The 72,089-nt window shown below is 37.9% G+C and overlaps 1 pseudogene; it reads right to left on the reverse strand.

Moving 5' to 3' along the window:
- Positions 1-674: 674 nt before the first annotated feature.
- On the reverse strand, positions 675-1,535 carry LOC102278406 (tropomyosin alpha-4 chain pseudogene; annotated as a pseudogene).
- Positions 1,536-72,089: the final 70,554 nt, after the last annotated feature.

Consider the following 72,089-nt stretch of genomic DNA (forward strand, 5'->3'; position numbering starts at 1 on the left):
TAGGATGGACTGGTTGGATCTCCTTGCAGTCCAAGGGACTCTCAAGAGTCTTCTCCAACACCACAGCTCAAAAGCATCAATTTTTCGGTGCTCAGCTGTCTTTATAGTCCAACTCCCACATCCATACATGACTACTGGAAAAACCATAGCCTTGACTAGATGGACATTTGTTGACAAAGTAATGTCTCTGCTTTATAATATGCTGTCTAGGTTGGTCATAACTTTCCTTCCAAGGAGTAAGTGTCTTTTAATTTCATGGCTGCAGTCACTATCTGCAGTGATTTTGGAGCCCCCCAAAATTAAGTCAGCCACTGTTTCCACTGTTTCCCCATCTATTTGCCATGAAGTGATGGGACTGGATGCCATGATCTTAGTTTTCTGAATCTAAAGCTTTTAGTCAACATTTTCACTCACCTCTTTCACTTTCGTCTAGAGGCTCTTTAGTTCTTCACTTTCTGCCATAAGGGTGGTGTCATCTGCATATCTGGGGTTATTGATATTTCTCCCAGCAATCTTGATTTCAGCTTGTGCTTCTTCCAGCCCAGTGTTTCTCATGATGTACTCTGCATATAAGTTAAATAAGCAGGGTGACAATATACAGCCTTGACGTACTCCTTTTCCTATTTGGAACCAGTCTGTTGTTCCATGTACTGTTCTTTTTTTTTTCTTTCTGATACAAAATATTTGGTCATGTATTCATAATTTGCTTGACATTCCAGCAAAGTGAAGAGGCAATAACAAAAGAAACTTCTTACAAGAGAAGAGAAAGACACGGCGCTCTGGAGTTTCTGTTGGAACAAGACTCTTCTGTTTTGGTTATATACAGTTTAGTTCGTTTAGTGTCTGATCCAGTGTCTGATGTAAGCCCACGTTCTCTTCTTTGGTCTGGGCCAGTTTTTCTTCCAGGTCATCAATTGTCTTTTCCAGTTTTGCAACTGTTCTCTCTGCAAATTCGGCACGGGTCTCAGCCTCTTTCAGTTTGCCGGAGAGAAGTTTAATTTCTTCATATTTGTCCTCCTTTTCAGAATACTTTTCAGATGCAGCCTCTAGTGACTTCAGGTTGTTAGTGACATTCTTGAGTTCTTCTTCCAGGTCACCACATTTTAGTTCGGACCAACTTTCGAGCTACCTCTTCGTATTTGCGGTCAGCCTCCTCGGCGATGTGTTTGGCCTCTTTAAGCTGCATCTCCTGAATCTCCATCTTCTCCTCATCTTTCATGGCGCGGTTTCCTATCACCTTCATCCCTCTCTCACTCTCATCTGCAGCCTTTTCTGCCTCCTTCAGCTTCTGCAGGGCTGTGGCCGGTCGTTCCTGGGCCCTGTCCAACTCCTCCTCAACGAGCTGGATGCACCGATTGAGAGCTGCCACATCACCTTCGGCTTTCTCGCGCCGCTCGCGCTGCCATCCAGCTCTCGCTGCAGGCCCTGCGCGCGGTCCTCCGCCTCATCTGCTTGCTGCTGCAGGGCCTGGATCTTGCGTTTCACCACCTCCAGGGAGTTGAGGCCAGCCATGGGGCGGAGGCGCACGCAGCGGGCAGCGGACAGCGGCGGGCGCTCGGTTGGGCTCAGCTCCGGCAAGAGCTGCCCAGGTCCAGTTCTAACTATTGCTTCTTGACTGCATACAGGTTTCTCAAGAGGCAAGTCAGGTGGTCTGGTATTCCCATCTCCTTCAGAATTTTCCACAGTTTATTGTGATCCACACAGCCAAAGGCTTTGGCATAGTCAATAAAGCAGAAATAGATGTTTTTCTGGAACTCTCTTGCTTTTTCCATGATCCAGCAGATGTTGGCAATTTGATCTCTGGTTCCTCTGCCCTTTCTAAAACCAGCTTGAACATCAGGAAGTTCACGGTTCACGCATTGCTGAAGCCTGGCTTGGAGAATTTTGAGCATTACTTTAATAGCGTGTGAGATGAGTGCAATTGTGCAGTAGTTTGAGCATTCTTTGGCATTGCCTTTCTTTGGGATTGGAATGAAAACTGCCTTTTCCAGTCCTGTGGCTGCTGCTGAGTTTTCCAAATTTGCTGGCATACTGAATGCAGCACTTATACAGCATCGTCTTTTAGGATCTGAAATAGCTCAACTAGAATTCCATACCTCCACTAGCTTTGTTCATAGTGATGATTCCTAAGGCCCACTTGACTTCACATTCCAGGATGTCTGGCTCTAGGTGAGTGTGAGTAATCACACCATTATGGTTATCTGGGTTGTGAAGATCTTTTTTGTATATTTCTGTGTATTCTTGCCATCTCTTCTTACCATCTTCTGATTCTGTTAGGTCCATACCATTTCTGTCCTTTATTGTGCCCATCATTGCATGAAATGTTCCCTTGATATCTCTAATTTTCTTGAGATCTCTAGTCTTTCCCATTCTATTGTTTTCCTCTATTTCTTTGCATTGATCGCTGAGGAAGGCTTTCTTATCTCTCCTTGCTATTCTTTGGAACTCTGCATTCAAATAGTTATATCTTTCCTTTTCTCCTTTGCCTTTCACTTCTCTTGTTTTCACAGCTATTTGTAAGGCCTCCTCAGACAGCCATTTTGCTTTTTTGCATTTCTTTTTCTTGGGGATTGTCTTGATCCCTGTCTCCTTTACAATGTCATGAACCTCTGTCCATAGTTCATCAGGCACTCTGTCTATCAGATCTAGTCCCTTAAATCTATTTCTCACATCTACTGTATAATCATAAGGGATTTGATTTAGGTCATACCTAAATGGTCTAGTGGTTTTCCCCACTTTCTTCAATTTAAGTCTGAGTTTGGCAATAAGGAGTTCATGATCTGAGCCACAGTCAGCTCCTGGTCTTGTTTTTGTTGACTGTATAGAGCTTCTCCATCTTTGGCTGCAAAGAATATAATCAATCTGATTTCGGTGTTAACCATCTGGTGAGGTGTATGTGTAGAGTCTTCTCTTATGTTGTTGGAAGAGGGTGTTTGTTATGACCAGTGCATTCTCTTGGCAGAACTCTATTAGCCTTTACCCTGCTTCATTCTGTACTCCAAGGCCAAATTTCCTGTTACTCCAGGTGTTTCTTGACTTTCTACTTTTACATTCCAGTCCCCTATAATGAAAAGGACATCTTTTTTGAGTGTTAGTTCTTTTTTTTTTTTTTATTTTATTTTTAAACTTTACATAATTGTATTAGTTTTGCCAAATATCAAAATGAATCCACCACAGGTATACATGTGTTCCCCATCCTGAACCCTCCTCCCTTCTCCTTCCCCATACCATCCCTCTGGGTCGTCCCAGTGCACTAGCCCCAAGCATCCAGTATCGTGTATCGAACCTGGACTGGCAACTTGTTTCTTACATGATATTTTACATGTTTCAATGTCATTCTCCCAAATCTTTGATACATATACACAATGGAGTATTACTCAGCCATTAAAAAGAATACATTTGAATCAGTTCTAATGAGGTGGATGAAACTGGAGCCCATTATACAGAGTGAAGTAAGCCAGAAGGAAAAACATAAATACAGTATACTAACGCATATATATGGAATTTAGAAAGATGGTAACAATAACCCGGTGTACGAGACAGCAAAAGAGACACTGAGTGTTAGTTCTAAAAGGTCTTGTAGGTCTTCATAGAACCGTTCAACTTCAGCTTCTTCAGCATTACTGGTTGGGGCATAAACTTGGATTACCATGATATTGAATGGTTTGCCTTGGAAATGAACAGAGATCATTTTGTCATTTTTGAGATTGCATCCAAATACTGCATTTCTGACTCTTTTGTTGACCATGATGGCTACTCTATTTCTTCTAAGGGATTCCTGCCAATAAGATCATTTAAAGTTTGAAACAGAGACACTAAGGCAACGAAGCAGATCTTTCATACAGGGATCCTCGGGAAAGTGAAGGTGGACTGTGAGTGCGCTGTCACCATGGATAGACCTCTACAAAAATGGGAAACACACAGCTGTTACATTTTATAAAAAATACTTGAATTGAGCACAGAAATACCTAGAGTGCATTATACTAGATGACTGCTCTCTGTGTTATGAATTTCAAGTTGATATCTTAGCAAATAACCAGATCTGTGAGTACTGAGTACTCTCTTTGGACTTAATAACTGAAATTTCAAGCAGCTGGTAATTGGTGCTGACACAAAGATTCAACCAAATATCCTTGAAACAGAAAAGCCAGGAAAGCATTACCAAAGAAATCAGGACCTACTCTAAACCATGATGTTTAGAAGTTTTCCTGAATGATATCATCATGATAAAGCCATTATTTACATGCCTTAGTTCAAGGGATGAAAATCCAGCCATGAATCGGCACTACTTGGAGATTGGGGTCTAACTTATCCAAATGAGAAATCTCTACAACTGTCCTTCCTACTACACAAACTGAACTGTTTAGGCCAAATCATGACTGGATATGCCCTCTATGCTAGATAATTATATGGAAGTATTCCTGAGACTGCCATTCTGGTACACTGTTAGAAGATGGATTAATCTTACTTAGGATTGTCTTTTTTGTTGTTGTTAAAAACTAGACACACTGAGCAATGATGTCCTGACGTATAATTAAACATTTGCGTGCCCTGGAAGATCTGAAGTCTGAACTAAAACTGGCAAAATGAATATACTGTAAAAGAGTAAATAACAGTTAAGTCTTGATTACAGGGGAAGAATGGCTTTGGGAAGAGTTTTTTCAATTGGCCCTTTATGTTTTAATATAGTAAGAATGGGCTTATGACCAAAATATAAGAACTTGAGAACGAAAAAGATACTTTATGCATCATCTGTTTCAGAGCAGTTATATGCTATTTGCTTTTAAAAATTAGAGCTTTTAAATTGGGAACAACTTGACAAGTACTTGTCCTGGAATTTGCAGACCATTAAGGCAAAATACAATGAAAAACAAGGAAAGAGCACTGCTCTTCAGTACACGTAATTAGAGGAAAGAGTCAACTCTTAAAGATCATCATCTTAGTACAAAATGGTTCTCTTATTTAGGATTGAGGGAGTCTGAGTGAACTCCGGGAGTTGGTGATGGACAGGGAGGTCTGGTGTGCTGCGATTCATGGGTTCACAAAGAGTCGGACACGACTAAGCGACTGATCTGATCTGATCTATTGGAGCAATCAATAATGTTTAGAAAATTGTTGAGAACAAAACTCCTTTGTAGATAAAGTGACTGAGATCTTCGTGAAAGAATACTTGCTTTAAACATCTGAATATTGAGATTAACAAAGGTAAAGCAGATTAAATAAAAAACACAGTTTTGATTTTTTTTTTTTTTTGGCTCTAGAATATAACCTGTGAAGAATTATATACAGAATGTTCAGAGGTATTTCATAAACAACTTCCCATTTAAATTATTAAAGTTTTTTAAAAAATCAAAAGATGCATCATATTATTTAAACTTTGAAATCTAAGACAAAATGTGGATTTCCTGACTCCACTGACACTTTCCTATCAATTGGTCTATGTACCACCCTTAAATTATGTCTATCTCTGAATAATCAAATATCAATATTTAACTTTATAGATAACTGCTAAGCATTTGTCACATTCTTGATTTGCCTGACACCTCAAATATTTAAAGAAATGAAGGAACATAAGAATGAATATTATATTACCTAAGATTGCTTCTTTTTGTACATAATTTTTCAAATTTTCCCCAATGAACATATATTACTTTTATAACCTGATAAAAAATATAGCATTTTTAAAACTGCCGTGTATGTTGCTTGGAATATGATAGGTATTCAACAATAGGTTGCCTCTGTGAGCAGTAAGTTAGATCATCTGCTAATACTGTAATATGAGAATGAAAGCAATCCATGTAACTATCTCTAACATACCCCTTCAGCTGTACACCTGAGACAGGTTATTATTTAGAATATTTTATATTTACTCATTATCCAGTCTCATCATTCAAGTTAGAGACTGTAAGACAATTTGCTCCTGAGATTTTGTATATCCTAGGAAAGTATTCCTCAGTCTGTGCATCACAGGATACCAATCTTGTAGCATTATCTAAAGGAAAAAAAAGGAAAAACTGCAGTGGAATAAAATTTAAAATTTGTTGGAATTTATTTCTAATGTTTCAAAGAATTTTACCTTTATTCTGAGGAATTTCAGCTCAATTTGTCCATAAATGACTCTGTGGAAATTTTAAACTTTCTTGAACCATGTATCTCCCCAAAATGTATTTAAATATAAGAACTTTAATCCATGAAAAACAACTAAAAATATACAATGAATTGGTAGTCTGAGATACACACCTTTCAAATACTAACTTTAGAGAATGGTTAGGAAAGGGATATGAACTTTCTGCGAAAAGCAGTAAAAATCTTTTGTCTTGTGTTCTATCTATTCAAACTACTAAAAATATCTATTTAATCAATGTGTTAATTCTTTGAGCTACATTTAATATTCTATCAAATTTAATGTAAAGTAAGCAACTGATTGTGCCACTCTAAGATGTTCTCAATCATATTAATACATGAAAACCAATCAGCACTGGGGTTCTAAGAAGTTGGTGACATGACAGTGACATGACAGCATAAAGCGAAAAAGTAGGTGTGCTTCTGAGTTACTAAATAGAGTTCACCATTGAACAAAATTATAGTTAAAAGGCAGAAATGATTGAATAGTATAGGCTGGGGATTTCATACCTAATCACTATAACTAAGAGTTTACAATCATTACCGGTAATCTTTGCATTAAGAGAACAAATTGGTTTTTGAAGTAAACGTTTTCATTTTGTTCTTCTAAATACTCCTGTGTTAGGATTGGTATGTGTCAGACTTAGCAAAGGATTTGCCTTGATCAATAACACTGGAGCACGAGGAAGACTGGTCCAGTGATTAATTTCATGTTGTACACATGAGAACAGAACAGCTGAGTATATTTGTCTCTATAATCCCTTTTCCCAGATGTAATTACAAATGGAATTGATCAACTCATGTGTTTCTACTGAGGTAGAAGTGGGCCTATTAGAATTGCTAGGCTGTGTAATAACTTAGTACAGATCATCGGTCCTTGGGGCTGCAGGGGATTAGATATTACAATCTTATTTTAAAAGAAAACACTTTTTCTTCTTCAAGTTCCTTCCTTCTTGTCAAGATTAAATAAGTTTTTCCTCTGGCATCTTTGTAGAGCCTTATGAAGGAAATCTAAGAACTGGATGTTTATCAGCAGCATGGTAGAGTTTGGGAGACAGACAGACTTCCTTGAAGATATTTATCGGCTATACACTCCCCTTCTTGGATCCTCATATGCATCATCTTTCTAATGTGGATAGTGATATAGAGCTTGCAGGCCTGTTACAAAGATTGCACAAGATCATCTGTATAAAGCAATCAGACATTTCCAGAGAAGTGGTAAGCAATTAATAAAAGCCACTATTCAAATTTTTTATTTTATTTTTGCTGTGTAATTTCTATTATCTCATCATGAAACAAACTGTATTTCATATATATGCCTTACAGAGAAGTAATTAAATCTAACAACTTCTAAAAATACCTGTCACAAATATCAATTTGTGAAACTGGGCTAGTACACCAAACTAATAAGGAGAAAATGTCAGTGAACTGAACTAAAATTTACCCTTGATATCTACAACCTCCTTAAAAGTGCATTCATTCTAGCATGATTATACATACTGAAATCACAAAATCAATCTTGACTCAGAACATGATCAAATGTATGTCCAATACAGAGAGCTAAGAATGAAGTATTTCAACTATCTAATTACTTTTTTGACATTTTAGAAAATGAAAGTGATCCAAATATCTTGATTGGTTAATCTATATTTCTGAAAACTTAAAAACAGGTTGTTTGCTTTTCAAATGAATATATACTGCATTTAATGATACCTTGCCTAGCTTTGGTTCACTACAGTGCCACTGTCTCTGGAAAGTTTCCTAAAACATTTGTGTGCGTGTGTGTGTGTGTGTGTGTGCATGAGTGTGTGTATCTATTATATATTTTTCCCAGGTTTTGGGGAGTAGCGAATCCTCTCATCCAATGAGAGCCAGAGCTAGTATGGCAGGATTCTGTTGCAAATTTTCTGCTAAGGAGCTTTAATGCACCACTCTGCAAACATCTTCAGTGAAAGAGCAGTTCATCACAGGACTCTGATGTGAGCCTATTCTGCAATGTGTGTTTTTATGTCACAAAAGTCTTCCTTTCTGACACTTATTTGGACAGGCCAACAGTTTTGATTTCAAATAGCTGATAAAAGCTGTACAGATGAGAATTTGGACTTGCCACAAAGAACCGTTATTCCAGGTGTTATAATTCAAGTTGTACAAAAGCTCATGATGTCTGCAAGAAGATGATTAATGAAGTAGAGTGAAAAATTAGTAGGCAATCAGGTAGCAAGTAGAAACACTCTGACATTGTACTGCTGCTGCTGCTAAGTCGCTTCAATGTGTCTGATTCTGTGCAACCCCACAGACAGCAGCCCACCAGGCTCCCCCGTCCCTGGGATTCTCCAGGCAAGAACACCGGAGTGGGTTGCCATTTCCTTCTCCAATGCATGAATGTGAAAAGTGAAAGTGAAGTCGTTCAGTCGTGTTCGACTCTTAGCGACCCCACGGACTGCAGCCTACCAGGCTCCTCCATCCATGGGATTTTCCAGGCAAGAGTACTGGAGTGGGGTGCCATTGCCTTCTCCACTGACATTGTACAGGACATTATAAACCTCATTGAATCCTGATATAGAATGAAAAAATATGAAAAGAAATTATGGGTGTTTCCTGTCATGCTTTCAGGGGATATGAGAATAATGGCAGAGTGATTGCCAATGAAGGAAAAACATATCTTTAATGGGTACTGTTACAAAAAACATCCAAAGTTGTAATTCAGTAAACATCCATTTTCAGTAAGCATTCAGTAAACTTCCATTTCATTTTCATTCATCCATAAACATCTCTCTCTCCTTTTCTCTTTCCCCCACCCCTTCATCAATAAACATACCCATTTCATTCAGGTTTCTAAGAAATATGTATAATTATTACATAACTATACTCATTACTAGAGTAGGAAATGGCAACCCCACTCCAGTATTCTTGCCTGGAGAATTCCATGGACAGAGGAGCCTGGTGGGCTGCAGTCCATGGGGTCACAAAAAGTCGGATATGATTCAGTGACAGTACACGTACTCATTAATTTTACTTTGATATCAAGTAAAATCTGAGTAAAAAGATGAATGCTGTTTTTATTTACCTCTCATTTTCAAGTTTTCTTTACAAACAAAATTATATGAAACCATGAATACATCTTTCTATTCTGAATTGCCGTGGTAATTACCCAGCCACTTCTACTTCTTTTGGCTATGATTAATTACTAATACTTTTCATTCTTGGATGTCCTCCTCTTGGAGGGGCTGTGTTACAAACGAAGATGAATCTGAAAAACAGGAGAATGAGTACCTCCCCTAAGGGATCAGTACACTCTGATCTCAGACACTGAATAACAGCTGTTTGAGTTAACAAAATAATCTGGAAGTCTTACTCCGTGAAGTTTCAGATTAGATGCTAATAGCTTCAGCATGGACAAGGACTCTGCCTCTTTCTTAATAGATGATGCTGTCCTAAAAGATTTATTGAATCTAAGATGCCATTGATTATAAAGCAGACCATTATTTCATATACCACTAGGACAAGGGAAAAAGCAGCCAATTAAACTATGACACAACATTGATTGTAAGATGTTTGTATATATGAGAGATGTTATAAAGGAAGAAAAATGTGCTTCTCAGAATTGATGCCATATGAGATTGAATATAATTTGCATTGGGTTGCATAATGTAGTTGTTTAGGGCATACATTTTGGAGTCAGACATATCCGAGCTTGAAACCCAATGCTTCGTAAGTTGTTTCACTATGTCAGGTCACTTATCTTCATTTTTCTCATGTGAAAAATAGTACATCAACATGTTAATGAAATAGCATTGTGAAGATTTAAAGTATATAATTCATGAGAAGCCTCTCACAACTGTAATAGTAAATATATAATCAGAAACATTTGGAACCACAACTTTGGAGTGCTAACTCTTGTATGCATAGCACTTTTTAAAAATAGGAAAGCATTATAAGACATTGTCTATAAAATGGTCACTCATTAATCACTGTTCATACTGTTTCTTCTTCATAGAATTACCTTTTCCTCCATAGTTGCCTTTTCAAACAAAAAACTTTTTCTTCCATGCTCTCTTCAGATTTCATTTCTTCTTCCTCCTCTTCCCTAAACCTTATTATAGTGATCATTAGGTCTATTTACAAATATTTCACTGCTCCTCTTCCTGGTTCATGAATGGATTGACCTCAGCTGCCTCTTTGATACTATTGTTGTTATTTAGTGGCTAAATCATGTAAAACTCTTCGCAGCCCCATGGACTGTAGCCTGTCAGGCTCCTTTGTCCTTGGGAGTTTGCATAGAAATACTGGAGTGGGCGGCCATTACTTCTCCATGAGATTTTCCTATCCCTGGGGTCAAACCCACATCTCCTGCACTGGCAGGTAGATTCCTTACCACCGAGCCACCAGGGAAGCCCTTTTTTAACATTAGGTTTAGATTAAGGAAATGTGAGCAGAAAGTCAATTCTTGGCTGATTTCTAAGAGCCAGCAAGTAATTGTCCAATTTTCTTGCCTCAGTTTTGTAGAAACATGTAGAGGCATCACTGATGCCTTAGTGATACTGTAAGCCAAGAGTTTTTACACTAAACATGGAGAAGGGAGAAATATAATTTTGCAGTGTTTATTTTTTTTAATTTTTTCTCTAACCATAGCAAAACCCAAGCCAAGGCCAAGTTTGCTGCCCAGTAGGCATCTGGCACTGTCTGGAAACATTTCTGGCTGTCACATCTAGGGGCAAGGATTTTCCTGGCGTGCAGCAGGCAGAGGCCATGGGCTGATGGTGAACATCCTACAATGAACAGGACAGCTTCGGAATTAAGAACTAGCAATTGTGCCAAGGCTGAGAACACTTGATTTATGCCTTCTTGACTGATACGTTTTCCCATTCAAAATGAATAATTCCTTGAGAGACATTTCCACATTAATGCTTATATATGTTAGTAATTAATAAATATTCACTGATTTAATGTTACTGCAACAGTTTTCCAGGTGGTGCCAGTGGTAAAGAATCTTCCTGCCAATGCAGAAGACATGGGTTCGCTCCTTGGGTTGGGAAGATCCCCTGAAAGAGGGCATGGCAAAGAGTTGGACATGGCAGAGCACACAGCACAGCACTAACAGCTTTACTTCAGATATTTAGCATTATATGCTCCAAACAACTTAAATATTATGCCTATTTATATTTTCAAGAAAGGCAAAGAGAATGTGTTCATTTAGGAAGTTTAAGCTAGAAGAAATATTAGAGTCCCACAATAAAAGTAAATATAGATGCTGAGCTGAAGATTCCGTTGCACTTTAGAGAACTGCACTGGGAACATAATTTACCAAACATTGGTCCTATGCAGTTTACAGCCTTATAAAAATCAGGACTAAACTAAATTAAAGTAAATGCATTTAACAGTGCTATCTGGCAGCCTTCCTCCCTTTAATTTCTATGAAATACTTTTCAGCCATATAGTAGAGTCCTGTCTAGAAGAGAACTAATAAGATTAGTTTAAATCTCTCTAGGCTTTGAGATATCTTCGCCTTTGAAATATCCAGTTTGTCTTCAGAAAATAATGAAAAGGGAGTCATTTTTCCTGTTCCTCTAATTTACCTACAATTTGAGGCATAGCAAAATAAGCTTTCCATTGAAGAAATCTCACTGATCTTCCAAAGGACTTTTCAGGGACAATTTTCTAAGTTTCTAGCTTTTAAGTAACAGTGACAACAGACTGACAGAGCCTCACTGCCCCATGGGGAAGGTGGGCAGGAGGGTAAGCGCCCCCCAAAATAGGCTTCCTTCCCCATCCTAGTTTAAGGTGTGTTTCATTTTATCTCATGAATGTATATGCTGTAGAATGTATGCATTTATGTATGTGCCATGTGGAACACTGTAATAAATATGTATCAGAAGGGGTCTTCCCAACCCAGGGATTGAACCCAAGTCTCCTGCATTGCAGGAAGATTCTTTGCCAGCTGAGCCACAAGGGAAGCCCAGTCTAAAGCCTACAGCCTAATTTTTAGTCTACATAATTTCTTCTTTTCTTTTTCTGATAAATTCTTCTTTCAATCACTTCAACTCCATAACTATTTTATCTAGATCAGTGCTGTCCCATAGAACTACCTACAAGCCACAAATGAAAGACATGTAATTGTAAATTTCCTAGGAGCCACATTTAAAAAGGTTTTCCCTGATAGCTCACTTGGTAAAGAATCTGCCTGCGATGCAGGAGACCCCGGTTCAGTTCCTGGGTCAGGTAGATCTGCTGGAGAAGGGATAGGCTACCCACTCCAGTATTCTTGGGCTCTCCCTGTGGCTCAGCTGGTAAAGAATCTGCCTGGAATGCAGGAGACCTGGGTACGATGCCTGGGTTGGGAAGATCCCCTGGAAAAGTAAACAGCTTTCCACTCCAGTATTCTGGCCTGGAGAATGCCATGGGGTCGCAAAGAGTCGGACATGACTGAGAAACTTTCACTTCACATTTAAAAAAGTAAAATGAAACAGATAAAATTAAATAAGAGATTTGATTTAACCCAAGTTGATCTTAAATATTTTTTCAACATGTATTCAAACTTTAAAAAGTTACTGAGAATCTGATGTTCTGGTTTTTAAGGAAGTTTGAAATCTAGTATGTTTGCTATACTACAGGAGATCTCAAAAGAAACTAGCTAAATTTCAAATGTTCAATAGCCACCTAGCTAGTGAGTATGATACTGGATAGTACAAATTCAGAGAAATGATTAAAGAAATTTGTTCAACTTGGATAAAAGTTGGAAAACTGATGGGAAAACATCGGTCTTCAAAAATAAGAAATAGCAACAAGCAGAAAAGAAGTAATATATAATATTGTTCGAAAGAGCAGACGTAGGACTGCTTGATGGGTGTTCATCTGCGTTCAAAAAGAATTTGAGCAGGTAACATTATTCCAGTAATGGAAAAGCTTGCATTAAAGTACAAGAAGAACTCTAAGCATCTATTTCCCAGGTACACAGAGTATTATCTAAATAACATATAGATTTCCCCCGACTTACAATGGTTTGACTTATGATTTTTTTGTAACTTTAGGATGGTGCAAAAGTGATACAGCATCATTTTTTAGGATTTTAAATAGTTTGCCTGGAATTCTGTCACTTCCACTAGCTTTGTTCAATATGTCAGCAAATTTGGAAAACTCAGCAGTGGCCACAGGACTGGAGAAGGTCAGTTTTCATTCCAATCCCAAAGAAAGGCAATGCCAAAGAATGTTCAACCTACTGTACAATTGTGCTCGTTTCACATGCTAGCAGGGTTATGCTCAAAATTCGTCAAGCTAGGCTTTACCAGTATGTGAACTGAGAACTTCCAGATGTACAAACTAGATTTTGAAGAGGCAGAGGAATCAGAGATCAAATTGGAAACATTCCTTGGGTCATAGAGAAAGCAAGGAACTTCCAGAAAAACATCTACTTCTTCTTCATTAGCTACACTAAAGCCTTTGACCATGTGGATCACAACAAACTGTGGAAAATCTTAAAATGGGAACACCAGAACTATCTTACTTGTCTCCTGAGAAACCTGCATGCGGGTCAAGAAGCATTGATTAGAATCAGACATAGAACAACTGACTGGTGCAAAACTGGGAAAGGAGAATGACAAGGCTGTATATTGTCACCCTGCTTATTTAACTTATATGCAGAGTACATCATGTGAAATGCTGGGCTGAATGAATCACAAGCTGGAATCAAGATTGCCCAGAGAAAGATAATACCACTCTAATGGCAGAAAGTGAAGAGGAACTAAAGAAGTTCTTGATGAGGGTAAAAGAGGAGAGTAAAAATGCTGACTTGAATCTCAATATTCAAAAAACTAAGATCATGGCATCTGGTCCCATTACTTCATGACAAATACAAGGGGAAAAAGTGGAAGTAATGACAGAATTTATTTTCTTGGGCTCCAAAGTCACTGTGGATCATGACTGCAGCCATGGAAATAAAGAACGCTTGCTCCTTGTGAGAAAAGCTAAGACAAACCTAGGCAGCAAATTAAAAAGCAGAGAAATCATTTTGCTGACAAAGGTCTATATAGACAAAGCTATAGGTTTTATGGTAGTCATGTATAGATACGAGAGATGGACCATAAAGAAGGTGGAGCACCAAAGAACTGAGTCACCAGGGGAGCAACCGACATAAATTTGAGCAACATTTGGGAGACAGTGTAGAACAGAGGAACCCAGCAGGCTATAGTCCATGGGGTTGCAAAGAGTTGGACACAACTTAGCAACTGAACAACAACAACAAAAGCTGTACACATTCAGTAAAAACCATATTTCGAACTTTGACCTTTTCCAGGCTAGCAATGTGCAGTATAAGACTCATGATGCTGGGCAGGACAGCAAGTCACAGCTCCCAATCAGCCACACTACCAGCAGGGTTAATAATCCATACACTTATCACCATTCTTTTCTCATAAAATCATTCTGTTTTTCACTTTCAGTATGGTATTCAGTAAATTACCTGACATAATTAACACTATATTATAAAACAGGTTTTGAGTTAGATAATTTTGCACAACTGTAAGTTAATGTAAATGTTCTGAGCAGGTTTAAGGTAGGCTGGGCTCAGCTATGATGTTCAGTAGATTAAATGTATAAGTGCATTTTTACTTAGGATATTTTCTACTCACTGTGGGTTTATCAGGATTCATAGGGCATCCTAAGTCAAGGAAGATTTGTAGTTAAATAAAGGCTTAGCCTTGTCTATTGTGACTTATTGCAGCAAACACATTGCTCTCACAAAATTTTATAAGCTTTTGCTAAAAAGCATGATAAGTGTATTAAATTCAGCATTTCACTAAATTCTTTAACTTTAGTAAGTAACAATGTTTCATGTTCTCATTTTGACAGATGTGGAAACTGAAGCTTTAAGAGGTTAAGAGCATAGCCCAAAGGACTGTGGTTAAAGTTAGGAAGTGGTGGAACCATAGCCTGAGACCAGGTACCTCAAATCTGTAACATAAACCACTCTGTTCTCAGAATATTGATCCATGTACAGCATCTGTCTTACATATCACCCTGTCTCCTAACCCTAGCATGTACTGAAGGCAGTTTCAAGAGCAAGATGTACTTTTATCTTCGTTCCTTCATCTTGACCCAAGGCGAGTTTCAAAACAATCTACCCAATTGTATGAAACACTTCACTTTCCTTTATTTTTTCCCAGCTTTAGTGTCTAGTTCCACTTAAAGTTTCTCCCCAGGAGAAATGAGAGAAATCAATAATTAAAAAGAGGAATCTATAGTTTTAGTTAGTGTAACTACAAAGAATTTGTGTTTAGGTTGGATTACATTTAGGATATATATTTTTAAATTTCTCTACCATCTTTTATATTCTTTTAAATTGTAAAATAAAACAACTGACTTATTTGCCCTGAATGCCATCAATATAATTTTCTTAAATTTAACATCTGCTGTTTCTAATTCCCCTATTCAGACATTACCTATTAGGTGAGCCTACATTCGTGAGAATATTAGTAACCTTTTTTCTTGCCTTCATTATCTTCCCTGTGGAGTGCTATAATTGTCTTTCTTTAATCTATTAGTTCAATCAGCCAGGTGCTGGCATCACTTCTTATGGTATGGGAACATATCATTCCTCTTAAAGCCTTCCTGTAAACAGCTACTCCTTCTTTTTTTTTTTTCCTCCCAGAAAAACTTAACTTGTGAATTATCTCCAAGACTAGCCACAATCCAATGAGTTTCCCATCTGCCAAACCTCTGCTGCCTTCATTCTGTGGAAAATGTGGGGAAAATGAAGGCATGGGCTTGAAATGCGATTATCTGTGTCCTCATTTAGAACAGAGAGTAATAAAATGAAAAAACTGCAACCTTTTTGAAAGGACAGGATGAATTGTTATGAGAGGCATTTCAAATGATTTTAGATGAATCACTTTACTCTGATTACTCAAGCTATGGAAGCTGCATCCTCTTGATATGATCAGGACTTTGCAAATAATGTGCTGTTGTTTCTCTGTTTTACTCAAGCCCTTCTTCTTATCACTGAAGTGCTGAACAGAATTAGTAAAAAAAAAATTTAAAAAGAAGAATTTGATGCTTTATCTTTGTATTTGTTGACAATTCAAATTTGTTTTAGAAAGGAATGCCTCTGCAAACATCCATACATCCCTGCTACATGTGTATCATTGGTTCATAACCTTGAGGAGGAGGCAGAAGCCTCTGAAACATCTATCGTCCTGCACATTCATATCTGATGATAACCTTTCAGCGTGTGCTTATTATGTAGAAAGAGGGTTTTAATGATGGCTATATTTTATCACCCTTCAGAGTCCTAAACATAATGCCTACCCAAACAGTAATATAGCCCTAAGAGAAAATCAGCACTCCAGTCTTGCACTTCTGATAACCTTATCAGCCACATTCACAACAAAACATTAACATGCAATAGATGAAGACACCATCTACAACTAAAACAAACTGCTCTATATTTCTCTTAAGCTCTAGTCACCTGTAATTCGCGTTAGTCGAATATTTTCTCTAACTCAAAGCCACATTCTCCTGTGACAAAGCGCCATGCAGGTGATTTCTTCATCTCATGAATAATTATTTCAACTTTGATTTCACTGTTACCTAAATAGGGCAGAGTTTGCCTTTATTTTTGTTTGAGTCTCAAAGGAATAAAATAATATAATTTCAGCCAACTTGCTCTTCATTAGCAAAAGACAACCTAAAATTTTTGTTTAACAGATGAAAGATAAACTGTGATCAAGGTAGTGTTGGGGATGGGAGGAGTTGGAGAAACTTTTAAAGATTTAGTACTTTAATAGGGAGAAAATTAGTCTACGAATCTGAAGTAAGAAACATATTCAGAATATATTTGCATCTGTTTCCTAAAACAGTATTTCTTGCTGTGATCTTTTATCAGGCTGAACTCTTCTAGAAAAAAAAAAAAAAGTGTTCTAATTCCACCAAAATATAGCAGGAAACTAAAGAAGAAAAATTTTTAAGTAGTTTGGGGCTCAAATGAGACTCTGACATTTAGAACACAATGGAATTGATGTTTCCCTATACGGGACTTAAAAAACAAAGGTTTGACAAAAAGACACCTCTCTTCTGAATCCACACTGAGACTAGATTCAGAAGATGCAACTTAATACATGTGTATGCCAGGAGTGAGTTCAACAAAGAAAACTTCATTAAGGCCTTAAACATTAAAAGGGAGATTTGTCTTACCCAGCAAAACATCCAATAATAAGCCACGAAGACTGTGTATAAGGGGTTGATAATTCCATTAAGATTAGTGGTTTTTTATCAGGATCTATCCATTCTTTTTCTGCACCACTATTTGTAATGTGTTAGTCTCAATCCATGCTTACTGCTTTAATCCTCACTGGCTCTTGCACCTCAAAAATTATATACATGAAGCACAGCCTTATCTAGGGAGCTAAGTGGAAATACCAGCATTCTCTGGGAATGATAGCTCTGGAGAGGTTAGACAGAGATATGGACTTGAAAGGCACAGGAATTGAAAATATAATTTCAGCATTAATAGTGGATAAAGTCTCAGTAAGACTACTGAAAGATAAGTGCAGGGAGAGCTAAGGACTGAACTTTGGTGCTTCTTATAAGGAGGGAAATTAGAACCAGTAAGGGAAGACAAAGATGAACATCTAAGGAAGTTACGCAAAAGCCAAGAATAAAGAATCCTGAGAAGGAAGAGTAAAAATATTAACTACTAATAACAAAATAAGTCCATGGAGACTGACAACTGAAAAAGAGTTCTTAAATATGTCAAGGAGGAAAAACCAGTAACCACTGAGGGAATTTTCAGTAGCTTATTAGGGTAAAAATACCAATATATATTAAGTTAAGAGGCTGGGGAAAAAGTATCCCTCAAGGAGAAACAAATTGTTTATACCAAGTACAGTTCATAGACATAGTAAGCATTCATAGTAAGCATTGAATTGTAAAAATCAATGAATGAAAAGCTTTAAAAATGTAATTGACTTATTATTCCCAAATTCCTAAATGATAGTGGTGATAACAACAACAATACATTGTAATTATAGAATAGCTCATATTATCACTAAGTAGGAAGAGATTAAGGTTTTTACTTTTGGAAAGAGAAACATGAAGTAGACCAATAATCCACACAATCAATTCATTTTACAAAAAGCACACATATGGGAATGGAACAGGAAAAATAGAGTTCTGGGTCTTTAACTCTTACTGTAAAACTTCATTGTCTCACATCACTCTAATTGCACAGTGTATGGGTCAGTTAATGGTGTGAAAAAATAGCACAAAATTTCAGTGGGTTAACACAGTACACACTGATCTTTCATTCTTACGGGTGTTGATTAATTGGCTGAGGTTTGGCTGACTTAGGTTCAGTTTGGTGGGGCTTGGTTCTAAGTGATGAATTCTGTATCAGTTTGATCCATGTGCCCCTTTCCACTTTAGACCCACACCCTATTTTTCTGGTGAGGATGAAAGAAGCATAAAACAGCAACACAAATGCATGGGCACATTTCAAGGACTTTCTTGTCCAGTATCACTTCAGTTATTAAAGTAAGTCACATGACCATGCTCAACTTAGTGTGGTGGAGAAGCTATCTCTTTGTCCAGTGGGAGGAGATATAAAGACAGATTACAGGAAAGAGGGATAGTGGTATGCTGGCTTCTGAGAGCTGATTTCTTCTCAGCATTGCATGTTGTGATACCATATTGAGAGCCTGAAATGACCATGGCAGAAGAATTGGACCATGCAAATCATCAAATGCTAAAAATTGGAGGGTTTGTTTATTTGCTTGTTTCGGAGTCAAACATTTATCAGCACATCTCTGGAAATGAGAACAGGGGACAGTGGAAAATTGGGAGCATTGATGCTGCTTAGCATGCATTACACTGCATACATAATATTTTCATTTATTTATTTACTCATTTAATCTACTTCATTGAGGACTTACTATGTCCTAAAACTGTGTTATCCTGGTGTAAGAATACATGGATGAATAAGACATTAGCTCTGTTCTGGTGCTTTTCATGGAGAAAATTGTGTGTGTGTGTGTGTGTGCACAAAATATGTCATTCTAAGACACGCTATGATAAGCAAAGTGTGGAAGATGGCATATCATTCCAGACAAAAGAGAAAATAAATTTGTTACTCACTCTTCAAAATGTTAATAATAGGATTAGATCTGAGTTTAATATAGATCTGAAACATTTGACGCTCGGAATGTATTGGAAAAGATGCCTTGGTGTTTCCATAATACATGTAGGCTTCCATGCTGCTGTGATCTTCTGCAATAGTCTTAATTACCACTGATTCTTTCTAGTCAACACAATAACACTCACAGCATGGGTAATAGGAAAAGAGCAAGAAATGATATTTGAATTAGCCTTAATTAAAATAAGTCATTGAAAGCTTCTTATTAGATTGGTTCTATCATATTATCAGTGTGATGTTTTACCCTAAAATATTTTCACTATCCTGGATGATATAAAATGAGTCTACCTTATATATTGTATTCTTATGTTACGGTTCTCCTCTTCAGCCACTATGCCATGATTCTCAAAGCTGTATATGAAAATCAGCAAGGTCCAGGACTGCATTATCCTCCTTGTTTCCAGGGACCCAGTTATGAGCCAGTTATTTAGGAACTTCAATTTGTCAGGCTTGACAACATTGTAATTGATTGCAATAATAAAACCCTTACCAAAAGCTGAATTACTTTGGGGGAATTTACCTTGTTTTCTTAAGTGTTTTGCAAGTATGATAAGTAGGCTGTGGTACTTTTCCTGACACAAGTGCACAAGAGATATATGATCTCTTTTAGTGCACATAGTGACGGATCAAGCTGTTGGGCTGCAGGCTACGACAAACTGAACATATTGAATTTCAACTGTGATCTAATGCAGTCTTAGGTTTGTTGCAGTCCATTTAAGTGATACCTTTCCATGCTTGTGCCATAACTTTATCTACAAAACTGAACAATGGAGGAGCAGTGTGTTCCACTATTTTAAGTAGTATTTACTGTTTAAATGCAATATACCTTTCCTTATTTGCATTATAAGTTACTGGGTGGGATTCAAATAAATCTTTTGTTTGAGCCACTTTATAAGAGATCTATGTCAACACTTCATAATTCAGTTTACTATGCTAAACAAAATTTCCATTATTCTAGTGCCCCTATTCGAGTCTGGCAAATAAAGCAATGAAAAAATTACTGTCACATGTGTCTTTTGATTTTATAACAATGGGGCTTCTAGTGGCATATTTCAGATGATAAAATACTCCTAACTGACCTTGAGAAAAAATGTCATAAACGGATGCAAATGCACAATTGTTTTACTTGCCACCATTTTTATTTGTGATGGTAGAGAAATTTTATTGTGCTAACTGATAAACCTGGGTTGAAAATGATAAAAGGTTTCATCTAAAATTAAAGTAAATCTAGAATCTCTGTTAGTAATTAAGGAACTCTAAACAGATTTAAAAAGCTTCACCAGTGGCTTAGTGGTAAAGAATCTGCCTGCATTGCAGGAGACATGGAGACTCAGGTTCCAACACTGGGTCAGGCAGAGTCCCTGAAGGAGGAAATGGCAATCCACTCCAGTAACCTTACCTGGAAAGTCCCATGGACAGAGCAGCCTGGCAGGCTACAGTCCATGGGGTCTCAAAGTGTTCAACCCAACTGAGAGACTAAACAAAAACAACAAAAATATTTAAAAGTTACAAGATATAAAATCTTTAGGTAATAGTCTTTGTAACTATTTGATAATAAAAGATGCAAAATTTTATATCAGTAATGGCACAAACTTGTCAACAGCATGCTTACAAAAAGACACTATGTGAGAAGTACAGTCTTTCTTTTCAGAACACTTTGTTACTTTAAGGACCCACATCTTGGGCATAGATAATAAAACTTATTTTTTCTTTTTACTTTTTACCCTGTATGCACTTCAGATCTATGTAACATGTGATAGTAAGGATAAAACCTTATATTCCAATATTCACCATTCTGATTTACTGAAATGAGTTTCCTTATAAAGAGCTCAATTCTTACTTCTAAAGAAGTACAGGAAGAAATGATATCACTTATTCTGAGGTTCAAAATTAACATTTAAACTCTGCTAAAACAATGGACCAGATGATATGTCAGTTTCATTGCAAGTCTGATATCTTAGGATTCCACAAAATTTATGAAATTATTCACAATTAGGGCATATAAATGAAGAAGGCAATGGCACCCCACTCAAGTACTCCTGCTTGGAAAATCCCACGGACAGAGGAGCCCGGTAGGCTGCAGTCCATGGGGTCGAAGAGGGTCAGACATGACTGAGCGACTTCACTTTCACTTTTCACTTTCATGCATTGGAGAAGGAAATGGCAACCCACTCCAGTGTTCTTGCCTGGAGAATCCCAGGGACAGGGGAGCCTGGTGGGCTGTCGTCTATGGGGTCACACAGAGTCGGACATGACTGAAGTGACTTAGCAGTAGCAGCAGGGCATATAAAAGTATTTGGATCCAAACATTAAGATATACACTAAAGTGTCTAAAGAATATGCATAGTATTAGAGCACTTTGGCAATTAATTATGCAATTAAATCAATCTTTTAAGAACTCTCTTGTGCTATCTACTTGATTATTGCTAAAGATAGCAGAGTTAGATAATAATTAATGAACCAGGCAAACTGAAGGGAAATGCCTAGTCATATATCCTAGGGCTTTCTGTTTTAATTCATTAACTATGATTATTTAGGCAAATTTGGCCTTGGAATACGGAATAAAGCAGGGCAAAGGCTAATAGAGTTTTGCCAAAAGAACACACTGGTCATAGCAAAAACTCTCTTCTAACAACACAAGAGAAGACTCTACACATGGACATCACCAGATGGTCAACACCAAAATCAGATTGATTATATTCTTTGCAGCCAAAGATGGAGAAGCGCTATACAGTCAGCAAAAAAAAGACTGGGAGGTGACTGTGGTTCAGATCATGAACTCCTTATTGCCAAATTCAGACTTAAAATGAAGAAAGTAGGAAAAACCACTAGACCATTCAGGTATGACCTAATCAAATCCCTTATGATTATACAGTGGAAGTGAGAAATAGATTTAAGGGACTAGGTCTGATAGACAGAGTGCCTGATGAACTATGGGTGGAGGTTCGTGACATTGTACAGGAGACAGGGATCAAGACCATCCCCATGGAAAAGAAATGCAAAAAAGCAAAATGGCTGTCTGAAGAGGCCTTACAAATAGCTGTGAAAAGAAGAGAAGCAAAAAGCAAAGGAGAAAAGGAAAGATATAACTATTTGAATGCAGAGTTCCAAAGAATAGCAAGCAGAGATAAGAAAGCCTTCCTCAGCAATCAGTGCAAAGAAATAGAGGAAAACAGTAGAATGGGAAAGACTAGAGATCTTTTCAAGAAAATTAGACATACCAAAGGAACATTTCATGCAAAGATGGGCTCGATAAAGGACAGAAATGGTATGGACCTAACAGAAGCAGAAGATATTAAGAAGAGGTGGCAAGAATACATAGAGGAATTGTACAAACAAGATCTTCACGACCAAGATAATCACGATGGTGGGATCACTCACCTAGAGCCAGATATCCTGGAATGTGAAGTCAAGTGGGCCTTAGGAAGCATCACTATGAACAAAGCTAGTGGAGGTGATGGAATTCCAGTCGAGAGATTTCAAATCCTAAAATACGATGCTGTGAAGGTGCAGCAGTCAATATGCCAGCAAATTTGGAAACCTCAGCAGTGGCCACAGGACTGGAAAAGGTCAGTTTTCATTCCAATCCCAAAGAAAGGCAATGCCAAAGAATGCTCAAACTACTGCACAATTGCACTCATCTCACATGCTAGTAAATTAATGCTCAAGATTCTCCAAGCCAGGCTTCAGCAATATATGAACCGCGAACTTCCAGATGTTCAAGCTGGATTTAGAAAAGGCAGAGGAACCAGAGATCAAATTGCCAACATCCATTGGATCATGGAATAAGCAAGAGAGTTCCAGAAAATCATCTATTTCTGCTTTATTGACTATGCCAAAGTCTTTGACTGTGTGGATCACAATAAACTGTGGAAAATTCTGAAAGAGATGGGAATACCAGACCACCTGACCTGCCTCTTGAGAAACCTGTATGCAGGCCAGGAAGGAACAGTTAGAACTGGACATGGAACAACAGACTGGTTTCAAATAGGAAAAGGAGTACGTCAAGGCTGTATATTGTCACTCTGCTTATTTAACTTATGTGCAGAGTACATCATGAGAAGTGCTGGCCTGGAAGGGCACAAGCTGAGTCAAGATTGCCGGGAGAAATATCAATAACCTCAGCTATGCAGATGACCCCACTCTTATGGCAGAAAGTGAAGAGGAACTAAAAAGTCTCTTGATGAAAGTGAAAGTGGAGAGTGAAAAAGTTGGCTTAAAGCTCAACATTCAGAAAACGAAGATCATGGCATCCGGTCCCATCACTTCATGGAAAATAGATGGGGAAACATTGGAAACAGTGTCAGACTTTATTTTTCTGGGCTCCAAAATCACTGCAGATGGTGACTGCAGCCATGAAATTAAAAGAAGCTTACTCCTTGGAAGGAAAGTTATGACCAACCTAGATAGCATATTCAAAAGCAGAAACATTGCTTTGCCAACAAAGGTTCATCTAGTCAAGGCTATGGTTTTTCCAGTGGTCATGTATGGATGTGAGAGTTGGACTGTGAAGAAAGCCAAGCGCTGAAGAATTGATGCTTTTGACCTATGGTGTTGGAGAAGACTCTTGAGAGTCCCTTGGACTGCAAGGAGATCCAACAAGTCCATTCTAAAGGAGATCGGTCCTGGGTGTTCTTTGGAAGGACTGATGCTAAAGCTGAAACTCCAGTACTTTGGCCACCTCATGCGAAGAGTTGACTCATTGGAAAAGACTCTGATGCTGGGAGGGATTGGGGACAGAAGGAGAAGGGGACAACAGAGCACGAGATGGTTGGATAGCATCACTGACTCAATGGACATGGGTTTGGGTGGACTCTAGGAGTTGGTGATGGACAGGGAGGCCTGGCGGCTATGGTTCATGAGGTTGCAAAGAGTCGGACACGACTGAGTTACTGAACTGAACTGAATAAATTTATCCCTCAAAGTTAATTGGTAGCATTATAAATTTAAATATGCCACTAAAATTCAAGGAAAAAATACACTGGAATCCCTCGTTTTCAAAATAAGATTATAAATCATAACCAAGTGGGCTTTATCCCAGGGATGCAAGGATTCTTCAATATCCGCAAATCAATCAATGTAATATGCCACTTTAACAAATTGAAAGATAAAAAACATACGATTATCTCAATAGATGCAGAGAAAGCCTTTGACAAAATTCAACATCCATTTACGATAAAAACCCTCCAGAATGTAGGAATAGAAGGAACATACCTCAACATAATAAAAGCTATATACAACAAACCACAGCAAACATTATCCTCAATGGTGAAAAATTGAAAGCATTTCCCCTAAAGTCAGGAACAAGAAAAGGGTGCCCACACTCACCACTACTATTCAACATAGTTTTGGAAGTTTTGGCCACAGCAATCAGAGCAGAAAAAGAAATAAAGGAATCCAGATTGTAAAAGAAGTAAAACTCTCTCTGTTTGCAGATGACATGATCCTCTACATAGAAAACCCTAAAGACTCCACCAGAAAATGACTAGAACTAATCAATGAATGTAGTAAAGTTGCAGGATGTAAAATTAACACACAGAAATCCCTTTCATTCCTATACACTAACAATGAGAAAACAGAAAGAGAAATTAAGGAAACAACTCCAATCACCATTGCAATGAAAAGAATGAAATACTTGGGAATATATCTTCCTTAAAGAAACTAAAGACCTATATATAGAAAACTATAAAACACTGATGAAAGAAATCAAAGAGGACACAAATAGATGGAGAAATATACCGAGTTCATGAATTGGAAGAATCCATGGTGAAAATGAGTATACTACCCAAAGCAATCTATAGATTCAATGCAATCCCTATCAAGCTACCAATGGTATTTTTCACAGAACTAGAAAAAATAATTTCACAATTTGTATGGAAATACAAAAAAACTCAAATAGCCAAAGCAATCTTGAGAAAGAAGAATGGAACTGGAGGAATCAACCTGCCTGACTTCAGGCTCTACTACAAAACCACAGTCATCAAGACAGTATTGTTCTGGTACAAAGACAGAAATATAGATCATTGGAACAAAATAGAAAGCCCAGAGATAAATCCACACACCTACGGACACCTTATCTTTGACAAAGGAGGCAAGAATATACAATGGAGAAAAGACGATCTCTTTTACAAGTGGTGCTGGGAAAACTGGTCAACCACCTGTAAGAGAATGACTAGAACACTTTCTAACACCACACACAAAAATAAACTCAAAATGGATTAAAGATCTAAATATAAGACCAGAAACTATAAAACTCCTAGAGGCGAACATAGGCAAAACACTCTCTAACATATATCACAGCAGGATCCTCTATGACCCACCTCCCAGAATATTGGAAATAAAAGCAAAAATAAACAAATGGGACCTAATTAAAATTAAAAGCTTCTGCACAACAAAGGAAACTATAAGCAAGGTGAAAAGACAGCTTTCAGAATGGGAGAAAATAATAGCAAATGAAGCAACTGACAAACAACTAATCTCAAAAATATACAAGCAAATCCTGCAGCTCAATTCCAGAAAAATAAACTACCCAATCAAAAAATGGGCCAAAGGACTAAATAGACATTTCTCCAAAGAAGACATACAGATGGCTAACAAACACATGAAAAGATGCTCAACATCACTCATTATCAGAGAAATGCAAATCAAAATCACAATGAGGTACCATTTCACACCAGTCAGAATGGCTGTTATCCAAAAGTCTACAAGCAATAAATGCTGGAGAGGGTGTGGAAAAAAGGGAACCCTCTTACACTGTTGGTGGGAATGTAAATTAGTACAGCCACTATGGAGAACTTTGTGGAGATTCCCTAAAAAACTGGAAATAGAACTGCATTATGACCCAGCAATCCAACTGCTGGGCATACACACCGAGGAAACCAGAATTGAAAGAGACATGTGAACCCCAATGTTCATCGCAGCACTGTTTATAATAGCCAGGACATGGAAGCAACCTAGATGTCCATCACCAGATGAATGGATAAGAAAGCTGTGGTACATATACGCAATAGAATCTTACTCAGCCATTAAAAATAATGCATTTGAATCAGTTCTAATGAGGTGGATGAAACTGGAGCCTATTATACAGAGTGAAGTAAGCCAGGAAAAAAACACCAATACAGTATACTAACACATATATACGGAATTTAGAAAGATGGTAACAATAACCCTATATGTGAGACAGCAAAAAAGATACAGATGTATAGAACAGTCTTTTGGACTCTGTGGAAGAGGGAGAGGGGGGATGATTTGGGAGAATGGCATTGAAACATGTATATTATCATATGTGAAACAAATTGCCAGTCCAGGTTTGATGCATGAGACAGGTTCTCGGGGCTGGTGCACTGGGATGACCCAGAGTGATGGGATGGGGAGGGAGGTGGGAGGGGGCTTCAGGATGGGGGACACATGTATACTCATGGCCGATTCATGTCAGTGTACGGCAAAGCCACCACAATATTGTAAAGTAGTTAGCCTCCAATTAAAATAAACAAATTTATATTTAAAAAAAGAAAATCTAAAATCTAATAAATGCCAGAATATTATTTGCATTATTTTATTTCCCTGACTTAAAGAGGGTCAACAATATAATTGAAATTAGATAAATTGTTTAGCATAGTAAACTGCATCATGAAAATTTAGCATAGATGTTTTATACAATGTTTCAATCAAACAAGTATTGAATTTCAGTCCGTGGTACACATATTGAGGTATCTATGGGTTTTTGTAAGGTGCTTATGTCTACCATCATAAAATAATACTGTCTGATGGGTGAATAGAGGGATGGATAGAAAGATAGGCAATAAAGTAAATTCAGGCAAATGGTAATTATAGAATCTAGGTTATGTGAATGTGATTATTAACTATATAATCCTTTCAATTTTCATTCACTTCAAGATTTTCCTAATAAAACTTTATAAAATTCATGTTTTAGCTTAAACTATGTATTGAATAATGCCTGCTACATAGTAGTGTTCTAATAATTTCAATTAAGCAAGTAAACAAGTAAATGGTTTAATACATGAACTGACAAAAATGGGAACAATTCTAAATGATAGGTCAGTGAAAAATATCCCAGGGTTTTAAATAATCTTTAGCTTTTTTCCCCCAGGAATGTGCCATGGATACCCAAGAGTCAAACACAATTATAGATGATAGCACAATAACCGCAGTGTTCAAATCAGGGGGTTAAGGAACTATTCTGACCAGGTCAGAGCATGTCTAAATTATTACATCCTGTCCCTGACACCCATCTTTACCAAAAAATAACAGATAAAAAGAGTGCATAGATGAAAATAACTAGGAAATAATGGCCCTAAATATTATGGCAGAAAGTGAAGAGGAACTAAAAAGCCTCTTGATGAAAGTGAAGGTGGAGAGTGAAAAAGTTGGCTTAAAGCTCAACATTCAGAAAATGAAGATCATGGCATCTGGTCCCACCACTTCATGGGAAATAGATGGGGAAATAGTGGAAACAGTGTCAGACTTCATTTTGGGGGGCTCCAAAATCACTGCAGATGGTGATTGCAGCCATGAAATTAAAAGATGCTTACTCTTTGGAAGGAAAGTTATGACCAACCTAGACAGCATATTGAAAAGCAGAGACATTACTTTGCCAACAAAGGTCCATCTAGGTTTTCCCAGTGGTCATATATGGATGTGAGAATTGGATTGTGAAGAAAGCTGAACGCCGAAGAATTGATGCTTTTGAACTGTGGTGTTGGAGAAGTCTCTTGAGAGAGTCGCTTGGACTGCAAGGAGATCCAACCAGCCCATTCTAAAGGAGATCAGCCCTGGGATTTCTTTGGAAGGAATGATGCTAAAGCTGAAAGTCCAATACTTTGGCCACCTCATGGCGAAGAGTTGACTCATTGGAAAAGACCCTGATGCTGGGAGGGATTGGGGGCAGGAGAAGGGGACAACAGAGGATGAGATGGCTAGATGGCATCACCGACTCGATGGACATGAGTTTGGGTAAACTCCGGGAGTTGGTGATGGGCAGGGAGGCCTGGCGTGCTGCGATTCATGGGGTCACAAAGAGTCGGACACGACTGAGCAACTGAACTGAACTGAACTATCAACCATATAAGAAACAGTCAAAACAATTACAAATCTTCAAACTGGAGGAGAAAAAGCCAATGAGTACATAAGGGGGCCATTTCCATCCCATGCACACTGTGTAACTCTTTCCACATTCCCAATTTCAGTCCAGTTTTCATCTCCGATAAGGTACTTTGCAATATAACCATAACTCAATATTTTCCTTCTCTGAACTCTTGTTCATAGAGATTTTATTGTATTTAGCATTTGGCATCTGGGGACCTTATACCAGCTGCTCTTATTCTTCTTACTCTTGCTTGTGCAGGTACACACACAAACATACACATACACACACACACACACACACACACCACCTTCAAATTACAGCAAGCATCTAAGCTTCTTGAGGGAATGTGATGTTTTATACATTCTTCTACACTGATACCTTAGCATGGTTTTGCTCATTTACTTCATAAACATTTATTGAGAAACCTTATTTTGCTAAGCATTATGTTGAGATTTGGGGTAAAAAGATGATATTAACACTGACCTTACTTGTAAGCAGTTCAGAGTCTAAAACTGGAAATATACAAATAACCTAATAAACACAAAGCAAAGTTATCAGCACAATGATTGGAACATTCATGAGACAATATGGAAACTAACATTAAAAGTGTATCTAACCCATCCTAGAGAGAAGGAGTGGGAGGGGCAAGAGACAGGGGCAAGTCTTAGAGGATGCATAGAAACTACTATTGTGTAATTATGAATGTGGTGGAGAGGGGGCAGTGCAGATAATCACTGTGTAAATTAAAAGCATGGGAGGAGAGAGGCTCATGAAACACAGGGTGCATCATACTGGCAGAAGAGTTTCTGATTTAATAGTAGAATGTTCATGTTTACTTCCTATTTCATATAATCAGCTGCTCTAGATCAATAAATCACACTGGCTAGGTAAATTTCAGAATTCATCCAAAACTCTCACCTGTGAAAAATATCAATGCTAGATACAGCAAAGCTCCTTGAGAACAAAATCCCAAACAGGCATTTTCACAACCTACTCTTTGCTTTAATAAATAAAACCTAAACCTACCTATCATATGCAGATGCTACAACAACTTGCAGCAGTCTCTAACATTATTTATCTGAAGGTATAGTGGTTATCTGTTTTGTAATTCACAAATAGGGCAGAAGTTCTTCACCTGGGGCTCAGGGCCTCTAGACTTCAAGGACTCCAAGAACACAAATAGGAAAAATTGATATCTTATTTATTACTAAGTGAAATTTAGCATTTCTTATATCATAAACAGAGATAACTCTCATGCTAATATTGGCAGTGCCTATAACTTATCAATAGAAATCACATACATTTTCATATCACACTGCAGTTGTTGTAAAGGCATCAAACATCATTTACTTTCATTATGACTTTGAGATTACAGTAAATAGTAGCATCACTACCAGAACCTACTTAATTATAATGAGAATAAAGAAGCATGTTCTTTACCTTGTTACAAACTTCTTTAAGTTTTGATAATTGTAAGGTATATAATTTGTAATATTTGAAATCCTGTATATGTCATTGTTTATGTTTAAAATATTTTTCTAAGAAGTATGACATGGGCTTAATCAATTCTACCAAGGGTTCCATGTGCCAACAACATAAAATTAAAGCAACTTTAAATTGTAAAAGTAATTATAAAAGGAGATTTCAAAGGACTCTTGCTACCTATTGGGATCATCTTTCTGTTTGTTTTTATTTTCTTGTTGTTTGTCCCCCTCCCAAAATTTTGGGAATAGGATCAAGTCAAACTTGATCTAAGACATCTCTTTTCTGTCAAACCCGTACTTGCCCATCTCCACAGAGAATCCAAAACTCCCAAGGCATCCATAGTCCACAGTGATAAAGTTGCATGTGAAACTTTCTCCAAAAGTGATTGGTTGATATTTTCTCCACTTTAACTACAGGTTAAACATGAAAGCATTTTAATACTACTTTTCTGATGTTTCCTCTAGGCTGACTCTGACTTTGGGGTTCGCCAGTGCAGGTTCCTAAAGGGTGGAACATCAGATGCCTAATAACTGCAACATATTGCCATTCACCTAGTAATTTACTCTTCTAGGCTTTTTACAACACTCTCTAGTTCTATTTCATTTGGCCTCAGAGCCCGATTGCCTTAGGCTTAGCAACGAGATGATCCCACCTCATTGTAGACTCTAAAGGGCTTCCATCCTCCGTGGATAAAGAAATGTGGATAATATTAGTAGTGCCTTTGGTGCCTCTGTAGGCACATCCATCCACATTCAAATACACATTTTTATGTTTAGCCATTTATTCCTAGCTGTGAAATATTGCAACGGCTTACACATTAGCATACTAATCCAGGCCTTAGGTTGGGGGAGATTTATGTTGAACATTTTGATGCCATTATTCACACTATGTGTGAAGCTGAGTAAGACTTTCTTCTGAATCAAACTAATAGCAGATTCATACCCCACTGGCTGCTCTGCTAAAAATCTAACCATTTTAACTTCTGTTATATTGCAATGTTCACCAAAAAAAGTTTTAAGCCGATGATGTCAGCATGGCTAATATGAATGGCTATAGAGTAAAGAGAACCAAATTAAAATCTTACCTATGTCACGTACCAGGTGTGTGACCCTGGATAAGGACTTAACCTCACTTTTCTTGACTATAAAGTAACCAAGCTGTGAGGATTAAATAAAGGAATGAGAGAATAAAAATTGAAGAAAGAAATGAATACAAAGCTCACTATATATTAATAGTTAGGGCTCAGTGAAAGAAGGCTATTATAATGATTGCCATTAATAAATAGTCATGTACAATAAAGTTTAACCTCTCTGTCTCAGACTGAACAGGAAAAATACAGAGATATTGTTGCCAGAGAGGAAAGGAAAACTCAAGTTCATCTATTCCACCTTTCTCACTCTACAAAGTAATAAAGTGAGGCCCAGAGAGGTTGAGGAGTTTATCCACGATCACTTAGTTATTCAATCAGTGGAAAAGCTAAGACAAGACCTATTTATTCTGGCCTAAAGTCTATTCTTCAAATGTGAAGAACTGAGTTTAAGCCACAAAGCCAAGCAGGCAGAGGCAGAGCACTTAATTGTTGAGTAAAAAAATCTCTATTTTTATGAACAGAGGAAAAATTCATACAGTTATAAGAACAATGAACCCATAAAAGAAAGTAGATGCCCCTTTGCATCCTAAAGCTCCCTGTTTAAGTATTTTGCTCCCTTGGGGCATAAAGTTTCTCTAAGATCACAGAGCAGCTGTTTCCTCTGTCTATCATAGAAGAAACACAGACTGGATTAAGATTGTTCACACTTTTCATCCTACACTTTCAAATTCTATCTTGCTCCAGCTGTAAGATTTTTCCCAGCCTCTCCAGTATTTCCATCTGTTTTTTCTGTGTTTCATTATCAAGTCCTCTTCTCTTTTCCAGTCTTAATCCTCTCTTCCTACTCTGTGTTCCCAGATCCCTCATTGCACACTCAGCACAAATGTCCCACAAACTTTGTTTGTCTTTTTTTTTAATAAGTCCTGATCCCCTGGTCAAATTGTGAGATTAATAAATGTAAAGATGTGGTTCTTCTGATTCTTTGCATCTCCTTTGCCAAGCAAAGTCCTTAATAACATTTACTCAACCAAATCATACCTGCTCACAGATGTGCAGCCACAGAGCAAAGAGCAAACCAGACCATGTCATTCCACAATTTAAAACCTATCAGTCACTTGACACAGTCTTTAGGTGATATACCAACATCTTAGGGTGAAGATTATTGTTCACCTTGACTGATCAATCAGCAGCAGGCTGACTTCTAACTCTTCAGCCTTGACTTTTAACACTGACTCTCAACTCTGTAGCCACCATCTCCTGCCTTGAAAGAGCCATTCTTTCTCCTACACTGGAAACTTGGAAATGCTGGTCCCTGTGCTAGGACAATCACCTCTCCACCTTTCATCCAGGTATCTCAGACTTAACCTTTGTGTCTCAGCTTAAATGTCCGTTCCTCACCCAGCTTACTTTGATTCCCCAGAGCACTTGACACTTTATGTCTTTAGATCTCTGAGTTCTTATTTCTCTGTTCCACTCCTACCTTTACACCAAAGAGATTTCATCCTTGCCGCTTGCTTATCACTAGGCTTTTAAGATGCTGGCACAGTGTCATGTCTCCTTTCCTTCCATGGTTCTTAACCCAAATGTCTTAGCCTTTATTGATCTTCCCCTGATAGTTCTTCTTGCTGTCTAGTTATCCTTGACATCTTTCCTTCCTTGATTGCTCTTTTGATCCATGGACCCCTTTGGAAAGAATTTACTTGAATTCTTCCTCAACTTGTGCTTTTCTTCTTTTTTTTTTAAACTGTTTTGAGAAGAAGAACTGGTTCTCACATTTGTACATATCCATGACAACTTGCTAATAATAGGGGCAATGCAGTTTCCTTATAACTTAGTTTATTCAGTTTAAGAAATCATTCCATCATTAGTGGATTCAACCCTTCATTCTGCAAGGATTTGTTGAGTATCTATGTGGTGATCACTAGGATAAGCATGAAGGAAAGCATGAAGAACAAAAGGGATAGCTCCTCTACCTCTCTCAGCGGGTTCACAGTTAGCCGAAGTAGACAGACCCGGCTCATCACATCCCATGTTCACACATACCATTCAAGAGAGATCACAGTGTAACTTCATACGGTGACCCAACCTAGACTGAAGGGTCAGAGAAAGTTTTCCTGAGGAGAAAGCTGTTACCTACAAGAGGCAAGAGAAGTGTGGTTGTCACTCCCCCAGAGATCAGATCCAGACTCCCTGTTCTTGCCCCTCATTAATGACGCCGCCTTGTCAAGTTCTGTCACTTCTTTAGGACTTAGTTTCCTCATGGGTAAAATGGAGCAGATATCATGACTTCACTCACTGGATTGTTATAATAATTAAGTGAATTAACATATGCAAAACACTTAAGGCAGTGCCTTAATAATAAGTGTTTACAATAAGTGCTTATAAACTTGGCTTTTGTTGCTGCTGCTGCTGCTAAGTCACTTCAGTTGTGTCCAACTCTGTGCGACCCCATAGACGGCAGCCCACCAGGCCCCACCATCCCTGGGATTCTCCAGGCAAGAACACTGGAGTGGGTTGCCATTTCAGTGGCATGAAATGCCAATGCATGAAAGTGAAAAGTGAAAAGTGAAAGTGAAGTCACTCAGTCATTTCGACCCTCAGCGACCCCATGGACTGCAGCCTTCCAGGCTCCTCTGTCCATGGGATTTTCCAGGCAAGAATACTGGAGTGGAGTGCCATTGCCTTCTCCTGGCTTTTGTTATTACTTTGCAATTCTGTCCTTGCAAATTTCTTGAAGCTAAATTTCTGTTTCTTTTCTGAAATTACATTGACAGAAAATGGCAGTGATTTTTTAAATGGTCTTATTTAGAAAATGATAAATTGGGGGACCTTTGTATGTGTGTGAAGTGAGAGGGGCTAATTTTACTACTTGCAAATATTAAGATGAAACATCCACAGTCCTTAAACTAGCATCCCAGGCCCTCTATCATTTTTTACTTGGATATCTCTTTAGCTTCACATTCTATTGGTCAGGTTCTCAATTGCTATTTAACAAATCACCCCAACACTTATAGGCTGGAAGCAACATCTATTATATCACATGATCCTATAAAGTCAGGAATTCTGTTAGGAGTCAGTCAAGTGATTCTGGAATGATTGGGGTCAGTTGGTGGTATTCACCCAGTGGCTAGTGTGATCTGGAGGGTCCAGGATGGGTTTATTCTTGTTTCTTGGGCCTTGATGAGGTGGCTGGAAGGCTGGGCTCAGCTCAGCCTCTCAGCCCCTCTATGTAATCACAGAGACTCTTCTATGATTTTTTTTTTTTTTTTAAGGAGGTAATCAGGCTTCTTACATGATGGCTAACTTCCTCCACCTTGATTACAAGATTCAGGAAGTGCAGCTGCCAGTTTTCTACGATCTGGTCTAGGAACTGGTACAGTGTCACTTCCACCAGAGTCTATCCAGGTATTCAGAGAGACAGAGATTGAATTGAAGGGAAAGGAACACAGACTCCACCTCTTAAAAGCAAGAGAATCAAAGGCTGTGGCCATTTTTAATCCACCACACCTACCAAACTCACCCTAGAGTAGTTTACTTAAATGATGCTGAATTCTTATAATCTCTCACACCCTTTGCTGTTCAACGTCTCAGTGCTTTTGTACATCCTGATCCCTTGTCCATTATGTCTCTGCTACCTTGTTTCTTCCAGTTAACTTAACTCCTCTTTCAGATTCCAGTTGAAAGACGACCTGCTCCTGCCCTCTACACCCCTAAATAGCCCCTAATTGGCTAGCATGCTGATTGACACATTTTATGAAATGATCTTTTAGTCTATTTCTCTCACCAGTATATCAGCTCTGTAGTGGGAGAAAGCACCCTGTTGTATTTCCTTGTGCTTCTAGAATCTGACACAATACAGGGTACACGAATATATTCCATCTGATTTGAATGATTGTCATCACTTTTATTAAGTATATACTAAGATTACTGCATGAAATAAACTTACTTTCATTCAAATTATCAAAGCGCTTCACCAGGAATATTTAGCTTCCAAACATTTTTATCCAGATTAACTTGTGAAATTTCAGTTTTTATAATGCAATGGAAAAACTATATTTAAGTATTCAATGATGAGCCTCACTTTATATATCTTTATTCAATTACAATATGCATTTTATTTTCCTTTTGAGGCTTGAATTGGCATGGAAAGACTGAGAAATAATTTTTAAAAGTTAGACATCACCTGGAAGTCAATAAAAATGATAAAGAAACTGTCTTGATCCTGACAGAGAAGTAGAATTATATATGATCTTTCGAGTGTAGAAAATTAATCTGTATCTGGCTGTAAATGTATCTGATCACAATCTAAAAATTAAAGTACAAGTAAGCCCCAAGGAATTTTCCATTATTTCTAGATGTAACAAAAAGAGTTTGCCAGGTTGTTCTACTGGCAAAATTGTTCAACCAGTCTCTTCTTATACCTTCCATCTTTCTGTTTATTCTTGATTTTCTCTCAATGATAGTAAGAAACGTCTTCATGAATGTATCTGGCAAAACAATGTGCTTACAATTACTAAGCATTACTATACTCTAGGCACTATGCTGAGTGTTTTATGTGAGATATTTGTTTACAATATTTTGACCTTGCAAATATCCCACTATTCATACTGAAAAAATTCAAGCTCAAAGAGAATAAGTGATCTTGTCCTAGGTCACATAGTCTGCAAATGGCAGATGCAAAAATCTATTTCCAAAGACCTTGCTTTGAATCTCTAAGGCTTAACTCCTAAAAGAATTAAATTATGACATTTATTCAGATCTACATGATTGCTCAATGGCTATCAATATTTTCTCCCTTTGCTGAGTCAAAGTAAGTGATCTGGATTAGAATATTTTATTCTCTATTTCTGCTTTTTCCATTTTACTTGGCCATATCTCATTGTGTCTCTAACTATAAACATTTATGAATCTTTCACTTGTCATTTGTTTTTTCTTAAAGATCCACTGATGTAGATACAAATTCCTATATCCAATTTTGTGTCTGAGTTTAATCAGGTACTCTTATCCCAAATAAATAACCATACAGGGATGTTAAAAACAAATAAAATGAACACTTGGCCTTTAATCCTCCTTAAGATGCCATGGCAAGAATCACTATTCATTTACCATAATCTTCACACAAAATCTGTATTAATTGCACCATTCATTACTTCAGAAATGAATGGAAAGAAAATATTTATTAAGCTCTTACTGTGAAGAAGGCTGAGCACCGAAGAATTGATGCTTTTGAACTGTGGTGTTGGAGAAGACTCTTGAGAGTCCCTTGGACTGCAAGGAGATGCAACCAGTCCATTCTGAAGGAGATCAGCCCTGGGATTTCTTCGGAAGGAATGATGCTAAAGCTGAAACTCCAGTACTTTGGCCACCTCATGCGAAGAGTTGACTCATTGGAAAAGACCCTGATGCTGGGAGGGATTGGGGGCAGGAGGAGAAGGGGACGACAGAGGATGATATGGCTGGATGGCATCACTGACTCGATGGACATGAGTCTGAGTGAACTCTGGGAGTTGGCGATGGACAGGGAGGCCTGGCGTGCTGCGATTCATGGGGTCGCAAAGAGTCGGACACGACTGAGCAACTGATCTGATCTGACTGTATTAAAAAAACTATTCTAGGTTTTATGTATTCAGCAGTGAGTGAAATAAAATCCAAGGTTTTATATATCTTATTTTTTATAGTAAGACAGAAAGTAAATTAATATGTAATATATCAAATGGTGATAAGTGTAATATGAAAACATAAAACATTTTACAATAATAAGCAATGCTTGGAAATGCAGTTGCATTATCTGTCTAGAGAAATGGTATTTGGGCAAAATGTGAAGGAAGCAGGTGGCAAGTAGCTGAAAAGAAAGAGTATTTTAGAAAGAGAGAACAGACATGCAAAGAGCCTGAGGTAGGTTCATGTGTCATGTGTCACAAGAATAAGGAAAGGGGAAATGTAGCTGGAGTGGATTAAGTGAAAGGAGGAAGAGAGTACCTAGAAGCTGGAGGTGTAAGGACTCCATCTTCTAAGGCCTTGTGGAACTTGGTAGGACTTTGGGATTAAATTTGAGTGACCCAGAAGAGCAATGAGAAGTTTCTAAAAAGTCACATGATCTGACTGTACCACTTAAAGTTCACTCTGATTGAGAATAGGCGGTAGCAGGCAGGGACAGACACAGGGAGACTGGTTAGGAAGTTATTGAATAATCCAGATGAGAGATGAAGTTTTTGATTAAGGCAGCAACAGAAAAGGTAGTAAAAAGGACTGGAATCTGGACATATTTGGAAGCAGAGAAAATAGAATGTGCTGATAGAATGTGAGATTTGGGACAAAGTTAAGTATCCAGTGATGATTTTGGTGTTTCACCTGAGCAAGTTAACAGCTGGCACTGCCATTTACTAAGATGAGGAAGACCATGGCAGGTATTAATTTGGAGGATCATGTTGGGATCAATGTTTGATACTGGTCATACTGTGTTTTTAGGTAGATTGGTCTCAACAGATTTCTTGACAACGACTCTAGGACAAGTCTGACAATAAACTGGATTCAGCAGCAAAGTAGGAAACTATTTGCTATTCCTGCAGCTGAAAATCATTATATGGGATAGGAATTTATCTCCCACATGGGTTAAGTAACTCCTGAAGTGTTTTTATTTCAAGGTTTTACATCAGGCAGATGATGTGGTGCCCTGCCTACATCCTCTATGATCTCTTTTACTGATTTGATGTGCCCACACTTTCGATTTTCTTCAGCAAGTTTTTCTTAGAAGGCTACAGCTGCCTTCCCACTCCAAGGGGCTAGGGATTATACTGTACCCACCCCATCCCCATGCTAGTAGTGAATGATAGTAATGTAGGAGCAACTTTGCTTCCAGGTGAAAAAAATAATTTATGTCCAAGAAGTCTCATTAGCTTCAACTTCTTCTCTCTTTTTTGCATTCTCCCTCTATTCCATTGTAGGCTTGCCCTGAGAGCCCTCACTGAATAAATCACTTACACTTCCCAGCAAACAAAAGTTTAGGACCAGATGTATGCACTGATGAGTTCTAACAAATATTTAAAGAAGAATTAATACAAATCCTTCTCAAACTCCTCTAACAAACAGAAGAGAAGGGAACACTTCCAAACACATTTTGTGTGGCCAGTATTACTCTGATAACAAAACCAGACAAGGACACACAAAAAAGAAAATTACAGGACAGTATTCCTGACGCATGTACAGGCAAATATCCGCAGGAAAATAAAAACAAATAAAACTCAACAACATATTCAAAGGATCATACATCATGATCAAGTAAGATTATTCCAGGGATGCAAGGATGGTTCAACATCCAAAAATCAATCACTGTGATACACCACATTAGCAATATGAAGAATAAAAATAATATGATCATCTCAACATATGCAGAAAAAACACTTGACAAAATTCAACATTCATTCATGATAAAAAAAAAAAAAAGCCTCTCAACACAGTGGGTATGGAAGGAATATATTTCAACATGATTAAGTGCTTATGTGACAAGCCCCACAGCTAACATCATACTCAGTGGTGAAAAGCTTTAAATTTAAGTTTTCTTTTAAGGTTAAGAATGACTTCTCTGCAATGAGGAGACCTGGGTTCAATGCATGGGTTGGGAAGATCCTCTGGAGAAGGAAATGGCAACCCATTCCAGTATCCTTTCCTGGAGAAGTCCATGGACAGAGGAGCCTGGTGGGCTACAGTCCAAGGAGCAATGAAGAGTCAGACATGACTGAGTTTCACTTCCCTAAGGTTAAGAATAAGCCAAGAATGGCTACTCTCAACTTTTATTCAACATAGTATTAAAAGTTCTTGTCAGAGCAACTAATTAGACAAGAAAAAGAAATAAAAAATATCCAAATTAGAAAGGACTAAAGATAAACTGTCTCTGTTTATAGATGGTATGATATTATATAGAGAGAAACCCTGAAGACTCTACCAAACTGTTAGAACTAATAAACAAAACTAGTAAATTTGCAGCACACAAAATCAATATACAAAAACTCAGTTGTGTTTCTATACACTAATAACTATCAGAACAAGAGATTAAGAAAATTATCATGTTAACAACTGTGTGAAAAAAAGAATAACTTTTAAACAAAATTTAAACAAATTTAAAAAAAATTAAACAAAATTTAACCTAGGATGTGAAGACTAGTACATTGAAAACAATAAAACAATGATGAGAGAAATTAAATAAGATATAAACAAATGTAAATATATTGAATGTTCATTAATTGGAAGAAACATAGCTAAAATTTCCATAGTACCCAAAGCAGTCTATGTAATTCCTGTCAAAACTCCAACAGCATTTTTCACATAAGTAGAACAAACAATTCTAAAATTTATGAAGAATTACAAAACACCCTAAATGACAAAGTGATCTTGAGAAAAAAACAACAAAACTGGAAGCATCACACTTCCTGATTTCCAAATATATTACAAAACTATATTAATCAAAACAGTATGGTATGAAACACACACAAAGATCAATGGAGCAAAATAGACCAGAAATAAATCCAGGCATATATGATTAATTGGTGGCTCAGACAGTAAAGCATCTTCCTGCCATGTGAGAGACCCAGGTTCGATCTCTGGGTTGGGAAGATCTCCTGGAGAAGGAAATGGCAACCCACTCCAGTGTTCTTGCCTGGAAAACACCATGGACAGAAGAGCATGGAGGGCCACAGTCCATTGAGTCACAAAGAGTCAAACATAACTGAGTGACTAATACACACATACATACATACATAAAGAGCCAACAATACAAAATGGGCAAAAGAGTCTCTTTGATAAATGTTGTTGGTAAACTGTACAACCATATGCAAAAGAATGAGACTGGAACACTATTTTACACCATACACAAAAATCAAGTCAATATGGATTAAAAACTTGCATAATAAAACTCTTAGAATAAAACATATACTGTGAGTTCCTTGACATCAGTCTTCTTGATGGTTTTTGGATCTGACATCAAAAGCAAAGGCAAAAAAGCAAAAATAAATAAGTGGCATTGCCTCAAACTAAAAAGGTTCCGCACTTGAAGGAAATCATCAACAAAATCAGAAAGCAACCTTCTCCCAACATTTGGAGAAGATATTTGCAAGTCACATATCTAAAAAAGGTTTAGTATCCAAAATATAAAAAATCACATAACTTTTTAGCATAAAGCATTCAATCTGAAAATGTGGATCAGGGAAATGTAAATAAATTTTTAAAAAACCACAATGAAATATCACCTCCCATGTCTTAGAATGGCTATCATCAAAAAGACAAGAAATTACAAGTGTTGGTGAGGATATGGAGAAGGGAACTCTTGTGCACTGTCAGTGGAATGTAAACTGGTGCAGCCACTATGGAATATAGTATCAAGATTTCTCCAAAGAATTAAAAAATACTACTATAGGATCCTGCAATTCCACTTCTGCATATTTATCCAAAGAAATGAAAACACTAAGTTGAAAAGGTATCTGCACCCTCATGTTCATTGCAGCGTTATTTACAATAGCCAAGACATGAAATCTAAATGTTAATTGAGAAGCAAATGGATAAAATAGATGTCATACATACATACACACACACACACACACACACACACAGAGGCCACAATGGAATATTACTCAGCCATAAAAGAAGGAAATTCTGCTGTTTGTGACTACATGGATAGACCTTGAGCGTACTACAGAAAGTGAAAGAAGTCAAATAGAGATACATTTATTTTATCATCTCACTGATATATGGCATCTATAAACCAAAACAAAAAATAAGAATTACCCTGAACTCATAGGTACAGAGAACAGACGGGTGGTTGCCAGAAGTGAGAAGTGAGAAACTGGCAAAATGGGAAAAGGGAGTCAAAAGGTAAAAACTTTCAGTTATAAAATTAATAAGTCCTAAGAATGTAGTTAAAAGACGCTTACTCCTTGGAAGCAAAGTTATGACCAACCTAGATAGCATATTCAAAAGCAGAGACATTACTTTGCCAACAAAGGTCCATCTAGTCAAGGTTATGGTTTTTCCTGTGGTCATGTATGGATGTGAGAGTTGGACTGTGAAGAAGGCTGAGCACCGAAGAACTGATGCTTTTGAACTGTGGTGTTGGAGAAGACTCTTGAGAGTCCCTTGGACTGCAAGGAGATCCAACCAGTCCATTCTGAAGGAGATCAGCCCTGGGATTTTTTTGGAAGGAATGATGCTAAAGCTGAAACTCCAGTACTCTGGCCACCTCATGCGAAGAGTTGACTCATTGGAAAAGACTCTGATGCTGGGAGGGATTGGGGCAGGAGGAGAAGGGGACGACAGAGGATGAGATGGCTGGATGGCATCACTGACTCGATGGACATGAGTCTGAATGAACTCCAGGAGTTGGTGATGGACAGGGAGGCCTGGCGTGCTGCAATTCATGGGATCGCAAAGAGTTGGACATGACTGAGTGACTGAACTGGACTGAAGAATGTAATGGTCAGCAGGGTAACTACAGTTAATAATATTGTAGTGTATATTTGCAAGTTGCTAAGAAGGTCTTAAAATTTATCACAGGAAAACAAGTTTTGTAACTATGTGTCGTGGTAGATGTTAACTAGACTTACAGTCATGGTTGTTGGCCATATACATATGCACTGAATTATATTATATACCTGAACTAATATTATGCAAAAAATGCTTTCATATCCCCTCCTCAGGCTCTACTTGTAGGCTCCACTTGGCTTCTGTCTAGGTACCCAACCCAAGACAAATGGATGAGGGTCATACCTCCACCTTGAGTACTCCTTTTTAAACTATGGGGAAGTAAAGGTGATGCTCTAACTCTATAGTGTTTCTGTTCTAATTCAGGAGCAGATTTCACTCAACAAATCATTTTCATAAGCTGATATGTACAAGGCCTTTGGTATCAGCAAATTTGGGGGCGAGAGATATCATTTAATATTTCAGTAGCACCTGACTTAAATCACAATTCCATGAGTAGTACAGTCTATATTATGCAATTGACAGACACATGATACAATTACTACATAGTATGATGCTGAACTCTAACCCTCACTCTTGGAATCCTACCAGGGCTGTATTTCCATCAAAGCAAAAATAGTATCTTACAAGTAGGAAACCACTAACTTGAAGTAGGGGTGGAGAAAGGAGGGGGTTAGGGGCAAATACCTGAGTCTAAATCCCTTCTAAACACAAGTACTGGGACTTTGCGGAAATTATTTTTCTGAGCTTAAATTTCTTAATTTGTAAAAGAAAAGAAAAACAATGGCTTTACTAAGATTCTTTGAACATTAAATATGAAACATTTCTAATAATGCCAATGTTGATGTCATAACAATGTCATTAGCCTAAAGGGAGTATGGATCTGAGCCATCTCCAAAGTGTATCAATAAGAACAATTAAAGAAAATTTCAATATATTCTTGGTTAGAATAAGTGGCTAATATCTTCTAGATCCTAAAAAAATGTTAAGCACACTCATGATCACCCACATCAAGACTTTGTAGCATATTTTGACACCTAGGAAATGATAAACTCTTCTAGAAATTTCTCTAAATTCGTGTTCCCACCGCTCCTAGGGTTAGCTCAGATGTTGAACATCTCATGGCTGGAATATTGCAACAACCAAACTGATTTTCTAAAATATTACTTCATTCATATTACTCCCTTGATCTAAAATATTTCTCCAAGTTTTCCATGCTCAGAAGAATAAATACCAGATTCTCTTTAGTCTAGCATTCAAAGTTCTTGAAAACCTGATGACAATCCACTTTTCCAGCCTCGCCTCCTATTAGTCCTTGACACTAACCCATTCCAGACACTCTGGGTCTTCTCACTGTCCCTGTACCTGCTCTAAACTTTTCCCATTCTTAGCTTGTGATGAACAGAATGTACCCTCCCCATTGCCATCTCTCCAAAGCTTATCCATACTTTAGTACCCAACATAGATGTTGTCTCTTTCACAACTTTCCTGATCATTAAGACAGAAAATTCACTTCCTCTTTTATATGCAATTCACAATGCAGTAACAAAAATTTGAATCTATGGTCATGGTTATTTATCTATGACTATTGTACTTTCTTGATTTTATTATCTGTAAGGACAAAATGGGTGTCCCAGGTGGGTCAGTGGTAAAGAATCTGCCTGCCAGTGCAGGTTCGATCCCTGTTGGGAAGATTCCCTAGAGAAGGAAATGGCAGCGCACTCCAGTATTCTTGCCTGGAAAATCCCTTGGACAGAGGAGCCTGGTGGGCTACAGTTCATGGGGCCACAAAGTGTTGGACATGACTCAGTGACTGAACATGTAAAAACAAAGTATATGTCTCTTGCATATTGTATCCATTATGGTACCTATCACAATGTGAGGATGCGTACCGGGTGGTTGATTAATATTTATCAAATAATTGCAAATATAATATCTTAGCTTTTACTCTTCAGTCTGAAGCGACTTAGCAGCAGCAGCTTTAATCTATCAGTATCCACATAGGCACAAAAATTTAATTTAAATTTTTAAACTTGAACCATTTATTCTATATATGAAATGGGGATTTTGATTTTTTAACTTTATTACCTACTTGTACAGATTGTGTACATAGTGGAAAATAGGTATTCAATAAACATTTGTGAAATGAATAAATAAGCAATTGACTGTGAATAAGGTATATCTACTTCCTTCATATTGGGCCTAAAGGTTAAATGAAGCTCAAGCTGGATTCAAGATTGCCAGGAGAAATACCAATAACCTCATACATCTAGATGACACCACCCTAATGGCAGAAAGTGAAGAAGTAAAGAGCCTCTTGATGAAAGTGAAAGAGAGAGTATAAAGGCTGGCTTAAAACTCAACATTCAAAAAACTAAGATTATGGCATCCAATCCCTTCACTTCATAGAAAATAGATGAGGGAAAAGTGGAAGCAGTGACAGATTTTATTTTCTTGGCCTCCAAAATCACTTCAGACAGTGACTGCAGCCATGAAATTAAAAGATGCCTACTCCTTGGAAGGAAAGATAAATAGATGGGGGTGGGGGGAGAAAACAGTAACAGACTTTACTTTCTTGGGCTCCAAAATTACTGTGGACAGTGACTGCAGCCATAAAGTTAAAAGATGCTCCTTGGAAGAAAAGCTCTGACAAACCTAGACAGCATGTTAAAAAGCAGAGACATTACTTTTTCAACAAGGGTCCATACAGTCAAAGCTATGGTTTTTCCAGTAGTCATGTACAAATGTGAGAGTTGGACCATAAACAAGGCTGAATGCCAAAGAATTGATGCTTTCGAACTGTGGTGCCAGAGAAGATTTTTGAGAATCCCTTGGACAGCAAAGAGATCAAACCACTTAATCCTAAAGGAAATCAATTCTGAATATTCATTGGAAGCACTGATGCTGAAGCTGAAGCTCCGGTACTTTGGCCATCTGATCCAAAGAGCCAACTCATTGGAAAAGACCCTGATGCTGGGAAAGACTGAAGGCAGGAGGATGGGGGGACAACAGAGGAAGAGATGGTTAGATGGCATCCCTGATTCAAAAGACATAAGTTTGAGCAAACTCCAGGAGATAGTGAAGGACAGGGAAACATGGCATGCTGCAGTCCATGGGGTCACAAAGAGTCAGACACGATTGAGCGAGTGAACAACAGCAAAAACGTTAAACACTGCACTATTCCTTTCCAAAGTAGTACCTAATTCTCCTTAGTTCTAGTGTTTTTTTTTTTAATGTAAAAATAAAACTTTATAGTGGAAAAATTGAAACAGAGGACTATTATAACTTAAAACTAGTTGAATAATAAGAGGAAATTCTTTAAATGCAGACTTATGGATGTCAGCTTTGAAGTATCATTATGGAAGTCAGAAAACATAAGTGGATAAGAAGTTTAGGTTAAGTTCAGAGCTTGCTCTTTCTTTTAAACATTTTGTTCTCCATAATAAACCTTCAGAGCCAGTTTTATCCTTCAGTCCCAAATTTTCAATGTGCCTAAGAACAGTCTGTAACATGACGTTGCCTACAGAATCCACTGTCTTCTAAGCTGGCCACTCTCATTAGTGAAAGTGCACATGTTGATAAGACTTAGGGGGTATTTATGTGACACCAAAGAACTCTACATGACATTCCTCCAGTCAAGATTTTACTCAGACATTTTGGGTTTCTCTACTGTTATTTCCTCTTCTTCTGTAGCATTTATTTGCACTTGACCCTGTGTTTTAGAAAGTGCACACAAGTCAGTATTCCTGACATCCCAGGGACTTGAAGAGCTGATCTAATGCCTGTGTTGCAAGATGAAAAACAGAAGAATTTTGTTGAACCTATAAAAGGGATGACATTTTTCCTGGCCCTGAGCTGTTCTGTTCAAAATTGAAGCTTTTGCAGCTTGAGGCTCTTTGATTTGTGAGCTAGAGAGTATCATATCTTGGCCATTACTGAATCATAAAAGTTCTTTGCCTCTTCCCAGCTCATTTTATTTAAAAGGAAAAAAGGAAAACCTTTTATCTTACAAAATGTGTTTTCTTTTTATTTTCCTTTATTTCTCACATTGCCGGGATGGATTCTGTAGGGGTTCAGAGAAAACATATGTTAATGGTAATTGGCAAAGACCATTGAGCTGATGCCAAGGAAGATGATTGGGGTGATTAGACTAGAGCGGGTGTCCTGAGAATAGAACACAATGCAGCATTTGTCTTGTCGTGCCTCCTTGTTAGATCCTAAAAACTTGTGCTCATTATGTATTTTCATCTAAAACAGTAATAGAGAGTCACACAGCACATCCGGGTCAACAAATATCGATTGGTTCAGGAGAGCTTGGGCTGAGCATGAAGGAGGCTTCATTAGGAATTCCTGTGCATTCCATGGACAAGAGGGAGACACATGGAACATTTCTTAACATCTGAAGTAGTAAATTTCCCAGTTAAACTGTATCACCTTTTACCCTAACCCTTCTCCATAGCTGAATTACTTCTTTATTCAACAAACTTCAATGCATTTTATATATCACTCACTATTCTAGCTGCCCAGAATCAAAATAGCACAGTCATCCCCCAAATTCAGGAAGCTCTCAGTCTATTTATAAACCTATTATTACATCAAAGTGATAAACCTATTTAAAATCTTATAGTAGGCATATTTCCATTTTTTTCCTAGAGATAAAAGACAGTACAGCATCATTTCATATGGGGACATCAGTGTTCCATCAAAGAAAAAAGGGCAAAAAAATTACAAGTGTGTCCAGTAATTAATATTTTAAAACACTGTTTTTGTGGATTTTGTAATGTCTATATTTGTGAGTTAAGAATCTCTAATTTATTTTGATAACTTTTCTCAATCTAAATGTTTGCTTCTATACATCATTTTCTGTTCTTGTTCTTAAACAGGCTTTTCAAAAACTGGAACCTTGAGACCCCCCCGAGTCTTCATCAGGCCCAGCTAGAAGGCTATACCTAAGATGATGTACACAAAGTCAAACACTGTACCTGGCACAGAGGAAGAGGTTATTATATGGCTACTACTATTATGATGATAGTTCTTTACTGGTTCTCTCATTGTCATTCTCTCTATCTTTTGGAAAGATATTTTCCTGCAGAATCAGTGAAAAAATCACAAAATTCATGGCTGTGCTTTTAAGTTCTAAGAACTGATTCAATGAATAACAAAACCCTTATTTTTCTCAGTACCCTACTAAAATTAGTTCTCTAGTTCATTTTGTCAAGATTTACTGGCCCCCATAAGAAGTGTGAATCCTTTAAGAAAATAAGTCTGGGAATTCTGAGGCCATTTATAAATTGAAGGCATAGTTATAGGCAGATAGAGATGGGAAAAGATATTCTGTATGTTTTGACTGCTCCTTTCTCCATTTTGAATTATCTGTTGGGACAGTGGAGATAAATGAGTGTGAAGTGGACAGATTTTCAGATTGGTGGAAAAAACTCACAGACGTTTAATGTCCTCTGTAGCAAGATGTCCTTGATAGGAACTTTTTTTTTTTTTTTCCTCCTGAGGATGCTCGAGAACGTATGCAGGGTCTCTCAGGACTTGAAAAGAAAAATACAGCCATCCTTTTCACTGTCTTTAAATAGCCTAAATAGGGTGAACAAACCCAGTGCAGCTGAGTCAGAGAAAAGATAGCCATCTGGTAACGATAAGCAGCCCTGGGTAGCTTTGAAACTGAGCCAGCCCAGAGATTGAGGACAAGCTTCAAGGAAGGACTTTTGACTTCAAGTTAATCACTTGGTGCTGGTTGATAAGGGAAAATGAAGGATTAGTGAGCAAGGCACTGACCTCCCTTGGAAGCATTTATTTCTTTTAAAATGTGCTTTAGAATTGCCCACCTGTCATGATGTTATCATTCAGGTTAATGTTAATCTGGCCTTATATTTTTATAACTGTGTGAGAAATTTGGGGCTCAATACATTTGGGAAGAGTCTGTATAAGTGAAGCAGTAGAGAATGAGACTGTTGTAGTGAAAAATGCCAGCTGCAGAGCTGGGCTGTCTGCATTTCAATCCTGACTGCTTAGCTCCACGACCTTACACAAACTCCTGAACCTCTGTAAGACTCAGTTTCCTGAGCTGAAGAAATTAAATTAATGATAGTATCTACCTCATCAGATTGCTGTGTGGATTAAATAAAATAATCTCTATACAGAATTAGGCTAGCAGACAAGACTCCATAAAAGCCAATGCCCCATTAAACTTGAAATCACCCATTTCCAGTCCCTGTCTAGGATACTAATCTGATCTTCAAGTGATTTTTGTATTTCTAGGAGTTCTAGCTGCAGTTAATAGAAACTGAGGAACACTGAAGCCATTTCCCTGTTGATTTAAGAGTGTGATTTACTTAAGAAAAATGCAAACAGTCCCTGCAGATGGTGACAAACCCTGGGGTCTCTCCAAAAGTTCAACTCTGATTTTGTCCCTAGGGAGCCAGCCAAAGGCAACTGATACACTTCTTCAAAACCCATTCAGTTTCCACCTCAAAAACAGAGATATCCAAGCAATTGAACCAACTTCCTTAACCCTAATTAGAAATAGGAATTACAAATTGTCAGGTTCTTAGGAGGTAGGTCATTAAGCCTAGAGGTTTTAATTATCTTTTTCCCATAGTGTACTAAGGAAAGATACATCTGGTGTCAGCTAAAGGCAAACACAAGTGATGGGTGATTTTCTTAAATGGAGCCCCAACACAGTGTCAGGGCATCTGGGGAATGACGGAGTTAGATACCAAGGTTAACAGCTTGAGTATGGTAAGACATGTAAGACTGTGTGGTATTTGTTTGGATAAACAGAAACAATCTGGGAATAGCTGGGTGTTGATACACATGCTCTTCTTAGAGGAAAATTGTCAAAGGAAGTTCATCAAGGTGCTCTGAATACTGAATTGGCAACAGCTGATCTGTTGTTTCTAGGGGAAATGCAGGATTAGGTTTTTGCCAACTTCTGGTCACATTGTTTTTAATATTTTTGTGATTTATCTTTTAATTGGAGGAAAATTGTTTTAAAACATTGTGTTGACTTCCCTCCGATCACATTTTAATAAGACAATACATATCTTTATGTGTATTTTCAATTATGCCTGTTAAGTTGCTTCAGGTGTATCTGACTCTTTTGGACTCTATGGACTATAGTCCGCCAGGCTCCTCTGTCCACAGGATTTTCCAGGCAAGAATACTGGAGTGAGTTGCTATTTCCTCCTCCAGGGGACCTTCCCAACCCAGGGATCTAACCTGCATCTCTTATGTGTCCTGCATTGGCAGGCAGATTCTTTACTACTAGCACCAACTAGACACCTTGTTTACTATATATTGCTGTTTCACTACCATTGGACTTACAGCACTGTGTTATCCCTGAACAAAGCTTATTTGACACACATATTTTCTCCTTTAGGCAGGTTTCAGCCTTCTTGCATTCAGGAACACTAGACAGCATTTCAGCACTGTAATTAGTGGCCATTTTAAGTAACATAATTACCAAGACAAAGTACAGAAATGTAAAACATACACTAAAGAGATGGCCAAAAGAAGTTGCTTACAATATAGCACTAAAACAAGAAGGCCGTGCATCATCGTTTTCAACCTGAGCTGGGAAGGTGTGCACTATTTAGTGACTCATTTTCACTGCTCTGAGCTTGTTCATGGAATGACCACGGACGCACTACCAGTATTGACCGTGGGGTCATAAACAAATTTTAACTTGTAGTAAATTTGCAAATACGAAACCTAGGAATAATAAGAATCAACTGTCTTTGTATAGTATGTGGAGGAAATACTAAGTATTTGAAGTGGTATACTCAATACAATCTCAACTTTATAATAAAAGATGGATCTTTCTTTAAATGGTATACAATGCTTTGCTTTTTAAATATTCAGTGTTGAAAATATGATTTCAAGGAAAAATGATGGTCTGAGTTTTCCAGTTGCAAATTCAAAATCTTGTATTATTCAGGAAAATTCAAAAATATTTCAGATAAGTAGAGAGATGCTGAAGCTGAAGCTCCAATACTTAGGCCACCTGATTCGAAAAGCCAACTCATTGGAAAAGACCCTGATGCTGCGAAAGATGGAAGGCAAAAGGAGAAGAGGGCAGCAGAAGATGAGCTGGTTAGACAGCATCACCGACTCAATGGATATGAACTTGAGCAAACTCTGGGAGATAGTGGAGGACAGAAAAGCCTGGCGTACTGCAGTCCAAGAAGTCAGACATGAACAACAACAGGCAAAAGTAGAGAGAAGTCCAGTGCAGTTGTAAGTGAAACTAGCAAAAGGCCACATGCATCTGAGGACAATCAAACAAAACTAAAGCCTCATGAAATTATAAAGCTAGTCAGTGTGTCAATATAATTTACTTCATAAAAGTTATTAAAGCTCAACTTTATATAGATATAAACTATATCTAACAAAGGTAAAACTTAGTTACAAAAATTTCCCAGAATTATCTAGCAAATAATTCATCAGGGTTGCACATATGGACTTTTATTTAAAAATTCGAGGGATACATTGTAGAATGAGTATCTCTTCAGCCTCATAGTGAGTTTCTATCTTTAGGGTAGCAATACCATTTAAAAAAAAAAAAAAAAAGAGCTGTAATTTGAGTGCCAATGTGTCTCTACTTCTGAGTATGCTGCAATTTTGGAGGATGAACTTAAGGGAAGCAAACTTTTCCTTCTTAAATCTCTCAATTTTCCAATAGCCCCATCCCTATGAGCCACAGATGAGGCTACCCCTTCTCTCACAGCCCTATTTCAAGAATAAACACTGTTAGCTTCAATCTGTAAGCTAAGAAGTGAAGTGAAAGTCATTCAGTCATGTCTGATCCTTTGCGACCCCATGGACTATACAGTCCATGTAATACTGGAGTGGGTAGTGGTTTCCTTCTCCAGGGGATCTTCCCAACCCAGGGATTGAACCAAGTTCTCCTGCATTGCAGGAGGGTTCTTTACCAGTTGAGCTACCAGAGGTAATACCTAAATGCATCCAGATCAAGATGGGAATTATATTCCTATCCTCACCAGCATAGGACTGAGGAATTGATAGTTTTAAATGCACCAGTTGGGGTTTTCTTCCTCTATTTCTTCCCAGAAGTGCAGTTTCTTTGTACACCCAAAACTGTGCTCAGACCTCGAGTGTCTGATAGCTGATAGCAGGTACATCTTCCCGAGTGCTGTCCCTCTAGGTCTATCCACGCTATGTAATGCTGCCAATCAGCTGATATCACACCTGCTTGAGGATGCTATGCTATGCTAAGTCACTTCAGTCGTGTCCGACTCTGTGCGACTCCATAGATGGCAGCCCACCAGGCTCCCCCATCCCTGGGATTCTCCAGGCAAGAACACTGGAGTGGGTTGCCATTTCCTTCTCCAATGCATGAAAGTGAAATGTGAGAAGTGAAAGTAAAGTCGCTCAGTCCTGTCCGACTCTTAGCGACCCCATGGATTGCAGCCTAACAGGCTCCTCCGTCCATGGGATTTTCCAAGCAAGAGTACTGGAGTAGGGTGCCGTTGCCTTCTCCGCTGCTTGAGGATAACTAATGTCTATTCCATGGACCAACTCAAAATTGCACAGAAAAACAAAGGGGGTCTGACACAAGCTTTCAGCAATGATTCAAACTGTTGCTTCCCCTCCCCAGGGACCAGCTCTACAGTTAATTCAGCTTCCTGAATTAACATGCATCCTCCCCTCTTTAAAAAAATTCTACTTTGCTGTCTACTCCCAGTATTCCAACTTCCTAGCCCAACTCTGTGTCACCCTGCACAAATATTTTGAGAGGTTATGGTAAGATGCCACTTCAGAGACTGAGGAGATCTCAACCATAAGGAACAGACTGAAACACTAAATCTGTGAAGTATATTGTCTCCATAAACCCATAGACCTATTTCATCTAATATGTTACAAATCTATGAAATAAAAGAAATTACATTATCCTCCCACTTGGGTACTTGGAGTCTATATTTAGGGCTTTAAAAAGACAATGAGTTCCTTCAAACATAAAGCATTTAGCTAGTTCAAAGGATCAATCTATTATAAAGAAAATCTCAGGGCAATTTGTAAATCTTTTTAAACTAAAAGTCAAAAAATTACTTCACAACAAATTCTTTATTGGCACAAAACTCATCTTTTCATACCCAGGGTTCTGCGTCTTTTTTCTAAACTTTATTTTGCTCTTCTGAAAAAAGACTTATAAAACATTTATAGCTTATAATAACAAATACACTTAAGGAAAGAAAGTGCTGTCTTTAAATATTACTATCACATGTTTTTCTCCAGTAGAGACATATGAGCATACAAACAGAATAAGATAAAAAGATCTTCAATTTAATTCTATAAAATAATCTCATTAATCTGAATTTATCTCTTTAGATGACATCTATTGTTCCTCTATTTTAAACAAAAATCATTTTTTCTAATAAACATGAAGTCTACATTAGCAGATAAATTCAAAATATCAGATTTATTTGATTTTTAAGATGTGAATATGGTTTACCAATGTATACATTAAATTTAATTATGTAAAGTGTTCTACTTTTACTTTATAGCATTTTTATGTGCTACTGGTACATCAATTTTCTTTAATCAGCCAAAGATCTAAATGGTCATTTCAAAAGCAAAATTTCCACAACTAAATAATATCTGTAACATGAAGGCATTTCTATTACAAAGATTTGCTGTTTCTGATCGACAATTCCAGGGATTAACAGTGTTCAGGTTCACCTTACCCAGCAGAGTTCTTAAGAGACAGCATGATTTTTTGTAAGACTAAAATTAATGTACTATGAACATTAACCAGTGAGGAAGATGAGAGCTTTTTAAATAGTAGAACTGTCAACTGAAACACTTTGGTAGAAGTGTTTGGGTAGAAAATAACATTTTACCAAGATGCTGTGATATTTTGTGCTAATATTTCACACCTAAGGTGTTGTTTTCTTCATGCAGAAGCAGCAATAGGTTGAAAAATAGACAACACAAACTAACACACTTTTTTTTTTTTTTTTTAATCTTAAGGCTTAGCTAATTTGCTGCATGGTGATTAATGCTCTAATCAAGATACTTGGGTTTGAGAATTAATCATTTCATCAACTGAATATATGTGGATAGAAAAATGCTATAAGTCAAAAAGAGAAACACTGGAATAATTAGACCTTATAAAATCATTGATTTTTCAAAGAAATTTATCTGTCCCCCTTCCCCTTCCTGCTGAAGCTCCACTCTACTATTGAGTAGCTACAGGGCTCTGAGTAAATGCTTACTCTCTCTGGCCTTTTGTCTTCATTGCTTCAAAGGCGACATTAGAATCTGTGAACTGACTCATGTTGGCAGGAGCAGCAAAGTCAGTTGCAAAGGGTCATAGACCACAGGGAGGTAAATCATTGGCAGCCATTATTCAAAATCGTCCATACAGCCCCAAAGAATCAAAGGGAGGCAGACTGAATCCAGTTCTACCAGAGGTCAGAAGGAGATGGAAAGGGGAGGAAGGCAATAGATTTATGTGTTCTCATCTTTTATGAAAAGAATTCTCAGAGCAGGGAGATAAGTTAAATAGGTTGGCGGGAAAGTCAGGAGTAGAAATGGAGCTTGGGGCCAACATATCCAAATTTCTGGAAGGAAACCACTTCACAGGACACCCAAACACATACAGTAAAATAGGGCAGCTGCAAGAAAGTAAAACCAGCGGTGGCAGCACAAGTGCAGCTTGCCAGAACATTCTGGTTCCTGTATAGTGTCAAAGTTTTCCAGTGGTTTCCATGTGCCCTAGAGAAGAATACAAGGGTTTAAGGTTACGGATACTGTGGTTTAGAGCAAATATCCATGCAGAGTTGCTGAGGTGTGGGTGGGGGGAGGGAGCAGGTTGGAGGTCAGAAGAGACGTAAACAGAGGAGGAAAATCTTTAGCCAAGGATCTCAGACCAGACAATTTCAGTCTAAGGTGCAGGCAGCACTAGCAAGACAAAAGCAAGTTCCCAGCACAAGATGGCCATGACTCTGCTGAGAAAAGACAGCTCAGAGTAAACAAGCTTTAGATTGAAGTACTGGATGTCAGCAGGACAATAGGATCCAAATGAATGTGCAAGAACCACATGTGTGTGTGCTAAGTCGCTTCAGTTGTGTCCAACTCTTTGGGACCCTATGGACTGGAGCCCTGACAGGCTCTTCTGTCCATGGGACTATCCAGGCAAGAATACTGGAATGGGTTGCCATGCCCTCCTCCAGGGGATCTTCCCAACCCAGGGATCTAACCCGCATCTCTTATGTCTCCTGCATTGGCAGGCAGGTTCTTTACCATTAGTTCCACCTGAGAAGCAGGTCCTAAGCTCTCTTTTTTCCAACAGCCTCCTGATCACATGATGTCCCTAGCCTACCCTTTCCCACCAGCCACCAGAAGAGCTAGAAAAGAGAGAGAAGACCCAGAAGTCTGTATATGTGTCTGTAAGAGATATAAATGTAGGGATTGCTGCTGCCGCTGCTAAGTCGCTTCAGTTGTGTCCGACTCTGTGCGACCCCAAGGACGGCAGCCCACCAGGCTCCCCATCCCTGGGATTCTCCAGGCAAGAATACTGGAGTGGGTTGCCATTTCCTTCTCCAAGGCATGAAAGTGAAAAGTGAAAGTGAAGTCGCTCAGTCATGTCCGACTCTTAGCGAGCCCATGGACTGCAGCCTACCAGGCTCCTCCGTCCATGGGATTTTCCAGGCAAGAGTACCGGAGTGGGTTGCCATTGCCTTCTCCGAAATGTAGGGGTTAGACTGAGATAAACATCCCAAATGGGAATAAATTTAGTTTTCTCTTGAACCATTCTCATATTATAGTAATATATAGGTTTATAAGGAAAGGCAAATCAGTTATGACAGTAAGTACTTTGTTTTTGCACTTCTAAATGTCCCCATTATTTTGTTTCTTCTCTTCCAGTGTGTCTATAACAATTAAGTAAAATTAACAATTAGATGAAACATGTTAAGTGTGTAGCACACTGTCTGTGACTTCTGAGACATCCAGTAGGTGGTAGCTTCCATTATTATCAGACAACTAGGAAGGCAGACTCCCAGACTTCCTTGTACTTTATAAAGCACTCATTCCTCCCCCTCAAAGTTTCACAGTGATTACATTTTCTAGTTGAAGAGAAACTTAAATGATCTGCTAGCAGGGAAAGAAATTATAATAGAACCTTGATGAAAGAGCCTACTGCCAACTAAATAGGTTATTATAGGTAATTTTTAAAATTATCTAAGTTGTTTACTTTGGATTATCAGTATCCCATGATTGGCCATGTAAAAAGACAGTCCTCTCACTTGGAATTTCCCAGGGCCAGAAGGAAGATCACTCTGAGCAGGCTTTAGCAGATTACCATCAGCACTACCTGGAGCACATCCCCCCAGAAAAAAAGAAGAGGCTTGAAAAGCCACACTGAACAAATATCCCACTGATACTGATACCCTGGGTATGTATCACAGACAACTGTGATTTTTGTGAGATTGGTGTGACAGTGTTCACACTTAACAATACAGCTGCATTTCACATCTCTCCCAGGAGGCAGGTGCAGCCCATCAGTATTTGCCATGTAGAGAATGAAACATGCTTCAGATGCATCCCACTGCCTGCATGCTGACTCTCTGTGGCCCCTGTGACTCATAAAGGAATTCAGGTATATCCACCCCCTTGAGGAACTGTGGACTTGAAACAGAAGACTCTGTAATACTTCTCTGGGGTGGTGTAGGGAGGCACAGTAGGTAAACCCATCATTTAAATGAATTAACAGGAACTGTTTTTTATATTGCAGTATAAAGAGTAATAATTGCACATTGACTCAGTATAGTTTGTTTTGGACAACTGAATAACTGCTCCTTAATTTTGTAACTTAAAGTATGCTTTTGGGAGGAATGCTTTAAATAACTGAAAGATTTAGGTTGTAAAAACAATTCCTTCTTCCTGCAATCCACTTCCTACAACACTTAAAAAGTCTACATAGAAGGCCTTTCCATGGCCCCCAAAACAGGGCAGTTCCCTTACTCAGGTCTCTAAGTATTTTCCATAATTAAAAATTATTGTGAAATACAGTCATGCTATCTGATCCCCATTTCTGTGGAACCCAATGATTACATGAATTCTTCCTGGTAACAAACGTGGCATAAAAAATAAAATCCTCCCAACACAATAAAGTATACCGAATATTCTGACCATCCTACAATTATTACTTTGGCTTTCCAAATACCTGAACACTAGAGAAGAGCTGCCAAGTAGGAAAGACACAATATTGAGTTTCTAGAAAGTTATATTCTCCTTTCTGTATTAATACAGTGCAGTTCATATGACATGTATATCAGCAGATCAGTTGGCTGATCAGTAAGGATTCCCATTGTTTTCATTTATCCTAACATAACCCTGAATGGTTTAAGCCAATCAGTGCATAGCAATTTCCTGACAACTGTTATCAGTCTAGGGTAGGGTACAAAATTTAAGTAGGCTGAGTCAAGTTAAAGAAAATGATTTGCATTGCATGCTTGGAGAAGAGAACCTGCTAGAGTTGCAAATTTTCAGATCCTACTGTGATGGTTACTTTTCTGTGTCTATTTAACTGGGAAAGATTGAGCGCAGGAGGAGAAGGATGACTACTGGAAAAACCATAGCTTTGACTAGATGGACCTTTGTTGGTAAAGTAATGTCTCTGCTTTTTAACATGCTGTCTAGGTTGGTCATAGCTTTTCTTCCAAGGAGCAAGCGTCTTTTAATTTCATGGCTGCAGTCACCATCTGCAGTGATTTTGGAGCCCAAGAAAATAAAGTCTGCCACAGTTTCCATTGTTTCCCTATCTGTCATGAAGTGTCCAAGATACTTGATCAAAGGCTAGTCTAGATGCTGCTGTGAAGGTAATTCTCAGGATGTGATTAACATTCAAATCAGTAAACTTTGATTTAAAAAAAAAACAAACACTTTATAATGTAGCTGAGCCTCATCCAATCGGTTGAAGACCTTGAGAAAAAAGACTGAGATCCCCTGAAGAAGAAGAAACATTGCCTCCAGATTATCCTCAGACTCCAGAAAATCACATGAATTATTCTTAAAATAAGTTTGTGTGTTTGTCTATAAATATACCATATATCTATATATGTTGTTGTTGTTAGGTTTCTAAGTCATGTCCAACTCTTGCAACCCTCTGGACTGTAGCCTATCATGCCCCGCTATCTGTGGGATTTCCCAGGCAAGAACACTGAAGTAGGCTGCCATTTCCTTCTCCAGGGAATCTTTACAACCCAGGAATCAAACCCAGGTCTCCTGCATTTCAGGCTGATTCTTTACCACTGAGCCACCACAGAAGCCCCTATATCCATATAGATTGCCTGGCATGCTGCAGTCCATGGGGTCACAAAGAGTTGGACACGACTGGGCGACTGAACAACAACTACAACATATATATATATATATATATATATATATATATATATATATATATATATATAAAACATACCCAGAGAAATCTATTTAAGGAATTGGTAAATACACGTACACACATATTACACTGGTCTGTTTCTTTGGAGAAACCCATTTACTGTACCTTCTATTAATACTGGAAACTGGAGGTGAAGCCCTGAAATGTGTGTTTTAACAAGACTTCCAGGTAATTCCGACGTACCTAGAGTTTCAGCTCTACTGCACTAGATCATTTTTATGGTATCTCATCGACAGTTCGATAAAGGAAGTTTGAAACTATATTGTGGTAGATTAGCATTCTATCCACTAAACTATGATGAAATTGCCAGAATTTCATTCCCTGCATGATTTCAGGTGAGTGTAGACCACGGAGACAATGCTCATGAGACATAAAAGGTGGAAATGCAGCAGCAGCACCTCACTTTGCAGGCTCTGAAGTCTGGAGCAGGGCACAAGCCTATGGCTTACCTGCTGGCTCCACTGCTTGTCATGGGAAGCAGCCAGGCCCATAGACTTTGTATTTCTTCGGGATATTCCTCCTGGTGTTTCAACAGCTGGGCCATGAAAGAGATGGCCGGCTTTTTCTTCGGGTGAGTGTCATCATGGACATGGGAGACACACAGCTGTTGAGAAGCTGAAGCTGGTTCCAATCAACACCTATGGCTTTCTCCTCACCTTCATAGGTTCCAGTTTGCCCTTGTTTCTCCCACTACCCATCCTTTTTCCTTTTTCAGATGCAAAATCAATGGCATCACCAAGACTTATTACCCAGCTCCAACAGTTGGGATAGTCACATCCCTATGATAAATCCCTTATGATATCTGTCCAGAAGTTCTACTCCTCTGATCAAATCTGACAGATACATAATAAGTAGAGAATATCTTATTGAAAATAAAGTCAAAAAGCCCAGAAGAACATTTCCTTTTACTTTTAATAAACCACTCCCTACATTATCCTGGTTAACGTATATATTCTGCCCTTGAACATTTGCAATACGTAATAATGTCTTTGGTCTTCCTTGAAGTCTCTCTTGCCCATTTCATGTTGAACTATTTTTTCTTTTATCCAGCTTTTCATTCCCTAGGTTTCAGGACATTGCCCCTTGTCCTACAATCTTCAGACACGGAATAACTCTCTCCCTCCAGTTTGTTGTTTCTGCCCTTGAAGGTATACAACTTTCAGTGTCCAAGTATCCTTGGAACATCATGGTGGTTTAGTGCTAAGTAGTGTCTGACTCTTGAGACCCCATGGACTGTAGCCTGCCAGGCTCCTCTGTCCATGGGATTTCCCACGCAACAAATCTAGAGTGGGTTGCTCTTTGTTCCTCCAGATGATTTTCCCATTCCAGGGATCAAATGTGGGTCTCATACACTGCAGGCAGATTCTTTACCAAATAAGTCACCAGGGAAGACCTTGTGAGCATTCTTCTTCCTAAATGACATCAATTTATATTCAAAATTTGCTTCTAATCTCTTATTAACTGATTCTCATTTTTGCCTTTTTCTCATTTACATCACACTTATTTCTATTAAAACATTACACTGAGATTACAGAGAATACACAAATACAAAGAGACATAAACATCAATGATTTTAGAATTTGTTTGCATCCATTTTCAATAATCATTTTAAATATTGATTTTTAAAATGTCAGTGCAAATTTTGCATTTCACCAAGAATGGAGAAATGTTAATTTTTTATGTCTAATATTGCAAGAGAGTTCCAGAAAAAACATCTATTTCTGCTTTATTGACTGTGCCAAAGCCTTTGACTGTGTGGATCACAATAAACTGTGGAAAATTCTTCAAGAGATGGGAATACCAGACCACCTGACCTGCCTCTTGAGAAACCTATATGCAGGTCAGGAAGCAACAGTTAGAACTGGACATGGAACAACAGACTGGTTCCAAATAGAAAAAGGAGTACGTCAAGGCTGTATATTGTCACCCTGCTTATTTAACTTCTATGCAGAGCACATCCTGAGAAATGCTGGGCTAGAAGAAGCACAAGCTGGAATCAAGATTGCCAGGAGAAATATCAATAACCTCAGATATGTAGATGACACCACCCTTATGGCAGAAAGTGAAGAGGAACTAAAAAGCCTCTTGATGAAAGGGAAAGAGGAGAGTGAAAAAGTTGGCTTAAAGCTCAACATTCAGAAAACGAAGATCAAACATAAGACCAGAAACTATAAAACTCTTAGAGGAGAACATAGACAAAACACTCTCCGAAATAAATAACAGCAGGATCCTCTATGACCCACCTCCCAGAATATTGGAAATAAAAGCAAAAATAAACAAATGGGATCCAATTAAAATTAAAAGCTTCTGCACAACAAAAGAAACTATAAGCAAGGTGGAAAGACAGCCTTCAGAATGGGAGAAAATAATAGCAATTGAAGCAACTGACAACTAATCTCAAAAATATACAAGCAACTCCTACAGCTCAATTCCAGAAAAGTAAACGACCCAATCAAAAAATGCGCCAAAGAACTAAATAGACATTTCTCCAAAGAAGACATACAGATGGTTAACAAACACATGAAAAGATGCTCAACATCACTCATTATCAGAAAAATGCAAATCAAAACCACAATGAGGTACAATTTCATGCCAGTCAGAATGGCTGGGATCCAAAAGTCTACAAGCAATAAATGCTAGAGAGGGTGTGGAGACAAGGGAACCCTCTTACACTGTTGGTAGGAATGCAAACTAGTACAGCTACTATGGAGAACAGTATGGAGATTCCTTAAAAAACTGGAAATAGAACTGCCATATGACCCAGCAATCCCACTGCTGAGCATACACACCAAGGAAACAAGAATTGAAAGAGACACGTGTACCCCAGTGTTCATCTCAGCACTGTTTATAATAGTCAGGACATGGAAGCAACCTTATGTCCATCAGCAGATGAATGGATAAGAAAGCTGTGGTACATATACACAGTGGAATATTACTCAACCATTAAAAAGAATACATTTGAATCAGTTCTAATGAGGTGAATGAAACTGGAGCCTATTATACAGAGTGAAGTAAGCCAGAAAGAAAAACACCAATACAGTATACTAACGCATATATATGGAATTTAGAAAGATGGTAACGAAAACCCTGTACGCGAGATTGCAAAAGAGACACAGATGTATAGAACAGTCTTTTGGACTCTGTGGAAGAGGGAGAGGGGGGATGGTTTGAGAGAATGGCATTGAAACAAGTATAATATCATATAAGAAATGAATTGCCAGTCCAGGATCGATGCAGGATACAGGATGCTTGGGGCTGGTGCACTGGGATGACCCAGAGGGATGGTATGGGGAGTGAGGTGGGAGGGGGTTCATGATGGGGAACACGTGTACACCCGTAGCGGATTCATGTTGATGTATGGCAAAACCAATACAATATTGTAAAGTAATTTGACTCTAATTAAAATAAATAAATTTAAATTTTAAAAAATAAAAATAAAAAGTTATTCAGAGTTAAAAAAAAAGAAAAAGAAAACGAAGATCATGGCATCTGGTCCCATCACTTCATGGGAAATAGATGGGGAAACAGTGGAAACAGTGTCAGACTTTATTTTTTTAGGCTCCAAAATCACTGCAGATGGTGATTGCAGCCATGAAATTAAAAGACGCTTACTCCTTGGAAGGAAAGTTATGACCAACCTAGATAGCATATTCAAAAGCAGAGACATTACTTTGCCAACAAAGGTTCGTCTAGTCTAGGCTATGGTTTTTCCAGTGGTCATATATGGATGTGAGAGTTGGACTGGAAGACAGCTGAGCGCGGAAGAATTGATGCTTTTGAACTGTGGTGTTGGAGAAGACTCTTGAGAGTCCTTTGGACCGCAAGGAGATCCAACCAGTCCATTATAAAGGAGATCAGCCCTGGGTGTTCTTTGGAAGGAATGATGCTAAAGCTGAAACTCCAGTACTTTGGCCACCTGATGCGAAGAGTTAACTCATTGAAAAAGACTCTGATGCTGGGAGGGATTGGGGGCAGGAGGAAAAGGGGACAACAGAGGATGAGATGGCTGGATGTGAGTCTGAGTGAACTCCGGGAGTTGGTGATGGACAGGGAGCCCTGGCATGCTGCAATTCATGGGGTCGCAAAGAGTGGGACACGACTGAGCAACTGAACTGAACTGAATATTAAAATTATCTGACTTGTCAACTAAGATGATCAGTGAATGCCTTATGTTGTCTTTAAAAGTACCCACAATATTCCTTCTACAATTAGAAATCACTTTAGTAAAATGAAGTTTTGCCTATTTAACATGAGCAAGTTAACTGTGAGAAGATTCATTTATAATATTTAGTCATTATCAGTTCAGTTCAGTTCAGTCACTCAGTCGTGTCCGACTCTTTGCAACCCCATGAATCGCAGCACGCCAGGCCTCCCTGGCCACCACCGACTCCCGGAGTTCACTCAGATCCACGTCCATCGAGTCAGTGATGCCATACAGCCATCTCATCCTCTGTCGTCCCATTCTCCTCCTGCCCCCAATCCCTCCCAGCATCAGAGTCTTTTCCAATGAGTCAACTCTTCGCATCAGGTGGCCAAAGTACTGGAGTTTCAGCTTTAGCATCATTTCTTCCAAAGGAATCCCAGGGCTGATCTCCTTCAGAATGGACTGGTTGGATCTCCTTGCAGTCCAAGGGACTCTCAAGAGTCTTCTCCAACACCACAGTTCAAAAGCATCAATTCTTCGGCGCTCAGCTGTCTTCACAGTCCAACTCTCACATCCATACATGACCACAGGAAAAACCATAGCCTTGACTAGATGGACCTTTGTTGGCAAAGCAATGTCTCTGCTTTTGAATATGCTATCTAGGTTGGTCATAACTTTCCTTCCAAGGAGTAAGTGTCTTTTAATTTCATGGCTGCAATCACCATCTGCAGTGATTTTGGAGCCCAAAAAAATAAAGTCTGACACTGTTTCCACTGTTTCCCCATATATTTCCCATGAAGTGATGGGACCGAATGCCATGATCTTCATTTTCTGAATGCTGAGCTTTAAGCCAACTTTTTCACTCTCCTCTTTCACCTTCATCAAGGGGCTTTTTAGTTCCTCTTCACTTTCTGGCATAAGGGTGGTGTCATCTGCATATCTGAGGTTATTGATATTTCTCCCCGCAATCTTGATTCCAGCTTGTGCTTCTTCCAGTCCAATGTTTCTCATGATGTACTCTGCATATAAGTTAAATAAGCAGGGTGACAATATACAGCCTTGACGTACTCCTTTTTCTATTTGGAACCAGTCTGTTGTTCCATGTCCAGTTCTAACTGTTGCTTCCTGACCTGCATACAGGTTTCTCAAGAGGCAGGTCAGGTGGTCTGGTATTCCCATCTCTTGAAGAATTTTCCACAGTTTATTGTGATCTACACAGTCAAAGGCTTTGGCATAGTCAATAAAGCAGAAATAGATGTTTTTCTGGAACTCTCTTGCTTTTTCCATGATCCAATGGATGTTGGCAATTTGATCTCTGGTTCCTCTGCCTTTTCTAAATCCAGCTTGAAGATCTGGAAGTTCACAGTTCACGTATTGCTGAAGCCTGGCTTGGAGAATTTTGAGCATTACTTTGCTAGCATGTGAGATGAGTGCAATTGTGCGGTAGTTTGAGCATTCTTTGGCATTGCCTTTCTTTGGGATTGGAATGAAATTAACCTTTTCCAGTCCTGTGGCCACTGTTGTGTTTTCCAAATTTGCTGGCATATTGAGTGCAGCACTTTCACAGCATCATCTTTCAGGATTTGAAATAGCTCAAGTGGAATTCCATTACCTCCACTAGCTTTGTTCGTAGTGATGCTTTCCAAGGCCCACTTGACTTCACATTCCAGGATGTCTGGCTCTAGATCAGGAATCACACCATCGTGATTATCTGGGTCATGAAGATCTTTTTTGTACAGTTCTTCTGTGTATTCTTTCCATCTCTTTTTAATAGCTTCTGCTTCTGTTAGGTCCATACCATTTCTGTCCTTTATTGAGCCCATCTTTGCATGAAATATTCCCTTGGTATCTCTAATTTTCTTGAAGAGATCTCTAGTCTTTCCCATTCTGTTGTTTTCCTCTATTTCTTTGCATTGATTGCTGAGGAAAGCTTTCTTGTGTCTTCTTGCTATTCTTTGGAACTCTGCATTCAGATGTTTATATCTTTCCTTTTCTCCTTTGCTTTTTGCTTCTCTTCTTTTCACAGCTATTTGTAAGGCCTCCCCAGACAGCCATTTTGCTTTTTTGCATTTCTTTTCCATGAGGATGGTCTTGATCCCTGTCTCCTGTACAAGATCACGAACCTCATTCCATAGTTCATCAGGCTCTCTATCTATCATGTCTAGGCCCTTAAATCTATTTCTCACTTCCACTGTATAATCATAAGGGATTTGATTTAGGTCATACCTGAATGGTCTAGTGGTTTTTCCTACTTTCTTCAATTTAAGTCTGTATTTGTTAATAAGAAGTTCATGATCTGAGCCACAGTCAGCTCCCAGTCTTGTTTTTGTTGACTCTATAGAGCTTCTCCATCTTTGGCCACAAAGAACATAATCAATCTGATTTCGGTGTTGACCATCTGGCGATGTCATTATCAGGTGTCTGTAAATTAACTGTCTGGTACTAAATACTTTTCCATCAATCTAATGAGCTCTACATCCTTCTATATTTTGTAACCAGTTATTGGCAGTATTGGTAGATGATCTCTCCTTTGATATACTGTTCTAAATCCCATTAATTGACAGATTAGAATATAGAAGAGTGTACTATATTGTGCAGAATACAGTATCAGTATAATAAAAAATAATTTTTTAACTGAATGATTAAGACAATCTATTTCAGCTACTCAGGAAGGTATTAAAAGTACTTAAATGTGACCCATCCAATTTTTTTATTTATTATTTTAATTAGATATTTTTACAATATTGTGTTGGTTTTGCCATACATCAACATGAATCCGCCAAGGGTGTACACATGTTCCCCATCATGAACCCCCCTCTCTCCTCCCTCCCCGTACCATCCCTCTGGGTCATCCCAGTGCACCAGCCCCGAGCATCCTGTATCCTGCATCAAACCTGGACTGGCAATTCATTTCTTATATGATAATACACATGTTTCAATGCTATTCTCCCAAATCATCCCACCCTCTCCATCTCCCACAGAGTCCAAAAGACTGTTCTATACATCTGTGTCTCTTTTTCTGTCTCGCATACAGGGTTACCGTTACCATCTTTCTGAATTCCATATATATGTGTTAGTATACTGTATTGGTGTTTTTCCTTCTGGCTTACTTCACTCTGTATAATAGGCTCCAGTTTCATTCACCTCATTAGAACTGATTCAAATGTATTCTTTTTAATGGCTGAGTAATACTCCATTGTGTATATGTACCACAGCTTTCTTATCCATTCATCTGCTGACAGACATCTAGGTTGCTTCCATGTCCTAGCTATTGTAAACAGTACTGCGATGAACATTGGGATATACGTGTCTCTTTCAATTTTGGTTTCCTCGGTGTGTATGCCCAGCAGTGGGATTGCTGGGTCATAAGGCAGTTCTATTTCCAGTTTTTTAAGGAATCTCCATACTGTTCTCCATAGTGGCTGTACTAGTTTGCATTCCCACCAACAGTGTAAGAGGGTTCCCTTTTTCCACACCCTCTCCAGAATTTATTAAGCCATCCAATTTTTAATACTTACTGTAATTAAATCAGATCATCCATTTGAAAATAAGATAATCATGACTTTGATTTTTACATACTATGACAGAACAGAAAAAAAAGGGTGGTTAAAAAGTTATTCACTCTAAATAATAAGAAAAAGTAGAAATTTCAGTTATGTTAATGACCCAATTGCTAAACTTATGTGAGAATTTGTCTCTGAAATGGTCATAATAACTTTGATAAATAGCAGATAGATTACTGATTCACAGAACTCAATTAGAGTTTAAATTTCTTAATAAGAATGTAGTTTATTTTTTAAAAATCAATGTAGATTGCCTTCCAAATAATTTATATAAAGCTAGGAATCCACAATATCTCCATCCACTTTTTTTTCCACACTTGTCATTTTCATCGTAGTGACATATTTTGTATTGTATGCACATAAAACATATACAGTAAGGCTGCTAAGGAATGCTCTCAATTATCATTATAATTTATTCCTGCAACTTCATTTATTTTGAACCCAAGTTAATATCTTGCAGAACAGTGATTTGTGAGCTCATATGAATGAATTATAGACTGATTAGTTTACTTTTACCTCCACAAAGTTCATTTATGTTAGTTCATAAAAGACTCTTATTTTTACAATGTACATAGTCCTATAGAAAGGAATATATGCAGAAAACGCTTTTTAAATCCCCAGTCAAATAAGAAGGAAAGAAATGGTACATCAAGGTCTGGGACTGCCATTATGCAGCATTTAATAACCTCAAGGACATGTGCTTTTTAATAAATACGGATTACTAAGGATAAAAAAGGCTTACATTTACTAATTGCTTAAACAGCAGTTCTGTAGTTTTACAATAGAAAATTTTAATTACAGTGAGAAGTAAATTTGTACCAAATATTTTTCTGTTTATGTTTTGATTGAAATGTGCTATTTATTTAAAACAGGTAAACTTACTGCATTCCCTACTATTTCTATATTGTTATCAATGTGTCTGGAACTATGCTATAGGTCAAAGGAATTCAGAGAAATAGAAGAAATTGTATACAATATTTGAATTGTAATTTCCCTATCATCTTGGAATTTCACCTTGATCATTAAATCTGAGGACATAAGTGACAGATAACTTCAATGTCTAAAGAGAAGTACTATACACACTCTTTCTTTTTTTTAATGTATTTTTTTTATTGAAGGATACTTGCTTTACAGAATTTTGTTGTTTTCTGTCAAACCTCAACATGAATCAGCCATAGATATACGTATATCTCCTCCCTTTTGAAACCCCCTCCCATCTAACTTCCCATCCCACTCCTCTAGGTTTATACAGAGCCCCTGTTTGAGTTTCCGGAGCCATACAGCAAATTCCCATTGGCTATCTATTTTACATATGGTAATGTAAGTTTCCATGTTACTCTTTCCATACATCTTACCCTCTCCTCCCCTCTCCCCAAGTTCATAAGTCTATTCTCTATGTCTGTTTCTCCAGTGCTGCCCTGTTAATAAATTCTTCAGAGCCATCTTTCTAGATTCTGTATATGTGTGTTAGAATATAATATTTATTTTTCTCTTTCGACTCACTTCATTCTAGGCTCATCCACCTCATCAGAACTGACTCCTTTTTATTGCTGAGTAATATTCCATTGTGTATATGTACCAACACTTCTTTATCCATTCATCTGCTGATGGGCATCTAGGTTGCTTCCATGTTCTAGCTATTGTAAATAGTGCTGCAATGAACAATGGGATACATGTGTCTTTTTCAACCCCGGTTTCCTTAGGGTATATGCCTAGGAGTGAGATTGCTCCTATATGGTGGTTTAATTCCTAGTTTTTTAAGGAATTTCCATAACATCTTCCATAGAGGCTGTATGAGTTTACATTCCCACCAACAGTGCAAGAGCATTCCTTTTTCTCCACACCCTCTCCAGCATTTATTGTGTGTAAAGATTTTGATGATGGCCATTTTGACCAGTGTGAGGTGAAATCTCATTGTGGTTTTGATTTGCATTTCTCTAATAATGAGCAATGTTGAGCATTTTTTTATGTGTTTTTTAGCCATCTGTATGTCTTCTTTGGAGAAATGTCTGTTTAGGCCTTTTACCTACTTTTTGATTGGGTTGTTTTCCTGGTATTGAGTTGTATGAGCTGCTTATATATTTTGGAAATTAATCCTTTGTCAGTTGTTTCATTTGCTATAATTTTTTCCCATTCTGAAGGTTGTCTTTTCACCTTGTTTACAGTTTCCTTTGCTGTGCAAAAGCATTTAAGTTTAATCAGGTCCCACTAGTTTACTTTTGTTTTTATTTCTGTTACTCTAGGAGGTGGGTCATAAAGATGCTTGCTCCTTGGAAGGAAAGTTATGACCAACCTAGATAGCATATTCAAAAGCAGAGTCATTACTTTGCCAACAAAGGTTCGTCTAGTCAAGGCTATGGTTTTTCCTGTGGTCATGTATGGATGTGAGAGTTGGACTGTGAAGAAGGCTGAGCGCCGAAGAATTGATGCTTTTGAACTGTGGTGTTGGAGAAGACTCTTGAGAGTCCCTTGGACCGCAAGGAGATCCAACCAGTCCATTCTGAAGGAGATCAGCCCTGGGATTTCTTTGGAAGGAATGATGCTAAATCTGAAACTCCAGTACTTTGGCCACCTGATGCGAAGAGTTGACTTATTGGAAAAGACTCTGATGCTGGGAGGGATTGGGGGCAGGAGGAGAAGGGGGCGACAGAGGATGAGATGGCTGGATGGAATCACTGACTCTATGGACGTGAGTCTGAGTGAACTCTGGGAGTTGGTGATGGACAGGAAGGCCTGGCGTGCTGCGATTCATGGGGTTGCAGAGAGTCGGACATGACTGAGCGACTGAACTGAACTAACTGATGAAAATATTCTCATTCTGATTCTGGTGACTGTATATACATCTTTATACACTCTGGGAGTTGACGATGGTCAGGGAGGCCTGGCGTGCTGCAGTCCATGGGGTCGCTAAGAGTCGGACACGACTGAGCAACTGAACTGAACTGAGGAGGTGAGTCATAAAGGATCTTGCTTTGATTTATGTCATCGAGTGTTCTGCCTATGTTTTCCTCTAAGAGTTTTATAGTTTCTGGTCTTACATTTAGGTATTTAATCCATTTTGAGTTGATCTTTGTGTATGGTGTTAGAAAGTGTTCTAATTTCATGCTTTTACATGTAGCTGTCCAGTTTCCCAGCACCATTTATTGAAGAGGCTGCCTTTGCCCCACAGTATATTCTTGCCTCCTTTGTCAAAAATAAGGTACCCATAGGTGCATGGGTTTATTTCTGGGCTTTTTATATTGTGCCATTGGTCTATATTTCTCTTTTTGTGCCAGTACCATACTGCCTTGATGAACGTGGCTTTGTAGTATAATCTGAAGTAAGAAAGATTGTTTCCTCCAGCTTCATTCTTCTTTCTCAAGACTGCTTTGGCTATTTGGGGTCTTTTGTGATTCCATAGGAACTGTGAAATTTTTTGTTCTAGTTCTGTGAAAAATGCCATAGGTAATTTGATAGGGATCACATTGAATCTCTAGATTACATTTGGTAGTATAGTCATTATTCAGTATATTGATTCTTCCTGCCCAAGAACATGGAATATTTCTCCATCTGTTTATGTTGTCCTTGATGTCTTTTATTAGTGTCTTATAATTTTCTGTGTACAGTTCTATTGTCTCCTTAGGTAAGTTTATTCCTAGATAGTTAATCTTTTTGTGGCAGTAGTGACTGGAATTGATTTCTTAATTTCTCTTTCTGATTTTTCATTGTTAGTATACAGAAATGCAAGTGATTTTTGTGTATTAATTTTGCATCCTGCAACTTTCCTAAATTCACTGATTAGTTCTTGCAATTTTCTGATACTATCTTTAGGATTTTCTATGTACAGTAACGTGTCATCTACAAAGAGTGAGAGCTTTACTTCTTTTTTGATCTGGATTCCTTTTATTTCTTTTTCTTCTCTGATTGCTATAGTTAGGACTTCCAGAACTGCATTGAATACTGCTGGTGAGAGTGGACACCCTTGTCTTTTTCCTGATCTTAGGGTGAATGCTTTCAGTTTCTCACCTTTGAGAATAATGTTTGCTGTAGTCTTATCATATATGGCCTTTACTATGTTGAGGTAGGTTCCTTCTGTGCCCATTTTTTGAAGAGTTTTAATCATAAATGGGTGCTGAATTTTGTCAAAGGCTTTTTCTCCATCTCCTGAGATTATCATATGGTTTTTATCTTTCAATTGGTTAATATGGTGTATCACATTGATTGATTTGTGTATATTGAAGAATCCTTGCATTCCTGGAATAAACCCAACTTAGTCATGGTGTATGAGCTTTTTGATGTGTTGCAGAATTCTGTTTGCTAAAATTCTGTTGAGGATTTTTGCATCTCTATTCATCAGTGATATTGGCTTGTAGTTTTCTTTTTTTGTGTTGTCTTTGTCTGGTTTTGGTATTAGGGTGATGGTGGGCTTATAGAATGAGTTTGGAAGTGTTTCTTCCTCTGCAATTTATTGAAAGAGTTTTAGAAGGATAGGCATTAGCTATTCTCTAAATGTTTGATAGAATTCTCCTGGGAAACTATCTGGTACTGGGCTTTTGTATTTCAAGAGATTTTTTAATCACAGCTTCAGTTTCATAATTTCTATTTCTCCCTGGTTCAGTCTTGGAAGATTGAACTTTTCTAAGAATCTGTCCATTTCTTCCAGGTTATCTTTTATTGCCATATTGTTGTTCATAATAGTCTCTTATAATCCTTTTTATTTCTGCATTGTCTACTGTAATCTCTACCTTTCTATTTCTAATTTTGTTGATTTGATTCTTCTCTCTTCTTTTCTTGATTAGTCTGGCTAAAGGTTTGTCAATTTTGTTTATCTTCTCAAAGAATCAGCTTTTAGTTTTATTAATCTTTACTATTGTTTCTTTCATTTTTTTTTTCATTTATTTCTGCTCTGATCTTTGTGATTTATTTCCTTCTACTAATTTTGGGGGGTTTTGTTCTTGTTTTTCCAGTTTTTTAAGGTATAAAGTTAGACTGTCTATTCAATGTTTTTCCTGTTTCTTGAGGTAGGACTGCATTGCTAAAATTTCCCTCTTAGAATTGCTTTTGCTGCATCCTATAGGTTTTGCATTGTCATGTTTTCATTGTCATTGGTTTCTAGAAATTTTTTGTTGTCCCTTTTGATTTCTTCAGTAACCTATTGGTTATTTAGAAACGTGTTGTTTAATCTCCATGTGTTTGTGTTTCTTACAGTTTTTTTTTTCTTGTAATTGATATCTTGTCTCATAGCTTTGTGATCAGAGAAGATGCTTGATATGATTTCAATTTTCTTAAATTTACTGAGGTTTAATTTGTGACCCAAGATGTGGTCTATCCTGGAGAATGTTCCATGTGCACTTGAGAAGAAGGTGTATTATTATGCATTTGGATGGAATGTCCTGAAGATATCAATAAGATACATCTCTTCTAATGTATCAATTCAGACTTGTGTTTCCTTATTAGTTTTCTGTTTTGATGATCTGTCCATTGGTGTGAGTGCAGTGTTAAAGTCTCCTACTATTATTGTGTTACTGTCAATTTCCCCTTTTATGTCTGTTGGGGTTTGTCTGATGTATTAAGGTGCTTATGTTGGGTGAATAGATATTTACAATTGTTATGTCTTCCTCTTGGCCTGATCCCTTGACCATTATGTAGTGTTCTTCCTTATCTCTTGTAATCTTCTTCATTTTAAGGTCTATTTTGTCTGATATGAGGATTGCTATTCCAGCTTTCTTTTGCTTCCCATTTGCATGGAATATATTTTCCCATCCCCTCACTTTCAGTCTATATGTGTCTTGAGGTCTAAAGTAGGTTTCTTTTAGATGGCATATATATGGGTCTTGTTTTTGTATCCATTCAACCAGTGTGTGTCTTTTGGTTGGAGTATTTAATCCATTTTCATTTAAAGTAATTATTGATATTTATGTTCTTATTGCCATTTTCTTAATTTTTGGGGTTGATTTTGTATATCTTTCTTATTCTCTTTTTATTTCTTGACTATGTAAGTCCCTTTAACATTTCTTGTAAAGCTGATTTGGTGGTACTGAATTCTCTTCACTTTTGCTTGCCTGCAAAGCTTTTGATTTCTCCATCAATTTTGAATGAGATCCTTGCCAGGTACAGTAATCTTTGTTGTAGACTTTTTCCCTTACAGTACTTTATATATATCCTGCCATTTCCTTTTGGTCTGCACAGTTTCTGCTGAAAGATCAGCTGTTAAGCATATGGGGTTTTCCTTGTATGTTACTTGTTGCTTCTCTGTTGCTACTTTTAATATTATTTCTTTTTGTTTAGTCTTTGTTAGTTTGATTAGTGTGTGTCTTGGCATGTTTCTCCATGTTTATCCTGTATAGGACTCTTTGTGCCTCTTGAACTTGGTTGACTAGTTCCTTTTCCATGTTGGGGAAATTTTCAACTATAATCTCTTCAAAAATTTTCTCATACCCATTTTTTTACTCTTCTTCTTCTTGGACCCCTATTATTCGAATGTTGGTTCATTTTATATCATCCAAAAGGTCTCTGAGACTATCCTCAGTTCTTTTCATTCCTTTTACTTTATTCTGCTCTTCAGAAGTTATTTCCACCATTTTATCTTCCAGCTCACTGATTCATCTGCTTCAGATATTCTGCTATTGATTCCTTCTAGAGTATTTTTAATTTCAGTAATTGTGTTGTCTCTGCATGTTTATTCTTTAATTCTTCTAATTGCTTATTGCATTTTTTCCATTTAGCTTTAAATGTTTTTGATCATCTTTACTATCATTATTCTGAATTCTTTTTCAGGTAGTTTGCCTATTTCTTCATTTGTTTGACTTCTGTGTTTCTAGTTTGTTCCTTCATTTGTGTAGTATTTCTGTCTTTTCATTATTATTTTTTTTAACTTGTTGTGTTTGATATCTCCTTTTCCCAGGCTTCAAGGTTGAATTCTTTCTTCCTTTTGGTTTCTGGCCCCTCTAAGCTTGGTCCAGTGGTTTGTGTAAGCTTCTTATAGGGTGAGATTTGTGCTGAGTTTTGTTTGTTTGTTTGTTTGATTTTCCTCTGATGGGCAAGGCTGAGTGAGGTGGTAATTCTGTCTGCTGATGATTGGGTTTGTATTTTTGTTTTGTTTGTTGTTTAGATGAGGTGTAACAACAATTTAAAAAAATGTGACTGAGAAAAAAGAGAAAAAGAAAAAAGCTCAAAAGCTTGGTTAGATTTCATAGTGTCAATAAAATCAACAACTACAACAAAGGTGGGGGGGGGAACAAAAAGAAAAAAAAAAAACTCCAAAATAATCTACAGAACAAGGCAAAACATAAGAATAATAAGTGTTTTTATTGAGTCACTACTGCCAGAGTCCTTTCCCTCACTGGGAGTCACAGTCCACTTCCCCTCCCTAGGATGCCCTCTAACAGTGCGCTGATCTCTGGACCTGCTGTGAAGGCAGCTCAGATTCTAATCTGCTCCTACCCTTCTGTGTTCTTGCCTCCAATGTCCACAGCTATCAGAAGTAGTGTGTTTTCTTTTGTGGGAGCTCTGG

This window comes from Bos mutus, chromosome 8 (genome assembly GCF_027580195.1).
Source record: "Bos mutus isolate GX-2022 chromosome 8, NWIPB_WYAK_1.1, whole genome shotgun sequence".
In the NCBI taxonomy this organism is placed as follows: domain Eukaryota; kingdom Metazoa; phylum Chordata; class Mammalia; order Artiodactyla; family Bovidae; genus Bos; species Bos mutus.